The sequence below is a fragment of the Dendropsophus ebraccatus genome, chromosome 14 (assembly GCF_027789765.1).
Source record: "Dendropsophus ebraccatus isolate aDenEbr1 chromosome 14, aDenEbr1.pat, whole genome shotgun sequence".
Lineage (NCBI taxonomy): Eukaryota > Metazoa > Chordata > Amphibia > Anura > Hylidae > Dendropsophus > Dendropsophus ebraccatus.
This window is the reverse complement of record NC_091467.1, coordinates 28,232,384-28,304,472: the sequence shown is the minus strand read 5'-3', so window position 1 is coordinate 28,304,472 and position 72,089 is coordinate 28,232,384. Positions and strand designations below refer to the sequence as shown.

Here is a 72,089-nt window from a genome sequence, read left to right as displayed (position 1 = left end):
ACTATCCATAGACAGAAGCTAACAACCTGATCCTCAAGAACGGGGACGCGATTGCCCCACAATATATGGAACACTCAGCACTCCTGTGTGGCCGCCATGCTCGGTGCTCCATTCAATCTTAATGGGGCTTAATCTGTACGCAACTCCGCATGCTACTGGTTGAGAATAAGTTGGCATGGGTTTTCCATTCTGAAATTGCATGACAGCCGGACTCCCACTCTAATGCCTTATATGCCTGCATACATTGATGTAAACAGCTTTTAAAACTTCGTCACCTCATTGGAAACCCAGTTGAATGCCAATGGGTCTGGATGGGACTTGGAATTAAGGATGGCCGCCAGGCTTACCAGGCTTGCCTACCTCAGTGGCGGTGACATATGGGGATCCAAGTCTTAAGACCCTATTGCACGGCACAATGTGAGGAGCAAGGATGCGACCTGCCAGGGTGTCACGGGTTCTTCTCAAAGACTTTCTCCCCTGCAGAGAGGAACTATACTATTGGCGACCGAGAACTCTTGGCGATTAAGTTGGCACTGGAGGAGTGGCGTCATCTCCTAGAGGGGGCTAGGCATCCGGTCAATATCTACACGGACCACAAGAATCTTCTATACCTCGGCCCAACGTCTCAATCCCCGGCAGGCCAGGTGGTCGCTTTTCTTTTCACGTTTCAACTTCGTTATCCATTTCCGTCCGGCTGAGAAGAACGTGAAAGCCGATGCTCTCTCCCGAGCATCTGACGTCATGGGACAAGAGGACTCTCCTTGCCACATTATACCTCCCGATCGCCTAGTGCCAGTCGCCACATCTACTTTACAAAGATTGCCTACTGGAAAGACCTATGTGCGCCCTGCTCTTCATAGACGGATTTTGAAGTGGGGTCATTCCTCTATGGTGGCCGGGCATCCGGGAGATCAAAAGACCGGGCAACTGATCTCTCGCCACTATTGGTGGCCCAGCCTACTCCAAGATGTCAAGGACTTTGTGGCATCCTGTACCATCTGTGCCAGTAACAAGTCCTCTCGTCTAAAACCTGCCAGCCTACTTCAGCCCTTGCCAGTCCCAGACCGTCCCTGGTGCCATATAGGCATGGACTTTGTCACAGACTTGCCTCCATCTGCGGGTAACACTGTCATTTGGGTTGTTACTGACCGCTTCTCCAAAATGTCCCACTTCATGGCTCTTCCTGGACTACCATCCGCTCCTCGCCTGGCCCAGTTGTTCTTTCAGCATATCTTCCGCCTACATGGTCTTCCTCTTCATATTGTGTCAGACAGAGGCTCACAATTCGTCTCCAGATTCTGGCGTGCTCTCTGTTCTCAACTCCAAGTGAAGCTGGACTTCTCGTCAGCCTACCAACCCTCAGACCAACGGGCAAGTGGAAAGGGTCAATCAAGTCCTTGCCAATTACCTACGACACTTTGTCTCAGCAACTCGTCCAGTCTGCTTCCATGGGCAGAGTTCTCCTACAACCATCTGGACTTGAGTTCCACAGGCAACTCACCCTTCTATGTGGTCTATGGGCGTCACCCTAGTCCTCCTCTACCTCTCTCTCCATCCTCTGAGGTCCCAGCCATGGTGGAATTGTTGTCTGACCTGCAGTCGATCTGGGAACCAGATCGCCTACCCCCTACTATGCGGATCCCGAACGCCTTCCATGTTTCCCTCTTAAAGCCAGTGGTCCTCAACCGATTCTCCAATAAGTCTTTGTTCAGTGCTCCTCAAGCCGTCTCTGACGACGTCTACATTGTTAAAAACATTCTGGCCATGAAAACTGTCAGAGGAAGACGGTTCTTCCTAGTGGACTGGAGAGGATTTGGTCCTGAGGAGAGGTCCTGGGAACCCGAGGCTAACATCCTGGACCAAGATATCATCAAGAGGTTCCTGCAGGCAAGAAAGAGGGGGAGGCCAAAGGGCGGGGGTACTGTCACGGCCGCAACTTCCCTCTGCCTCATGCAGCCGCCGGGGTCCATGTGCAGGGACCCGGCGCTGCTACTAGTTCGGCCCCTGGGGGCGCCTTACCTCGCCCCGCTCCTGACTCCGTCTGTCCCGGCCGGCCCGCGCGTCCCCGCCTCCTAGGGCGCGCGCGCGTCGGCTGCCTCAGATTTAAAGGGCCAGTCCGCCCTTAATTGGTAGTTGCACCAACCACTCCCTATTTAATCCCAGCATGCCCCACCACAGGTGTTGGAGCCTCTACATGCTTCCCATAGCGTTTGGCCCAGCTCCCTGTTGTTCCTGACCTCAGTACTTGTTCCTTGTTCCTGTCCGCTGTCCTTGTTCCTAGTCCCTGCCCGCTGCCTTCCTATTGTTCCTGAGTACTGTCCGCCACCTGCGATTATGCCTACAGACCTCTGCCTGCACTACTATCTTCTGCCTACTGCTCCTGCAACGCCTCGCCTGCCGTCACTAGCAACCAAGCCAGGGGTAGCGACCTGGAGGTCGCCTGCCGTAGTAAGTCCATCCCGCCTTGCGGCGGGCTCTGGTGAAAACCAGCGGCCCCTTAGACTCCGCTCCCTGGTGAGGTTAGTGCCATCGCTAGTGACGGTTCAGTGGATCCACGACTCCAGGCGTTACACAGGGCTCATGTCCTCCTCATTCCCAGTTCACTGCCTGTCCTATTACACGCACAGACAGCGAGCGTGCATGTCTGGTCGCAGGGAGCTGCGGAAGGGGCTGCCTGGATGATCCTTAGATCTTCCAGCTGGCCCATTGAAGAGAGCAGCGGTCTGCTGCAATCACTTTTATTAAAAGGAGCGACACCGTCACGGTGATGAATATTTTTATTGTATTTTGTTTGTCTGTGTTTTGCACTTATTTGAGTGCAGGGACTGCCGCCCAGTTGCGGACGGTCAGTTAGGACCTGCACTGCAAGTAGGTAGGGACTGCGTGGAGGGTGTTAGCCATAGGACCCACTTGTCCTGTGTGTCTTTTTGTTCCCTGGGGTCCTGACACATGATCTATTAAACAAAATTATTATTGGCTGGAACGTCCGGTAATCACCTAAATACGGCCAATAATGGCTTGTTTAATAGGCCCCATAAGCTGTGTTCCCACATATTCATTCGGAATTTGACCAAAACCATGTCCCCATTTCTTCCCCAATAGTCTTGTGATGTTGCCGATACAATCTTGTATGTGTACACCCCTCATGGTACAGAACGGGACCATGGAGTAACAATATAATATGAAGTAAGGTGGGTTCCATAAGGTTGTGAGTCAGTTCCTGGGACCCACGGGTGGTGATGACCATACAGGGACAGCAAGTATACTCCTTCTAAGTGCAAATAACAATGACTGCACTGATACAATAAACTCTGTTCTTCCTTTGAGGCCCAGTTGTCTGTTCACCCATTGCATCCATTAGTGCACATTAGTATTACAGAGAACCCTCTAAGCATCAGTTCCCATATGGACTTTCCAGTAGGAGAGTAACAGATAGGAGCTCACAGCAAAAATTAAGCTAAGAAGCCCCCAAATTGCCTAAAGTGGTATTCCCTCAACTAGTATAGTTATAATTGTAGGGAATGTCACAATTAGTATTTTTGTAAATACATTAATTTTGCAAACTTGTCTCCTTCTACTGATATGCTGCCCCCCCCCCCCCACCACCACCACCATTGTTAACCGCTCAGTTTCCCAATAAAGGAAGAAAAATTATATTTACTAGTCCAAAAAATAAGGACAGTCTTTATGTGTCTTCTAACTAATAATTTCCAGGAATTGTTCTTATGCAAATATTTTACCTGGATGCTCCTCTTCCTCAAGTTGATGACTGTTTCCACTGCCCAATGCTTTTTATATTTCACCATCAGATATACTGCATGGAAATATTTTTGGACCATATTATACTTGCGATAACATAACTGAGTTGACGTCCATAACCATAAACCCTTGGCCATAAATAAAGAACCTTCAGTCTTTCCCACACTTTCAAGATGAAGCTCTTCCTTATCCTGGTAATGGCAGCTATTGCCACTGGCAGCTGGGCATTAGATAACTGCAGTGTGGTACATTCTGTAGGGATCAGTGGTATTGCCACAAGGAGGAGGACTGTTACTAAGTAAGTATCCTTAAAGCGTAACTGTCATGTTTTTTTTATTGCAGAAATCAGTAGTATAAGCGATTTTAAGAAACTCTGTAATAGGTTTCATCAGCCAAAAAAGCCTCATTCTGTATTCAGGAAGCAATTTCCCAGCCTCCCCCCCTTACTTCTTATCTGTGCATTATCAGGCAAACACGTCTTCATTACAGAGAAGCCAGTGAAGACGGGTTCTTCTCTCTCCATTGTAAGCCTATGAAGGGGGGGGGCTGAGGGAGATGAGGGAGCAGGAAGAGGTGACATGAAGGTCAGCTGTTTGTAGACTCTCTGGGCACCTAAACCGCAGGATTCCGGAGTCAGAAAGGTCAGTGCTTATCTATGAACTTACTGAGAGAAGATTGCAGGGTGTTGTGCTTTGCAGGACTGCTCCGTGCTCAGTCACTCCTAACAGCCCCTCCTCTCTCCATAGCCACATAATGGAGACAGAAATCCTGCTTCATTTAATGTGAGGGGGGAGGCTGGGAGATTGCTTTTTCAGTACAGAAGGAAACTCTTTTAGTACATAAAACCTATTACAGAGTTTCTTAAAATCGCTTGTACTTTTGATATTTAATGTTTTCAGAAAAATGACCCTGAAATGACAGTTCCGCTTTAAATCATCCGGGTCACCCATTGTAGTCAGAGGGGGTCTGCTGCTGCCCATCTTATTACACGGAGCGTCGCGCAGTAGGCTGTTGTTGTCGTTATTGTGATTTTCCAACCTGTTGAAAGACTATGATCAGCTGGCAGCGTGCATGCTGGCTGATCATGGTCTTAACAGATGCACGAAACGATTACACCAAACGATTATCAGTACAGTCAATAATCAATCCCCCAATACTGTTAACCTCAGAAACCCTTTAATATCGACAACCTCATCGACCCCCTAACATTGCTAGCCTCAGAGACCTTCTCCACCCATATACTTCTCTCTTTGCCCCCACACCACATATTCGCTCCCTATATACTACCCCTCCCCTCGGTACTGCTTCCACTGGTCTATATATATATATATATATATATATATATATATTTTTTTTTTTTTTTTTCCAGAAACACTTTGACCTTGAAAACGAGGGTGTGGGTGTGATTTATAAGGAGTGTAGCTTGTCTTATGTGGGTTTTTGCTACATTTTCCCTACATTGTTCTTATCATATGGATCTTACAGCTAGGACAATACAAGGGAATATAAGAGAGCATTATAGACTCCAGTATCAGACTCCCAGCATATTATAGACCCCAGTATTAGGTCCACAGCATATTACAGACCCCACTATCAGGTCCCCAGCATATTACAGACCCCACTATCAGGTCCCCAGCATATTACAGACCCCAGTATAAGGTCCCCAGCATATCACAGACTACAGTATCAAGCCCCCAGCATATTACAAACCCCATTATCAGGCTCCCTGCATAATAAATACTGCAGTTTCAGCTGCTTGCTAGCAGTGACATAGACAAAGGAGAAATGATGATAAACCATGCTTGCTGCCAGTGATAATTAGTTATGTGGGCAGAGTAGATCACTACCACTATACCCTTCTCTATACCACTGCCAGCAAGTGAAGAGGATGATCTGTGAAGCTGTTTGCTCACAGTGATAATTGATCACTGTGCAATTACACCAGTGACTCACAGGAAGCATCTTCTCTGATTTGAGTCACTCACTTTTCCTTTTCTTCCTGATCCTCTTCTTTCCCTTTTCTCCCGGCCACAAGTTGCCAGACAAACATTTTTGGTTCTTGGCTCCAGCACCATCTTAACCTCTTTACAACGTCTCCATCTGAATTACTTCACATAATTTTTTTTACCTACATCCTCAGCATTGTTTTTGCTATATCTTCACTACATTTAATATGTAAATTAGATGTTTGGTGCACTGAGATGGGGGTACTAATCTGAGTGAACTGATTCGCCCCTGCTTGCCTGCCCCTTCTCACAAATATTTATCTGTCACTACGTCCATCTGGCTGCTTATCACTCCAGAGGAATGTAGTCCTGCCCGCAGTGCACCAAACTACCTAATTTGCATATTGAACTGAAGATTTAGCGAAAACTGTACTAAGGATGAAGGTAAGAAAATGACCTTCCTCCTCAATGTCCCCAACCCTATAGTTGGGATGATAGAGGAGTCTGGAGGAGATAGAGGGCCTAGAGGAAGATAGAGGAATCTGAAGGGGTCAGAGGGGTCTGAAAGAGGCCTGGAGAAGAATAGATAGGTTTGGAGTGGACTGTGGGGCCTGGAGGAGGATAGACTGATCTGGAGAAGGAGGACAGAGGGGTCTGGAAGGAACAGAGGGGTCTGTAGGATGGGACAAGGAGGACTGAAGTCTGAAAGAGAAGAAAAGAGGGGTCTGGAGGAGAAGGAGGAGGAGTACAGAGCAGTCTAGAGCAGGACAAGGACATCCTTAAAGGGGTCTGGAGGCCACATGCTTCCATGTAAGCTGTTATCATTCCATCCTGTTCAGCCATTTAAGAGCAAATTTGATACCAGCCCTTCAAGAGCGAATTGAGCATGGCCCTTTAACCTCTTAAGGTCAAAGCCAACTTTCGTTTTTGCGTTTTTGCTTTTTTCCACTTTTTGTTTATAAGGCCATAGCGCTTGCATTTTTTCACCTAGAGACCCATATGAGCCCTTATTTTTTGCAACACCAACTGTACTTTGCAATGACAGACTTTATTTTTCCATAAAATATGCTGCGAAAAAATCATTTGCGCTGTCCAATTTAAAAAAAAAAGGAATTTGTTTTCATTTCAGGAAATTTCGTGTTTACGCCATTCTGCCTGGGGTAAAACTGACTTGTTACACATGTTCCTCAAGTCATTACAATTACAAAGCTATATAACTTTTATTTTATCTGATGGTTTTTAAAAAATTCAAACCATTGTTAACAAATATATGTTCCTAAAAATCGCTCCATTCCCATGCTTATAGCGCTTTTATCTTTTGGTCTATGGGGCTGTGTGAGGTGTCATTTTTTGCGCCATGATGTTCTTTCTATCAGTACCAAGATTGCGCATATGCGACTTTTTGATCACTTTTTATTACATTTTTTCTGGATTTAATGCGACCAAAAATGCGCAATTTTGCAATTTGGAATTTCTCTGCGCTTACGACGTTTACTGTGCGAGATCAGTAATGTGATAATTTAATAGTTTGGGCGATTACGCACGCGGCGATAGCAAAAATGTTTGTTTAATTGTTTATTTATTTATATTTATAAAATGGGAAAAGGGAGGGGGTTACAACTTTTAATAAGGGAGGGGATTTTTTATTAATAAGTCCTGGGGGACTTGTATATACACAGCACTGATCTCTCATAGAGATCAATGCTGTGCATATACACAGCAAAGATCCATTAGATCAGTGATGCATTGCACTGGCCTGCTGCAGGCCATAGCAATCTACTGCCGAGCCGGGATCAGCGTCATTGTGAAGCTGAGTCCCAGCCAGGGGGGGGGGGGGGGGGGGGGGGTTGACAGCTGCATTTAGATGCTTAATTAGCCCCTCTCTGAACTCTTCCTGCGTCACCATGACGTATCAGATACGTCATGGGACGCTAAGGGGTTAAAGGGGTAGTGCGGTGCGAAGAAATTATTCACAAAACAACACACATTACAAAGTTATACAACTTTGTAGTGTATGTTATGTATGTGAATGGCCCCCTTCCCTGTGTTCACCGCCCCCGCCCCGTGGACCCGGAAGTGTAGAGCATTATACATACCTGATCCGTGTCGACCCCTGTCCGCCGTCTTCTGACAGTGATGTAATCTTCGGGAGGCCAGCCGACCCGCTCCTGCCGTCCCTTATGCCGGCCCCCCTCTGCCGCGTCATAACTATGACTATAACTATAACATAACTCTGACCTCTGCATGGAGCTCTGCACATTTTCCTTTCCTACTTGATTGCCAGCTGGAGAACAGGAGGCCAGAGGTTATCAGTGCAGTGAAGGAGTTCTCTGTCTTCTCTTTGTTAACCCTTTTTTTGTGTTGCAGCATGTAAGTAAACATTGGGTCACTTACACACTGCAGTACATAAGGGGTTAAGCAGAAGGACACACTCTCTTACCTTCTTACCTTCTCTTACCTTCTGCCTGGGCCCCATAGCAACTGCCTACCCTGCCTCTATGGTAGCTACGCCACTGGAACCTTCCAGCTTTTATTGTCAAATAGGGGACATGTGACTGCAGACTGCTAGGATACCCTTTGCCACGTGAATGGTGCTAGCTAAATGACTGCACAGACAACGGTTCCAATTTTTTAGTGGACGGGGTCGGCCACAGCTTTTATTAACTTAATCAATATTAACCAAAAACTTCCTCGGGGTTGTGCCAGCCGTCGGAAGGCCGACGGGCACTGCCTCCATTTCTCCTTTTATTCACCGCCAGCTGTGACTTGCATAAAACATTTCAGACGTAACACAAACACCAACCTCTTACACAAACCAACGCCACTGAGTGTAAAAAGTAGGGAGGGAGGGAGGGACAAACTCCTGTGGTGGCCAAGCCGAAAGAGGGTAAGCCCGCCCCTTCCTCGGGCTTATATATCCTTGCCTCCACCCCTAGCCTGCCTATTCCTGGCAACTACACCTCCCCTAGTTACCACCGGAACTTCCCCATGTACAGTCATCCCAGCTATACCCCCCCTTCCCCAACCATTAACCCCTTGCACTCACCACCGCCCCATCAGTCCAAGACACCATGCCTTATACAGGCTGGTGTCCCCTAGACTGCTAGGATACCCTTTGCCACGTGAATGGTGCTAGCTAAATGACTGCACAGACAACGGTTCCAATTTTTTAGTGGACGGGGTCGGCCACAGCTTTTATTAACTTAATCAATATTAACCAAAAACTTCCTCGGGGTTGTGCCAGCCGTCGGAAGGCCGACGGGCACTGCCTCCATTTCTCCTTTTATTCACCGCCACGGAGGGGCTCGGCTAAGCCTAGACCGAGCCCCGACCCCCCCCCCAAAATATACAAGGCCTGCTCCACCCCGTCCTGGAGCCCCGACAGGAAAATGTCCAAACCAATATCATTAAGGTGAGTTCCGTCAGCAATCATTAATCTCCGGTTGTCCCCTTCCAATTGCCTATGGCGAACCACCACACCCCCGTTCGCCCGCACGAATCTAGAAGTGCGAGCATTAACTGTCCTACGGGCCCTCTCCATCGCAGCTGCATCCCTAGCGCCTTGCCACTTGACCCTTGAAACTATCTCTGACCAAACCAACACCACTTCATTAAAAAAGCCCGGCAATCTCTCAAGGTCGGAACGAATAATGGTCAGCAACTCATTCAAACGAAGTAAACACAAATCATTCCCCCCAGCATGGATAACCAAAACCACTGGAGAACGAGCAGAACGTCCTATCTCGATCGCCTGGGACAGGACTTCGGACCAACGGAGCCCCTTGACTCCTTTCCAATGCACCTCCAGATCCCGGAAACCAAGAGACCGGCCTCCCGGGCGATGCGCCGCTCTCTGTGCCGCCCAATATATGTACGAGTGGCCAATTAGCCACACCACCGGACGTCTAGGACCTGCAAGAAAAAACAAATTAGCAAAGAAGCTCCGGCCTAACATAAGAGGCATAACATGCGGACCTCCAGCGCCCTATCCTCATCACTTGCTCCTCTGACAACCCAGCTCTAGCTGCCTCCGTCGCCGCGCCAATTCTAAAGGAATGCGTCCCAAACTCGGCCTGGGGGGCGCCGGCCGCCTCCAAGGCCTTTTTCATTAACGCTTGAAACTGGTACCTAGATAAGGGAACACCATCCGCGTGTACCAGAAACTGGGTGCCCCGAGGACGAGCAGCCATGTACCTAGAGACAATGCTGACAGGACAAGCCGGACCTTGGACCGAGGATAGAGGAAGCCATGCACCCAGACCCAAAAGATCTGTCTTGGATCTGCGGACCCTAACCCTAAGCACTCCGTTGGATAGTAACACATCCTCGGTCAAGAGACCCCCAGCCCGGAGACTAGAAGGAGGAACCAGCTCACTGACTCTAAACGCACCAAAAAAGGCTAGGACAAAGGCAGCAGAAAACAGTAGAGCTTCGAACTCGGTCCGACATAACTTATCTAACTGATCCAACAAACGAACTAACAATGAATAAGATATCGGCCTGCGGCTGTCCTTCGGAGTCTGACTCCTCCTCCAGCCCTTAAGGGCCTGGCGTATAGTAAAATTGCCGCTAACGTCCGCCCAACCTCGCAACTTAAAATGGAAATTAATGCCCGCTATCCTACGCTGCGCAACCACACCTGATAGCCCTTTATCCCGTAGAGACAGAAGGTACTCAACCGTAGTGGACACACGGTCGTCTTCGCTCAGCATGACATTTCTCGAACCGACACAACCCAACCACTCAGCCCATGCCTTACCATACGCAGACCACGACGATTGAGACACTGAAGCCTGCACTAGCGGGAGCAGCCGTGTGTCACTAAGTCCCAGAGGTGCTCCGGGCATGCCAGTCCATTCGGAGCCGCTTCCGGACGGAGCTGTCGAAAAACCTGCCAATCAAAACGGGATAAAGCGTCAGCCACCACATTAAATTTACCCGGAACATGTTGGGCCCTGAACACGATATTACCCTCCAGGCAACGCAAAACTAAGTGTCGCAACAAAGCTAACACAGGGAGGGAAGAAGAGGTTAACTTATTAATACAGAAAACGACACTGAGGTTATCTGTCCAAAAGCATACCCGCCTGTTAGCCAGAGCTCGTCCCCAAAGTTCAACAGCAACCACTATGGGAAAGAGCTCCAGCAGCGTAAGATTACGACAGAGACCGAGCTCCTGCCAATTCGGAGGCCATGCCTCGGCACACCAATCGTTGCCCAGGATAGCCCCAAAACCGCAGGAACCGGCCGCGTCAGTGAACAATTCCAACTCGTCGCTAGAAACCTCCTGAGAAGGCCAGCAAGTGCGACCGTTGTAGGAACCCAAAAATTCCTTCCACACCATCAGATCAGCCTTCAAGGCAGCGGTCAGCCGGATGCGGTGGCTGGGAAACCTGACTCCTCTGGTGGACAGCGATAAGCGCCTGCAGAAAACCCTGCCCATCGGCATAATTCTGCAGGCAAAAACCAACAATCCCAACAGGGATTGCATTTGCTGTAAGGAAACTTTACGCACAGACAGGAAACCGTCAATCAGAGAAGCCAATCGAGCTAGCTTGTCCGCCGGAAGGCGGAAAACCATGTCCATGGAATCGAGCTCGATTCCAAGAAAAGACAGCGAAGTCGCCGGGCCCTCAGTCTTTTCACCGGCAATAGGAACACCAAATTTACGCATATAAAAAAGGAAGGTGTTCAACAAAAAACGACACCAATGGGAATCTGCTGGGGCAACAAACAAAAAATCATCCAAATAATGAATGATCGCATTACTCCCGGTTTCATAGCGCACCACCCATTCGAGAAAAGAACTGAACATCTCGAAGAAGTGACACGAAATGGAACAGCCCATGGGGAGACAAGTGTCATAGTAATACAAACCGTTTATCTGAAAACCCAGCAGATGATAACATTCCGGATGCACCGGGAGGAGACGAAAGGCAGACTGTATATCCGACTTCGCAAGGAGGGCACCGCGGCCGGCCGCTACAAGAAGGCGGACAGCACTATAAAAAGAAACATAAGAAACCGCGGTGTCCTCCTTGGGAATACCATCGTTGACAGAACTGCCCTTAGGATGAGAAAGGTGATGTATCAAACGAAACTTACCAACTTCTTTTTTAGGGACCACACCAAGAGGGGACACCCTCAAATTCTCAAACGGAGGAAAAACAAAAGGACCCTCAACCCTGCCCAGGGCTAACTCCTGACTAACCTTATCAACGAGGACCTCATGCGCTTCCCGGGCAGATTTCAGATTATCCGCCCATAACGGATAGGGAGAAAAATAGAAAGGTATGAAAAACCCATGGGTAAAACCATGTAACAATTGACTGGCTGCATCACGCTTAGGATAACTACTTAACCACGGGCGCATCGCGTCCACGTTCACCGGGGTCTTTCCCATCAACACCCGCTGCTGGCTTTCCTGACAACTTAGAACGCTGACATCTAACCACAGCGTGCTGCCCCCCGCAGGAGGAGCACTCGTGGCGGAACTTACAGAGTCCGTAGAACCTGCAATGGCCCTCGTTAAAAAGCCAGCAGGTTCCTGGCCGTCGCACGGCCACTGCCCCCGGAGCTGCAGGCGCTGAGGCAGTGGCCGCTGAGGGAAAGGGATTGCTCTTCTGAGCCATCATCAAGCGCAGCCACACATCCGTGGCCTTCACCCCCCACCCAATTTCAGGTTGCAAAGCGAGGCGGCGGCGAAACTCCTCATCGTACCGCCACCAGGCGCTGCCCCCGTGTGACTTAAAGGCGCTATAAATAGAGTCCATATAAATGAAAAGCTCAGAGCAACGCTCCGGGTGCTTCATACCCATAACACAACCCAGTACAGAGAAGGCCTGTAACCAGTTGTTTATGGTCTTTGCTACCTTTGGTCGTTTATCATAACGGTCAGCAGCAACGCGTCGCTCTTTGTCGACGGTGTGCTGATCCGTAGTGATCAAGGACCAAATATCAACATATTGGTTATCCCAAATTTTACCCTTCGTGTCATCGTCCAAATGCGTGCCAAGCGGGCTAATCCCACAGAAAAAGGCGTCCTTATGAACGCCAGCTTTTGCCGGAGGCTGCTTAGCTCCAGCCTGAGGCGAGGGAACAGGATCAATTTTGCTAAGAATCGCCTTAAGGGCAGGAACTAAATCACCCGCCCCCCCGCCCCATGCCCGTGCAAAGTCAAACTCACCGCCAACTGTAGATGACGACTGACCAGGCATCTCCTGAGGAATGGGCACCGAGCTCGAAGGCAACATCGGTGCTGCCGATAGCGTCTGTACCGGCGCCGGCGGAGCTGACGGCAAAGTCTGCGCCACTGGAGCCGCCGCTTCTGGCCGAACTGAGCAGCATGGACTCCTCTTCCGGCGTGAAGGCTCCCGCCTTTTCTTGCCACGAACTGACTCCCCATCAGAGCTCGAGGGGGTACAAGACGAGGACCCAGAGGAAGGGGACCGCCACCTAGAACTTCTGGAGCGCCTCGATCGGCTCCGTTGTCTAGACTCCCTATGGTGACGTCTGGAATAGCGAACTCTAGAGTCGCGGGATCTATGGCGCCTATGCCTGGAAGATCCTCTGGAGGACGCATAGGATGGCGAGCGGGAGCGCCTATGCCCGCACACACTGGCACGAGACCCGCCGCACGCTTGCGAAGTCACAGGCAGCCGCTCCCCACAGGAGGCCTGATCAAAACCACGCTGCGCGGTGAAGACTAATGCAGCGGGGGGCTGGCTGGGCGGCATAAGGGTGGGAGGGGGGGGAAGGGGGGGGTTACCAGGAAGGGAGAGGGACTGAACCTCATGCTGTGAAACAGGAGGGGGGGGGAGAGCAGTCAGGCTCTGGCAGTTATCAATAGCCTGCTGCAATGGGCTGGGAGAGCTGCACTCACCGGACTCATGGGAGGCAGGGGAGACTCCAGCCTGATTGCCCATCGCAGCTGACAATGCTAAAGGGGGGGGGGGAACGGGCACTGGTAGAGACTGTGGAGCCTCGCTACACCCGGACACTATGCTGGCAGCGTGGGCGCAGGGCGGAAGGGGCGGAGCCAACGGCGGCGCAACCGGAAGTGACGCCGGTGCAACCGCTAATGCGGCTCTACCACCTCCCCCTTGCCGGCGCCGGGCAGAGAGCGGGGGACTGGGACTAAGGCGCGCGGGTGGGCGGATGCGCCGAGCGGACCGCCTGCCACCTCTGGACATATCATGCCCCGACTCTTCCCCCAAACCTGCCAGCAGGCGGCCGAGGAAAGACGGGTCCTGCTGCAGCTGCAGCCGCAAAGCTTCGGTCAGACTCTCCTGAGACATGACAAACTCCTGTGGTGGCCAAGCCGAAAGAGGGTAAGCCCGCCCCTTCCTCGGGCTTATATATCCTTGCCTCCACCCCTAGCCTGCCTATTCCTGGCAACTACACCTCCCCTAGTTACCACCGGAACTTCCCCATGTACAGTCATCCCAGCTATACCCCCCCTTCCCCAACCATTAACCCCTTGCACTCACCACCGCCCCATCAGTCCAAGACACCATGCCTTATACAGGCTGGTGTCCCCTATGAATGTTGTAAGTAAGGATGGTCCGAACCTGCCGAGGTTCAGGTTTGTATGAACCCGAACGCTCGGCATCAGATTCCCGCTGTCTGGCCGTTCCGTGCAGCGGGTGGATACAGCGGGAGGACCACCTGGAAAACTGGGATACAGCCTATGGCTATGTCTGTATCCTAGTTTTCCAGGTGGTCCTCCCGCTGTATCCACCCGCTGCACGGAGCGGCCAGACAGCGGGAATCATTGCCGAGAGTTCGGGTTCGTACGAACCCGAACCTCGGCAGGTTCGTACAATCCCTAGTTGTAAGGCATTGAGTCAAGCACCTGTGAGTTTCTATTGTGCTGTAATTGGCTGGATAGTGCTGTGCTGTGTGATATTTGAATTTCTAAACATTCCGCCATTTATTTATTTATTTATTATTTTTGGTCTTTAAACATAAATTAAAAAAGACAAATCAAATCCAAAAACACACCTGCACTGAAATGCAGTTTGAACAGAGTTTGTACTTATAGTGGTTTGGGCTGCATTAATTGCAGAAAATCAAGAAAAGAAAAGAAAGAGGAAAGAAAAGGGATTACAATATAGTGCTTTTTCAAGCACTATCGAATATATGGGGCACAAGATACACAGAACGTCACCATAGGCAGTGCAGGTCAATATAAGGATTAGTATCACATACAAATTATAATGCTGTAACACAGTTGCCTTATGTTACGTTTACACAGAGCGATAATTCGCCCAATCGATCGTTTAACGATTTTGAAGCAACAATTTGGTTTTTATAACGATCAGCGTTTAGACGAATAAATCGTTTGAAAATTTGTCAGAAAAATCGTTATTGCAATCGTTTTTAAGATCGCTTAAACCCATCTTTTACATAGGGTAAAGACTGTTTACACGAAGTGATCTGCGAATTTTCAACGAACGACGATTGAAGAACATGTTGAAAGATCAAAATGAACGATTTCTCGTTTGCTGTGTTTACACAGTACGATTATCGCTCTAATGCGATCATTTATGTGAAAATTTGAATGATAATCGTTCCGTGTAAACGCAGCATAGCATGAAATCATCGAGGGATAGAAGGGGCCTGTTACTGGTTGAGTTGAGCGCCTATTGCAGGTGGTAGAAGACCAGTGTTAAGGTTCTGAGTGTGACCATCTTTCCACCTGGTCAGGTATATAGGCCTACCTCCACCATACACTATACCTGCACCTTCTAGAAGCACCATTACAAATATATAGTAGGTTGGGTGTATATAGGTTAGCTTTAAGTTATCTTCAGATGACACCTTGTAGCATATAATTACCTGCACATACTATAATAAGGAAGAGACGCAACATAATATGATTCAGATCATTACTAATAAGGTATTTATACTTATGTCTGGTAAGACCGATATTTCCTGTCTTCACTCCGCCTTAAGTTGCCTAATTGTGGGTGGACTAACTGTATATAGTATATATAAGTAATATAGTAATCTCTCTGTGACACTTGCCTGATCATACATCACCATGGTGGCACAGAGACTCTTCGTAATCTCTCTTCTGGCCTTAGTGGTTCACTGCACCGTCGTACAATATGATGCTGTTTATGACAGATGTAAACTGATCGAGGAGCTGAACAAGGCCGGAATTGTTGGCATTAAAGGTTATACGATGGGGGACTGTAAGTAAAGCATTTATAACGTTGTCTATATAGTACTCACATATTAAAGTAACAGTATATGTTTCTAAGCTCTTTTCTTTACTATAAATAAGGGCACATTGCTGCACTATAGTCAGCCATTTTGAATTCTACAGAGAACTACTACCTTTAGTCACTTAGTCACCCGCTGTGATCCAATACAGATAAGTGCTCGCGATACAGCTTTGTGATGCTTGAAGTGTCATTGTCGTCATAACTTTTAAAATCTAAAACAACAGTAGATGTGATATAAAGCAAGTTTGCAATATACATTCATTATTTCTTTTTTAGATATCATGAAAACACGTCACTTCCTGTTTCCTGACTGTGTATCCCAGGCCATCTGAGCGCTCACAGAGAGAAGGCAGTCATGTGACTGATGGACACATTGAGCTGTGACTCTCTGTACTGGCCGAAATTACTGTGTTTAGTCAGTTTTTTTCAACCAGCACAAGTCGGAAAATCTGCCTTCAAGAGACTGGACCTGTATTTCCGGTAAGTACAGCTTTGTTTTACAGCATGATAAGAACAAAAAAAATAATGAATGTATATTGCAAACTTGGTTGATTTCACATCTACTGTTGATTTCGATTTTGAAAGTTATAAGGACAGTGACACTTTAAGTGTACATTCTTAACCCCTTAAGGACCGGGCCTGAAATGGCCTTAAAGGACAACTCCCATGAAAAACTTTTTCCCAGTAATTGAAGCACATTACAAAGTTATATAACACTGTAATATACTTCAATAACCTGTCTGTCCTCCTTCCCTGTCTTTTCCCCCCTCCACCCCCCACCAGGAAGTGTAAGAAACTCCTTCATACCTAATTACTGTCATCACCAGGCTGCTCTCTCAGCTCCTTCTAGTGACGATGAGTCATCAGCAGGAGGGCTGCTCTAGGTCCTGTCACACCAGCCTCCCCCTCCCCTGCCTGGTCAGGTGACTAGGCTTGCTCAGCTCCCTTTGGCTGAGCAACTGTAAGCCATCTGTCATTCTGCAACTCAATAATGACTGGTGACTGACTCCCGCACATAACCAGCTACAGGACCCCCTCCCCCATACTCCCTCCTGCTGCGAGTGGACTCAGTGAGTGAGTGATGTCACTTGCTTATCTTTCTCCTCACTCCCGGCATGTCAGCTACACAGACGTCTTATCTCTCCCCTGCTGCCCTGACCTAATCCTGCAGAATGTACACTACAGTGAGGTGACAGTATGTGTGTGCAGCTTCAGTGTGTGTATATAGCAGCCTGACTGAAGAGAGCCAGAGAGGGGGTCATGTTTAGTGTATGATGGGAGTTGTAGTGAATGGAGGGGCAGGCACTTGCTGTGTCACAGCAGGGGGCTGGCTTGTCACAGCAGCCAAAGTGCATCATGGGAAGCTGAAACCAGGAAGCAAGGAAGAAATGAAGAACAAGACTAGAAATCAGAAGGTACACAGACGGTGGGAAATTCAAACAGTGACAGCTCAGGAGAGATGATAAGTATAAAAGCTAGGTTTCTGATTGGTTTTTGGTTTTTTTCCTTAGCGCGGGAGTTGTCCTTTAAGGACCGGAGCAAATTTTATGAATTTGACCAGTGTCACTTTATTCATTAATAGCTTCGGGATGCTTTTACCTATCCGGCTGATTCTGAGATTGTTTTCTCGTGACATATTGTACTTCACATTTCTTGTAAATTGGAGTCGATACTTATAACGAATCTTTATGAAAAAACCCAAAATAGCGTGGAAAAATTGTGAAAAAATGCATTTTTCCAACTTTAAAACTTTTCTGCTTATACAGAAAATGGTTATACCACATAAATTATATATTAAATAGCATTAGCAAAATGTCTACTTTATGTTGGCGGCATTTATTAAATTATATTTCATTATTTTTAGACAATAGGAAGCTTGTGGCCGTCACCAGGGGGCCATATACCCGCTGCCCCACTTGTTAGATTCCTTATGGGGTGTAGTTTCCAGAATGGGGTCACTTGTGGGGGGTTTCTACTGTCCTGGCCGCACAAAGGCTTTGTAATTGCATCATGGCATCCTCTAATGGGAATGGCGGCCATACCTACTTAGCTGGGGAAAAGGGACAATTCTAATTTATTTGGGGGTATTAGGCCAATTATTAGTTTATAAGGTTGAAAATGACAGATGTCCATCAAATACAACCTGTGTTGATCCAGAGGAAGGCAAAAAACCCTCGTAAGGCAGACGACAGTAGCCTCATCACAGGGGAAAAATTCCTTCCCGACTCCATAATGGCGATCAGAATAATCCCTGGATCAACGTGACCCCTGAAATAGGAATAAGGGACAGAATTTAGATAATGTAGAACCCCAGTGACGTGTGGTGCGCCTTGGAGCGATCCAGTATACAGAGGCCGGGGTGATCAGGACAGGTGTCACACTGGAAAATGTTGTCCTTCCTGATCCCCCTGTTACCCCACACTCTGCACTTCTTCTGGGGTCTCCCTTTCTCCAGTGTGGGGGACGTCACCTGGAAAATGTTGTCCTGGTGCGATACGGGGTCCCACATATCCAGAAGTGCTGGGTCCGCTCCATGGCTGCTAAATATTAGGGCGCTATTACTACTTCTGATATGTTCGGATCGTGCCGCAAGCTACAGTAGCTCGGGCAGCGAGGGACCGGAAGAGGGGGTGCTGGTATAAAAGTTATCCCCGTACAGGTGGTGACCTTTATCCAGCAGTGGGAAGATCAGTTCCCGGACGATGTCCCCACTAACTCCGAGGATGGGGGGGGGGGAGTGGGCATCTGGGGGCTGGATTCGAGTGTCCCTTCCTTCATACACTCTAAGGGTACGTGCACACTGCGGAATCGCGAAGGATAACCCTTGGTGCATTCCGCAGTTGGCACCCGCCGGCGGACTGATGCAGGCGCACGTCTCCGTCCGTGTCGTAGACTCCATTCTATGCACGGGCGGATTCCGCTCTGCGTCCAACATGTTGATGGAATGACGGATGATGGAATCCGCCTGTGCATAACATGGAGTCTATGACACGGGTAGAGACATGCGCCCGCATCAGTCCGCCGGCGGGTGCCAGCTGCGGAATGCACGAAGGGTTATCCTTCGCCATTCCGCAGTGTGCACGTACCCTAAATCTGTAAGTGTACCCTGAGGTACTCTCACAGAGTTTGTAGAATTTCACGCCATACCGTCATCTCTTATTGGGACGGTACTGGCAGAAAAGACGTGTCTGGGGGGCAGCGTACACTACGCTACTCCCAGACACGTCACTGGATGATGAGGAGGATGAGGATGAATGGAGGAACAAAGGACCCCCCATTCATCCTCACTGGCTGTTTCGGTGTCGGAGGCAATAATAATGTATGCGTCCGATACCGAAAACACCCTGGGGGCCATCTTTATATGGGGATTGGTATATGGGGTATGTAGTGGTGTAGTGTAAAACTTTATTCAATGTAGTGTAGTGTGGTGTAATGTAGTGTTTTTTTACGTGTTTTTTACAGTAAGTATACAAAAAAAAACTACGCCAAAAATGGTGTTGCTGATGAATGCCGCACTTATGTTCGGCACTTATCAGCAGACCATGGCAGTAGGATATAAAAAAAACCCACCCTACACGAAAAAGGAGGAGTTGCTGATTAGCAGCGCACTTTCGTGAGATGCTGATCAACACTCAGCGGCGATAGGGTGCGGAAAATAGAAAAAAAAAAAATTGGGAAAAAAAAATTTTTTTTTACTACATTCTGAACATCCCTGTAGTGGCTGATACGTGTATTACACGTATCAGCCGCTAGGGGGCAGCAGAGCGCAAGATCCGAAAATAGACGACGCTGGAGCCGGAAAAATACGAAAAAAGACGACGCTGGAGCCGGAAAAAGCCGATCGGGACTCACGGAAGAAGCCGAAGTCCCGACAAGATGAAGAGGACGCCGGGAACCTGGAAGACGCCGATCAGGACCCCGGGACAGGTGAGTAATGTACAAATACCTGCTCCGGACCCCTCAGCTACCTAGCTAAGGGGTCCGGAGCAGGTATTTATTACTTGTGGGGACTTTGATCGCCGTGAACGGCCGGCCGGCTCGCCGGCCGTTCACGGCGATCGGGACGGTGGTACCGTGACCACCATTACTTTTTACAGTAATGGCGGTCGGTGCCGTCCTCGGACAGCACCGACCGCCATTTTTTTCCGGGTCATCGGGCCACCGATGGCCCGGAAAGGTTCCGATCGCCGCTATGGGCTTATCAGCCAATAGCGGCGATCGTCGGCATGGGGGGGGTTAACAACCCTCCATGCCGACAGGGAGAGATGGCCTGCTATGTATTATAGCAGGCTATCTCCCCCGATCGGGACCCGGCCGGCCGCGGCGCCCGTTTAAAGGGCTGACGTACCGGTACGTCATGGGTCCTTAAGTGACAGTGATCCATGACGTGCCGGTACGTCATGGGTCCTTAAGAGGTTAATAAATTTTTATTAGATTTTTGGCCATAATACAGGGGTACTCCAACGAAAATGTTCTTCTTTCAAATCAACAGTTGTAAGATCGTCCTGCGTCTGAGTGTTCAGACCTGTACCATTTGTGAGAGCAAGCGGTGAGAGGAGTACGCTGCAGCGTCTCCACGCCCTGCTCTGTGTCAGAAAAAAAGAGTGGGCCTCCATAGACCTTTATTAGGAACCAGACTCGTCATGTGACACAGAGCCGGGAGAGGATAACGCTAATAGGTTTCACGATGTCACAAGTTTGTTTTTTGTTTTGTTTTTATAATGACAGCTACGCTTCAAAGTGTCACTGTCATTACAACTTTCCAAATCTAATTCAGCAGCAGATGTAATATAAAGCAAGTCTGCAATATACATTCATTATTTTGTTGTTTTTGTTGTTTTCTTGCTGTAAAACAAAGCTGTACTTACCAGAAATCCAGGACCAGTCTCCTGAAGGCAGATTTTCTGACTTGTGCTGGTTAAGGAAAACAGACTAAACACATGAATTCCGGCCAGTTCAGAGAGTCACTGCTCAATGAGTCCATCAGTCACATGACTGCCTTCATTCTGGCCTGGGTTACACTGCACTTTTTATTTTCTCTCTGTTTCCTGTTTTATGAGAAAAAAAACAATCAGGAAACAGGAAGTGCCGTGTTCTCCATGATAACTAAAAAATAAATAATGGATGTAAATTGTAAACTTGCTTTATTTCACATCTACTGTTGATTTAGATTTTAACGACAGGTACACTTTAAAGGGATTGTAAACAAAATATTTCTGAAAATATCCTGAACCTGTTGCCCTTGGTAATGACCGGCCTTTGGGCATCCATTAAGGTGGGTCGCTCCTGCTCATTTCAACTGCAGTCACCTGATCTATCCCATTAGTATTGGCAGATGGTCTTCACGGTACATGCAAGCAAAGCAGATGTGGGGTGGTGGTGGGGGTGTAGATGTGCTCTGTTGCATGGCAATAGTAGGGCCACAGTTCAGAGAGGATACCAGGAAGTGATCAAGTCCATTGGAAAAAAATAACAAGGTTTTAATTATGAAAATATTTTATTTAACAACAAGTTTGTACTCCTTTTCATATGTGTATGTGGTGTACATGGGAATATACAAACTTCGGGTTTGTGGGAAAACCCCTTTAAGGGTCAGGTAGTTGCATAATCTTTACTATATAGTATACATGTAATGACTGACCGGTACACTCTTAGTCAGTATTTGTAGTTCTCCTGTTAGTCATATATTTTGACTGACAAAAAAATAGGAGTATAAAAGATAAAAATTGACCTTTATTTATATCTATAATTCAAAAATTTTTAAAACATACACGCAGCCATCACCAGTACACCTTAGAAACCATAGTAGATAACTTATATGTCAGTATTGCACCTATGTTCTTTGTGTATATATTAGCAACAGTCCATCATATATACACCATTTCGAATACCATAAGTTCACACCTTGCTTCGATTTGGCTATTGATAAAGTTCATATGAGTGTCTGTTCACACTATTAGTTGCGTTTATTTGTCACTCTGTGCATATCTAATTTTTTTGGATACACTTGTAATGACAGTCTATTCCTTTTGCATACATCTGCATCTTGCACATGTCCCTTTAGTAAACATATTATTTGTATTGCACTGAAAAAATTGTAAACAAAGGGGTACTTTCCTTGTTTTCTGTGATAAAGTCTTTTAAGAAGTTCCCCGCTTACGATGTACTAAGGCCCTACGCGTTTCACATGTGGCAATCTTCAGGGGCCACTCCGCATAGTAATTGGGACTTTGCAACTTGAAGCTGTTTTCGGCTTCCCGGTGTCTGGCTCGGATGATGGCCGCACACTGGAATGCTCCTTTCGGGCTGCTTTTTATATGTGACTTCGCCCCACCTCTTAATGATTGACTGTTAAAGCTGCCAATTAGAGCGATACAACCGGCATCACATGTTCCAGCCTTGATGGGTGTCTGAGTTACTATAGTTTACTTCCGTAACTAAGCAGCTTGACACGCACCTTGCGTGTCAAGCCTCGCTGTCCGCTCCGTTCATCACAGTTGGTCTGCAGTTGGTTGAATGGATTACAAAGGTATATAAGTTCTCTTGTTAAAGACGTTTCAAAGTAGCAATGTGGGTATGTCCCTTGCCGGGTGTGTGTGTGAATCGCTGGATAGTTCGAGATATTATTGGAACCTATACTTAAAGCACATATAGGAAATATAGTCATTTAAACCATACGGCTTCTGTGCATTTAACCTAAATGTCCACTGGGATTCCTTTTGTAACAATTTTTTGTTGTAGTCACCTCTTAGCTTTGATCTTTTAACCACTTCAATCACGGTACATTTTAAATCATCTGTTTGTGCTCCATGTTTATCCAAAAAATGCAGAGCTACTGGGGTGTCTCTTTTATTTTTGATGTCCCCCACATGCTCACTAAGGCGTTTCCTAATGGAGCGATATGTCTTGCCCACATAATTCATGTACATGTCAGGAGATAAATTACTCCTTCAGTGGAACAATTTGCAAAGCTTCTGGCTTGAAATGTCTCTCCCCTATTTGCACTACAGAAGGTTTTGCCAGGAGCGATGAACTTGCACATTGTGCATCGCCCACATTTATACGTGCCCACAATAGCTGTTCCTCCTCTTACTTGGCTTACTTCCGTGGACAGATAGCTGTGGGTAAGATGATCCCGTAAGTTACGTCCTCCTCTATATGTTATTTGAGGGCCATCTGATAAATGGTGAGAGATCGTCCGATCCATTTTCAGTATAGGCCAATAGGTTTCTAGGATCTTTTTTACCTCTTTTGCTTTAACATCATAGGGACCTATAATCCGTAATTTCTCTTCATCATTGTTCAACTTGACCTGAGGTACTAATAAGTTCTCCCTTTGTTTTTGCACTGCTTTCCAGTATGCTTTCTTTAGGACTTTCTTTGGGTACCCCCGTCTTAGTAGTCTTTACATGTATAGTATACCTGCTTATTTCTATGATTAATGGCCAAAGCTTTAAATGGATTTTCTACTTAGATAATGAGGTAGTCTGATATCTACCCCCTGTCTGATCAGAAGTTTAGTTTGCTGCTCTGTCTGTTCAGATTGGCTTCTGGGTATCAGCACAAGCTCACCACAGGAAGTCAGGTGATCTTATTTTTCTGTTTATTTTTCTACTTTCAGATGTTTGTTTAGCTAAGCGCATCAGCGGCTATGACACGTCACTTCATACAAGTGCCACTGAGTTTGGCTTATTCCAGATAAACTCCTTCTGGTGGTGCGATGATGGCAAAACATTGGAACGAAAGAATCTGTGCGGGGTTCAATGCTCTGGTAAGTGCTAACTTCTAATAAACTGGAGGTTTAGAAAATGATGTCCGCTTTCATCAAGAAACAGCACCACTCTTGTCCTCAGGTTGGGTGTGGGGTTTTGCAGCTCAGTCTAATTAAAGTGAATGAGCTGAATTGTAATACCGCACACAACCTGAGGACAGGGGTGGCGCTGTTTTTGCAAGAAAGTAGAAGCTGTGATTTTTCTAATCTTGGATAACCCCTTTAACTATAGGCTGCAGTTTCTAGGAGATACAGAAGTCCTGTGCTTACAGGTAGCAGAAGTTTTGGCACAACAAGTGTTGCATAGTAATATATTCTGTTAAAATGACTCTTTATTGGATTGTCCAGGATTAGACATGATTATTTACTTATCGGTGTCCCTCCTGTCCATAGGCTGTGAATGGTATTACAGCTGTTCCTCTTTCACTTGAATGAAGATGAGCTGCAATACCAGACGTGGCCCATCAACAAAAATGGTGCTGTTTCTTCTAATCTTGGACAACTAGTTTCAATTCGTATGTATTAGTTTCGGAGGAGGGGCACCAAACTTTCGATCTAGCTTTGGACTGGTTTAACCCTGGATACAATAACAAAAGGTTTCTTTTTCTTTATCCAGATTTGCTGGACAAAAATATAACCAATGACATACAGTGTTTTGCAAGAATTATGAAGGATCCCAAAGGACTAGATGCTTGGTATGTTAAAAAAAAAAAGTATATATATATTTAAAGGTGTTGGCCACTTTATAGTAAAATAGTTTTGTGTACAGTATTAGTACCTGTACTCACTGCACTTACTGACAGTAGCTCCCTGCGTACCTCATAAAGCTACAATAAGACTCACTTCCTCTAGGCTGTGCTGTCCTTTTCTGTGGTGAGTCTGTCTATAAGATGGCCGACATAGAGGAGCATGTGACCATGCCCCGCCTCCAGTGTCCACCCCTGAGCCTGTATATGCTGATGGAGGACACCGGGGGGTGGGGGTGCATGCTCACATGTTCCTCCATGTCAGCCATCTTATGGACAGACTCACCACAGAGCAGGACAGCACAGCCTGGAGTCTGATTTTATCTCTATGAGGCACACAGGGAGTGGCTGTCAGTATATACAGTGAGTACACTGAACTATTTTACTATAAAGTGGCCAACCCTTTTAATGAAATATTGCACTTATAGGAAAACATATTTCAGTCTAATGATGCCACTGCTGTAGAGGTAGACATTGCTTCTGCTGTGGGCCAGGAAGGTAGATTGAGAATGATGGGTGCACCAAATAGGAAACCCATGCAGCTACTGTGAGCTACCGGGAGAGATGGGGCCCAGTCCAGGTTGGTGCCATGCCTTGTTTTAATGGTTGCTGACTGCTGAGAACCTGTTCTATGATCCTCTCTCCACAGATCCTAGCAAGATAGCATGTTCAGGATTATCATCAAAATGATCTAGTGTTAAAGGGGTTGTCCAGCGAAAATCTTTGTCTTTCAAATCAACTGATATCAGAAAGTTATATAGATTTGTAATACAAGTTATATAGATTTGTAATTTACTTCTATTAAAAAAATCTTAGGTCTTCCCATACTTACCAGCTACTAAATGTCCTGCAGGAAATGTTGTTTTATTTTCAGTCTGACACCTGATGACATCTCTGGCCAAGACAGGAACTCTGTCTCGGTTTTATATGAATCCCCATAGAAAACCTCTCCTGCTCTGGACAGTTCCTGTCTCGGACAGAGATGTCAGCAGAGAGCACTATGTCAGACTGGAAATAAAACATTTCCTGCAGAATATACAGCAGCTGATAAGTAAGGAAAGACTTGAGATTTTTTAAATAGAAGTAAATTACAAATCTACAGTATATAACTTTCTGACAACAGTTGATTTGAAAGAAAAAAGATTTTCGCTGGACAACCCCTTTCATCCATACTATTAATGGGGGTTGTGTTGGGAGCAGAAGACGGCTCAAGCCCTCTGCTTCCCGATGCTAACCTCCTGTCTTTCCACACCTTAGTGGTGGTATTCCTTATGAGACAGGAAGGGGCAGGTGGATAATTGGGATATAGACCTGCCCCCCCTGCTGTATCTGATGTAGACCTCTGAGGTATGAAAAGACAGGAAGGTAGCACAGGGGACCAGAAGGCTTGAGATGTCTTCTGGTCTCAATACAAACTTTTTAATGTCAGGCTAACCTTTCTGTGACTCATTAACTAGTTTGCAAGTGTTTGTTTCTTAAAGGGAATCTGTTGTAATTCATGTTCCAAATTGCTCACAGGGTTAGATAACTTTTAGGTAAAGAAGACACATGGTACCTTTCATGGTACCATCCAGCTGTGCTTTCAAGATATAGAGAAATACTTTTTTTCTACAGGGAGTAAGGAAGTGTTACCATATAGTAAAAGCATTTTTCAACATTCTGGAAGCACAGACAGATATATCAAAGGTACCATGTGTCTCCATAATCTAACAGCTATCTAACAGTGTCAGCAGTTTGAAATATTTATTGCAGATGGCAAATTCCCTTTAACCCCTTGCCTCCACAGCCTGTTTTGGCCTTAATGTCCAGGGCCTGTTTTTCAAATCTGACCTGTCTCTCTTTATGTAGTGATAACTCTGCGGTCTTATTCTGAGATGGTTTTTTCGCGACATATTCCTCTTTATGTTTGTGGTATACTTTGTAGTTTTTTGTAAGATACACAACATTTGCGCAAAAATTAGAAAAATTTACATTTCTTTATATTCAAAATTCTCTTTTCCTAAGAAAGATAGTCATGCTACATGAACTAATTATTACTGCAACATCTACAACATGTCTACTTTATGGTGACGTCATTTGGTGAACGTCCTTTTACTTTTTAGGATGTTAGAGGGCTTTGAAATTTTGCAGCGATTTTTCAAATTTTTATGAAAATTTTAAATTCTAATTTTATTAGGGACCAGTTCAGTTCTGAAGTGTACTTGTGGGGCCTGTATGTTAGCTACCCCCATGAACTGCACCCCTCAAAGTATTCAAAGTAACATTTCATAAATTTATTAACCCCTTAGGTGTTTCGCAGAAATTAAAATTTTTTGGCAGATATTCTTTTTTAATCCATTTTTACTTCTAATACAGCAAATATTAACTGAGAAATACCACTCACTATTTATTCCCCTTATTCCAATGTTTCTATATATCCCTCATATGTGGCCGCAGTGCGAAACCTGACTCAACCACAGGCCGCAGACATGACGGAGACCTGGTGAATTTTGGGGCCTTTTTTAATTTTTTTTATTTTTTTTAGCCATTATACCATGTCACAAAGGCCTTGCGGTGCCAAAATATTTGTGTAAGACAAATTGACGTTCCCATCTGTACCATTCTGGGGGACATGTGACACCCTGATCTTTTTCTATTTCATTTATTTATTTGTGTATTTATTTATTTATTTATGTATGTATGTATTTGTGTATGTGTTTTAACTTTTGCAGGTACATATATAATACATTACAGCACATGATCTGTGAATAGCGGGCGCCGAAAACTGACATGTCAGTTTTTTGCGGCGCCGCTAGGGATCCTGGCCGGAGTGTATGCTATGTGTGTATACCCCTCCCCCCTCCTTATAGATGGCCCCCTAACCCCCCCTCCTTATAGATGGCCCCCTCTCCCCCCCTCTTTATAGATGGCCCCAGGGCCGTCTTAACAGTATTATGGGCCCCTGGGCAGAGGTGCGAATTGCCCCCCCCCCAACCGTCACCATCAAATCCCCCACATCTTTGCATATAGTGCCCCCCATAGTAGCCAATCCCCCCATAGTAGCCAATCCCCCCCATATAGTGCCCCCCATAGTAGCCAATCCCCCCATATAGTGCCCCCCATAGTAGCCAGTGCCCACATAGTAGCCAGTGCCCCCCATAGTAGCCAGTGCCCCCCATAGTAGTCAGTGCCCCTCATAGTAGCCAGTGCCCCCCATAGTAGCCAGTGCCCCCCATAGTAGCCAGTGCCCCCATAGTAGCCAGTGCCCCCCACAGTAGCCAGTGCCCCCATAGTAGCCAGTGCCCCCCACAGTAGCCAGTGCCCCCATAGTAGCCCGTGTCCCCCATAGTAGCCAGTGCCCCCATAGTAGCCAGTGCCCCCCATAGTAGTCAGTGCCCCTCATAGTAGCCAGTGCCCCCCATAGTAGCCAGTGCCCATATAGTAGCCAGTGCCCCCCATAGTAGCCAGTGCCCCCATAGTAGTCAGTGCCCCTCATAGTAGTCAGTGCCCCTCATAGTAGCCAGTGCCCCCCATAGTAGCCAGTGCCCCTCATAGTAGCCAGTGCCCCCATAGTAGCCAGTGCCCCCCACAGTAGCCAGTGCCCCCACAATAGCCAGTGCCCCCCATAGTAGCCAGTGCCCCCATAGTAGCCAGTGTCCCCCATAGTAGCCAGTGCCCCCATAGTAGCCAGTGCCCCCCATAGTAGCCAGTGCCCCCCATAGTAGCCAGTGCCCCCATAGTAGCCAGTCCCCCCCATAGTAGCCAGTGCCCCCCATAGTAGCCAGTGCCCCCCATAGTAGCCAGTGCTCCCCATAGTAGCCAGTGCTCCCCATAGTAGCCAGTGCCCCCATAGTAGCCAGTGCCCCCATAGTAGCCAGTGCCCCTCATAGTAGCCAGTGCCCCCCATAGTAGCCAGTGCCCCCCATAGTAGCCAGTGCCCCCATAGTAGCCAGTGCCCCCCATAGTAGCCAGTGCCCCCATAGTAGCCAGTGCCCCCATAGTAGTCAGTGCCCCTCATAGTAGCCAGTGCCCCCCATAGTAGCCAGTGCCCCCCATAGTAGCCAGTGCCCCCATAGTAGCCAGTGCCCCCCATAGTATCCAGTGCCCCCATAGTAGCCAGTGCCCCCATAGTAGCCAGTGTCCCCCATAGTAGCCAGTGCCCCCCAAAACAACAAACCAGTTACTCACCCGTCCGGCGGCCCCAGCAGCTGATGTCTCCCGTCAGCGCGCACTCCCGTCATCCTCCGGCACAGGCAGCGGGGTACAGAGACTGCTTGTGCCGGAAGTGACCTGCTGCATGACAGATCCAGGACACAGGCAGCGTCTCTGTACCCCACTGCCTGTGCCGGAGGATGTCGGGAGTGCGCGCTGCCGGGAGAGGAGCTGCTGGGGCCGCCGGAGTTCCTGGACAGCCCGCCCCTTCTATCGCCGCTTAGCTGAGTCGATCAGAAGCCCAGGAAAGTGCTGCTCATTGCACTTTCCTGGGCTTCTGATCGGCTGTCAGCTGAGAAGCGATAGAAGGGGCGGGCGGAGGGGGTGGCTTAGGGCCGCTCACTATGCATATGCATAGTGAGCGGCAATACAGGGGGCGGGCGGGACAGCTTCCTTGCGGTGCTCGGCACTGCTTGGGAGCAGTCTTTGCTTTATAGGATGCACTTAGTTTTATAAGTGCGTCTTATAAAGCTAAAAATACAGGTCACAGAGGGCAGGGGCCCACTAGGATGCAAGGGCCCCCGGGCAGCCGCCTACCCTGCCCAATGGATAAGACGGCCCTGGATGGCCCCCTCTCCCCCACCTCTTTATAGATGCCCCCCCTCTTCCCCCCCTCCTTATAGATGGCCCCCTTTCTCCCCCCCCCTCCTTATAGATGGCCTCCTTTCTCCTCCCGCTGCGACCCTGGCAGTTACATCACTGCCTCACTGTGTAAACTATGACTGTATTGTACCAAATACTGAAGTTAGACGTTTGTTAGACATTTCCAGGAGAGATTTCTTGTTAGGCTGAAATGCTTATAGGTGTATTCAAAAAAGAGTATATGGGATTGGAGCAACGATTGTTGATGTCATTTATTATGCGCCTCACATGCTATTTCACTGTGATAGTATGCTATTGGTGGATATGCTGTTGTAAAAAAGACCCTGAAAGTGGGTCGGAACGCGTGCAGCATTTGTATCTTTTGCTTTATGGAATAAAAGCTGTATACTTGCATTCACAAGGGAGTGTCGGGGATCTTTGCTACACATTGGGCAGGAAAGAAATAGCTTTCTGGCACAGGAAGACAAAGAGGAGGGGGCTGATCACATCAGTGAGGCTACAGGGGGATAGCAGGGACAAATAAAGCAAAAACAGCATAAAAATAAAAATATTCAGGATGAAAGGGACTGTGTATTATAATGTAGCCTCCATCCCAAGATGCAAATATTGCAAAATTTCATTGACTGGAGTTGGTGGTGTTGGTGGTGGATGATGACCCCAGTACTGCCTTTCCTTAATCATTTATTACAACTCCAACTCCTATTGATTTTGCTGAGAACAGTGCAATGCTTTGTTTCTCCTGTGGGGGCACTATGGGGTAACTGGTTAGTTACCCTATAGATTACAGCTGATCACTAAAAGTCCAGGTAAACAGTAACTAATGGTGCGTTTACATGTAACGATAATTGGCCCGATCGTACGATTAACGATGTCGGAGTAACGATTATTTTTTCATAACGAGCAGCGTTTAGACGGTACGATATATCGTACGGAAAATTCGTTGTGCGATCGTTTTGCGAACGCTTAAGCCTATCTCTCACATTGGTTAAATCGGCGAACGACTGTTCACACGGAACGATTTGCGATTTTTTTTTGCGAACGACAAACGACGATTTGATAACATGTTGAAAGATCAAAATGCACGATGTATCATTCGTCGTATGATCGTTCGCTGCGTTTACACGTACGATTATCGTTCGAATTTGATCGTTATCGTGCAAATTCGTACGATAATCGTTACGTGTAAACGCAGCATTAGAGTATGTGTATTGAATTGCATGCAATTGTAATTCCAATAGTCTTCCTCTTGATTTACAGGCCCGTCTGGTCTACAGAATGTAAAGGTAAAGATTTAAGTGAATTTACCAACGGATGTGAGTGATCAATAAAGTGTTAAATGTTATGTCTATTTCTTTGAGGAAAATAAAAAAAAGCACAAAGAAATGTATTGTATGGCCTGTTTTTGTATAAAAGGCAAGATGGCAAATGGCAGTTCCCACACACTATATACTCGCTGCGGTCTGAACGACCACAGCGAGTATGTAATTCTACCGCCCTTAACCCCTTCTGCTCCCACCCGGCTCCCCAGCTGTAAGCATACATTACCTCTCCTCGCTGCACGGGTCCGGCGTCCTGCTCTCCCGTCCAGCCAATCAGTGTGTTGCCCAGCCGCAGCCACTGATTGGCCGGACGGGAGAGCAGGACGCCGGACCCGTGCAGCGAGGTGAGGTAATGTATGCTTACAGCGGTGGAGCCGGGCGGGAGCAGAAGGGGTTAAGGGCGGTAGAATTACATACTCACTGCGGTCGTTCAGACTGCAGCGAGTATATAGTGTGTGGGAACTGCCAGGACCTGCCGGACTCGCAGCAAGAATCTCGCTGCGAGTTCGTTCGTGTGAATATACCCTAACATTGAAACTGCAACACTAAGAATTGTGTTCCAGTTTTGTGGAGTGATGGTTACCACAGGATCAATACATGATATGTAAATGCTAAAAAAATGGGAAAAAAAATCATCTGATTATCTGATAACACTGGTACAATAAACATGCGGCCTGATGCTGAAAAACGAGAAATGGCCCTACCACCGTTTCCATAACCAAATCAATGAAACACTGAGCTGTTAGTACTGTGACCTGCGGCGCTGGTACCAATGTTGGGAACTGCTGGTGGGTTCTGGTGTTTTAGAGGCTACTTGTTAGGGTGGTCATGACTGGTAACTCCCACCCCCGGACACACAGCAACTGGACCTTGGTTTGGACAGGTATAAGGTGTGTAGCGTAAGTGCAGGTGCGGCAATAGAAATGAGTCCCACTTTAAACAACTTGTAGACTTTACTTGTAAAGAGTGCAAACAATTACACACAGTGCTCAGGTACTTAGTGCAAAAATAGTCAAATCAATACTTTAACAGATAGATAAGTGAGTTAAGAAGAAACAACAGGAGATAGGGACAGGATAGGAGGGCCCTTGACTTGTATACTGTGAACTCTGCCGGGATGTGATGAAGCGTTGAGAAGTGTTTGAAGAAGTCCTCGTACTCACGTATGGATGAGTCTAGTTATCTCACCTAACCGCCTTCTGCCCCACAGTGTCAGGTGACCCGTCCTCTAAGATAGTACGAGTCCCAGGTCTCTGCACTGGGTGTAGCTGGCTTGTAGTGTCTTTCTTACAAAGCTGAGCGCCTGTCAGTAGAGAGCATCTGAACTTACACTAAGCTGTACTGTAGGATCAGTCTTAAGCTTTTCCATCCTTTTTTAACGTTTCAATAATATTTATTAGGCTACAAACCCACTTGGTGGGTCTGCAGCGAGTCTCCTTGCTGCGTTTTTGCAGCGAGACTCGCTGCAGATCCCAGCCCTATACTTTCATTAGCAGAGAGAGATTTTGTCTGCAGCCCTCCCCATTAACCCCCTAGCCGCCGGACATTATACATTACCGGGTCCCCGTCCCTGCTTGCTTCGGGGCTCCTGATGTCTTCACGGCCCGCCCGGCCAATCAGTGCGCTGCGGCGGGGCAGCGCACTGATTGGCTGGGCGGAACGTTCCGGGAGCCGCCGAAGCAAGCAGGAGCGGGGACCTGGTAATGTATATCCTGCCCGCCCCCTTGCACGCCCCCAGCCGCATGATCGCCCCCCGCACCCCCCGGCCGCATGATCGCCCCACGCACCCCCCGGCCGTACGATAGCCCCCCACAGCCCCCGACCGCACGATCGGCCCCCCGCAGCCCCCGGCCGGGGGCTGCGGGGGGCGATCGTGCGGCTGGGGTGTGCGGGGGGCGATCATGCGGCCGGGGGCTGCGGGGGGCGATCGGGGCTGCAGGGGGCTGCGGGGGGCGATCGTGCGGCCGGGGTGTGCGGGGGGCGATCATGCGGCCGGGGGCTGCGGGGGGCGATCGGGGCTGCAGGGGGCTGCGGGGGGCGATCGTGCGGCCGGGGGCTGCGGGGGGCGATCGGGGCTGCAGGGGGGTGCGGGGGGCGATCATGCGGCCGGGGGCGATCGGGGCTGCAGGGGGGGCGGGCAAGATATACATTACCAGGTCCCCGCTCCTGCTTGCTTCGGCGGCTCCCGGCACGTTCTGCCCGGCCAATCAGTGCGCTGCCCCGCCGCAGCGCACTGATTGGCCGGGCGGCCCGTGAAGACACCGGGAGCCCCGAAGCAACCAGGAACGGGGAACCGGTAATGTATAATGTCCGGAGGCTAGGGGGTTAATGAGGAGGGCTGCAAACAAAATCGCAGCAGGGATGTACATCCCTGCTGCGAGTTTCTCTGCTAATGGGGCTGGGATCTGCAAATTACAAACATATATGCTGGACAACACGTGCCGCAGGTACCAGTCTATGTAAGGAAATCAGTAAATAAAAAAAAAACAATCAACAGGTAAGTAGAGTCACATACAAATGTCACATGGTTATACATTAGCTCAGTCCAAAATGGTAAAGCAAATAGTGATTTGATGAGGCCTACTGTGAACAAATCTGCAAAACACAGGAATACAAGGAGAGGATGGGAAATACAAGGACTGACAGAGACTGCAGGGCGCATGAAGGAATTAGTAGGGTATATGTGGGCACATACATGCAACACTCTCTGTCCAGGGAGAGGGGGGTTACAGCTATGGAGAGATTATCTCCACAATCCTGTCCCATGATGCAAGCCCCAGCCTGAAGTGGATCTGCTGTGATTTGGAAGGTAAGGGAGACTTCCTGGGTCAGAGTACAGGGCTGTAGACCCCGCTATGCAGACCATGCCCCTCCCCCACTCCCCCAGTACAGGAAGCTCTTAAACCAAAGCAATGCTCTTAATCCAAGTTACAATTTTGAAAAACTGTGAGTTCTTCTTGCAAAACCTCTTAAACCAAGGTAACACTATATATATATATATATATATATATATATATATATATATATATATATATATATAGTATCAGGGTGGTTTGGTGCTCTCCCCACTAGGAGGCACCCCTTGGCAATGGGCTTCCTTCTCTGGAGAGAGGGATATCTGGCTATTCCCGTGTTTTGAGACTCGTAACTGAGGCTCCACGGACCCCTTTTTTGCATATTTAAATTTTGTATGGGACAATCAATGGAGACTCGTAAATGGGTACTCCATTGGAATTTTTCACTGTTCTCCCTGAGTTCAGTGATTGTTGTGTTTTGTTGGTTTATATATATATATATATATATATATATATATATATATATATATATACAGTAGTATATGTTTTGGGTCATGAGAATCCTCTCTCCAGAGAAACAAGGGGCAATAGGTAACAGGCACAAGTGTCATGGAATGAATTTGGAGGGGGAATTCTCGGTTTACTTGAATCCTAATAACATAGAATAAAAAGTCAGATCTACCCCACAATAGTACCAATAAAAACATAGAAAAATCAGCCCTCACACAACTACATTGATAGAAACATTTAAATAGATATGTGGGTCAGACACAGAATATTTTAAGCATATTTTTTCAAAAGTAGTAAAACAATAAAAACTATAGAAAATAGGTATTGCTGTACTTTTAAAGACTGTGCTATGTTCACATGACGTTTTTTCTTGCCGTTGTTTGATATTTAAGCAACGGTCTTTGTTTTATATTTAACATCCATGGTTTAGCATGTCTTAGTGTCCATCATTGCAATAATGTTGGTACATTATTCTAGTTCAGGTGGACTGATTGCCCTTTGGGTGTGTCGTTAATTAAAAAAGCCATGGAATTTATTAGTTAAAATGGTGAAAGGACGGTGGAAAAAGGAAAAACTGTGCTTAAACAGCTAAAAAATAACGTCCGTTGTTTGCAAGACGTCCACAAATAATTGATGATCATTATTTTGACGTCCACATAAACAATGTCCGTTATTTAATACACTGCCTTGGGTAGCCATCAGCCATTAAATATTAATTTAATTAATTAATTAAAAGTGAGGAGGAAAAATAAATATTAACAAAAATATTATAATTTGGGGGTTAAAGGGGACTTACTTAAAGTGACACTGTCACCCCCTTTTGCATTATGACTTCTCTACACAGATGTAAAGTGTAAATTTAGTAGTTTTCATACCCTATTTTATTTCATACATCATGGTGCTTGTTCCAGTAAAAGTGATCTTTTATCAATTGCAGATTGTGCTAAGTGGGCGGCAACAGTGCCACTTAGCCCTGCCCACAGTGCCACAGTTGGCAACCCCTCAGTGACGTCATTGGGCCGACCTAGAGGGGTAAGGCCTAGACCTTTAGGCCAGCTTGTTCCAATGGGCGGCAAGGGGACAGGGCCTATGGAGGCTTATGTGGCTATGATGTCATAAAGAGGCGGGGTCAACTGTGGTGCTGTGGGCGGGGGCTAAGTGGTGCTGTTGCCATGAAGCCCCGTCCACTTAGCACAATCTGCAGTTGATAAAAGATCACTTTTTACTTCAACAAGCACCGTGACGTATGATATTAAATAAGGTATGAAAACTGCAAAATTTACCCATTACACCTGTCAGAATGAAAAAAGGGTGACTTTAAGAGATGTTACTATAATTAAATAGCTTAGGATGATAATACATCTTCTACAGTATGACATTCCCTCCCATTCCTGAGATGTAAGGGTTTATAGTTTGTCTGACAATTCAGTAAGTAGTCAAATAGGCGTGAACTAACTTAAAGGGAACCAATCAGCATGATTGTGGCGATATGGTTTCCAGCTGCACAGTTCTTATTCTTCATAACACTATGAATGATATCCAATAATGACAAGAGAATGAAGGACAGTTTCGTACCATTGATCCATTCCCTGTGCTGGTACTGATATACCTGAAGACAGGTTATTAGCGGTGGATGTCTAACAGCAGCACCAATGGAGAATTCCTTCAAGTAGTCTTGGGTTCAGTAAATATTTACAAGGAAGGCGGCTCCTGTGGGTGGGTTATTTCCTGACAAAACAGCTCAGCCGATTTTTAAAGTAATGTAAGCCCAGCTTATATCTTACTTGCTGCCCATTTGATTGCCGGAACGAATTGTACATGTTGTATTTTCCTATTAATTGTTGATCTTTTGGCTTTTCCTTCTTCTGGTGTCCAATAACAACATGAGAGCAGGATCCAACACTTAGACGTCCCAAACCATCTACAAAGTACTCTGCAAGTAAAAAAAAAATGTACAAAAAGTATGGCTATAGCGTACCAGGCACAGAGAAAATGGCACTGCGGAGGGGCTAGGGGGGTGGCGGCTATAGGTCATGATTACGGAATGAGAGGTAGGTCTAGAGAGCAGGCACAGGTGCTAAAAGCAATTAGAATGGCTCTTTGGCGACTTTAGAGGTGACAAGTGCAACTAGATCTGCAAACAGATCTATCACGGAACTGGTCAAAACACTTTAACCCTTATTACAAACAACCCAAAACACATACAAAATGGCAGAAATAAGATGGAGGGGGGAAATAAAACACACTCAAAGACTCAAATAGACTCCTAACAACAAACAACAAACATTTTTTAGACATTTAGTAAACATTATGTTTATTAGGGTTCATCGGGGCACAGGAATTTGGGCACATTGGTTATCATCCAATAGATACAGGGCCGGCGTCAGCACGTGGCGTACTCGGGCAAGTGCCGGGGCCCACAGCCGCTCAAGGGGCCCCCCGGCACTTGCCCGAGCAATGAGCCACTGGATATCGCCAGCAATGGGGCCCGCCGCATCCCCCGTACTCACTGTCGTGCCGACAGTGAGTACGGGGGATGCGGCGGGCCGCATTGCTGGCGACATCCAGGGTGTGTGGCGTTGCTGGGCTGATGCGACGTCCTCAATGACGTCCTGGGCTGGGACTTCCTCCGCAGCGCTTCAGGACGTGATCCCCTCAGCAGGCGCAGAGCGATGACGTCATCGCGCCTGCTAGCGGATCCGTCCCTGCGGCGCACAGAAGGGAGAAGCCAGGAAGAAGAGGACCGTCCCTTATGGCCAGCCAGCAAGGTAGATGCATGATGCACACAGGTAGGCCCACAATCCTCGGTGTGAGCACTGTAAACTTCAGAAAAGAGGGGTTCCCACAGCATCCAAGATAGAAGCAAGTATGTTTATTCACACATCAGGGTACAGAAGAAATGCATTTTTGCTGTACCCTGATGTGTGAATAAACACACTTGCTTCTATCTTGAATGCCGTGGGAAGCCCTTTTTTCTAATACAAAGTATTACAAGTCATGCATGTATTAGATTGGTCCAAGGTTGAACCACTCATTCAGAACCATGGTACAAAGTGATCATGTTGATCCTCCATCCTAATATGGCACCAAGGCTTGGGTATGACCACTATAGCTATGCCCGGGCTAGTAAGACTGACGGTACATTCCCTTGACGATACACTTTTCCCCTGACAATAGTTTTTGATTTTGACTGCCCTATCCTTTTATTCTTGAAAAGTTAATCCACCGCCACTGACTGACAGTACCTACATGACCGTATACAATATGTAACACTTACCAGTATGCGCCACTCTGTTTAATTTTGGGTCAAATCCAACACTTAGACTTCGTTCTGTATGGGCCAAAAAGAAGTTGATCACCCCACTGCCCAGTTCGCAGGTAGGGAAGCCTGGGATGGGATGGAAACCTCCTTTTTTCCAGTGTAAACAGTCTCTATACTCTCCACCCTCTTCCAGAATGAGCGTAAAGCAGAAATGGTTTCCTGCAACATTACCTCCAACCTGCATGGAAGACGAACCAGACAGAACATTGGTCAATGCAATACAAAGTACATAAATCATAATATCTGTAAAAAAAAAAAAAAAGGTCAGCATAGGACTGCCACGCTGAGGAACGTAAACATAAGAGGAAAAAAGAAGTCCCTAAAACTGGATTGGGACTTAAGGGGGAACCAATCATCAAGATGTGACCTAATAAAGTAAAGATATGACATACTGTAATAACCCAAGATCTCCTTGCATATATCTAAACGTTTTACATGCCTGAAGACATAGTTTAATAATCTCCCGTGCCATATGCTAATTACCTGTTACGTAGACATTGGGGCGGTGTTTCACTTCTAAGTAGTCATGGCTGGCAGAAAATCTTCGGTAATCACGCCCTTTGAGCACGATTACCAATGATACGGGCCTGCGGAAGTTACGGGACGGCCTCTGGGTGACACTGCAGGCATGATTACAAAAGATTTCCTGCCAGACGTGACTAGTTGGGATTGAAACACTGCACGATGCCTACAGATGGTTAGCATACAATGCAGGAGATCATGAAACTATTAAACATTTTAGATGTATGCAAGCAGACTTTGTAGAAAGCGTTATTATGCCGTTTGTGTACTTTATTAGGTCAAATCTTCATTAAAGTATAACTGGTTTTGTTAGTTTGACCAATCAGAGATATGACAAGGTAATGTTAGTGCTCTCACCACTGTTATAAAAGGGGTTATCCAGTGCTACAAAAACAGGGCCACTTTCTTCCAGAGACAGCCCCACTATTGTCTCCAGCTTGGCTGGGGTTTTGCTGCTCAGTTCCATTAAAGTGAATGGAGTGGAACAAGAGTCGTGTTGTCTCTGAAAGAAAGTGGCCATGTTTTTGTAGCACTGGATAACCCATTTAAGCCTCCGAGAGTCTTTTTCATGGTGCACAACTATTTCTCATACTCTATATTTCAGGGGGCAGGACCAGGGTGGACCTGTTTGCCAGTAGTACCCACACAGGTCTTCCCTTTCCTTAGTTGCCTAGCCAATCACAGTACAAGACTCAGTTCTTACCACTATGCCAAGATTTAGGCTACTCTACTACTAAATGTTGTCTGTGTTTTGGACAATGTCCTGGTTTTGGCTAGTAGTACTTTCAAAATATCATGGATAAACCCAGATTTAGGAATGAAGACAAATAGAGATGAATATAGACCATCCACCAGGACTGGCCATAACTTATCAGACAACCAAACATCACTGGCCCTCGCCTTTACCAGTAAGTATACATTGTAAGTAAAGAATGGTCATATCAGATGCACCAGACATAACCATGAGACAATGAGTAATAGAAGGAATACATTACAAGGGTTTCTTGAGTTTCTTACCACATCCAGATCAGTCGCCTCCAGCACCTCCACCAGTTTTTCTATTTTAGTGTCATTAGTAAAGACAAAATCATCATTCACCCATAGGAAATACTTAGTTGTCACCTGAGAGACAGCGAGATTTCTTCCAGTGAACTATCCCTAAAGGGCATAGGATGTGTTAGTGACATGGTAGACACAACGGTTTATAAAAAGATGAGCGAAGATTCGTTTTGCGAGGTTCGGGTCAGAATTGCGAATATTCGCAGATCAAATGCAAATTAATTTCATTAACACAGCCAGACTATGGAAGCAACCATAGTGGGACTATTACAGAGTAGTGATTTTTTTCAACAGATGTTGTTGTGACAGTGTAAAAAATTTGAAAATGACAATTTAAAAAAAAAGCCAGATAATCATATAATCATTCAATTTCCGCTATGGCAGTGGACCTTGGTAGATCAGTGGCATAGTATCAGTTTTCTCCCAGGACAGCAACGAATATTGGTAAATGAGCTGTAAATCTGTTCACAGTGCCCAGTGAGTTACTAAGACAGACGCTGCCTTTACTGATCCCAGTGGCGTCCTGGTGGCGTCCTGGAGGATACATACAATAATACACTGTGAAAGGTAATTGACTGGCTGGATCCCTGGATACGATGGGGTGGTAATATCTAGGTGAAGGGTGGATAGGAGACTAATTAACTAGCTGTAGGTCTGTATATGGATTAGATGCACTAGCACTTTATTCTCTAATACTAGTAATATTATACCCTATTGCAGGAGATTTCAGTATTTATCCCCCTGGTTTGTGATGCAAGTTGTAGGTCAAGGGATCTCAGCATATGTGATGTGGTTACAATAGGAATACCTCCAGGACAGCCACCGTTCTCTTTTTTAATGTTTGGTCATCTCTCTTTTTTATAAATATATATGAATTATTTTAAAAAGTGTATTTAATAAAGATTATTTTGCTACGTGAAATCAGTATATGTTCACACTACGTATATGTCCGGCCGCATATTTTACGCGGCTGGACATATACGTGTGAAACTCCGTCCGGGGATTTATGTAAGTTGCGGCCGGCTACGTACGGTCCGCGAACTTACGCCCGTAGTCTACTTACGCTTCCCGAGCGCCGTACGTAGCAATCTGACAGCGGTATTTTACTTGGATATCTTCGGCTAGCCCCGGACACCCCACAGAATCTTTTGGATCGGCAAATCAAAGTGCAAAAATGAAGAAATCACCACTCCGTACGAGACCGCATGTTACGCTACGGGCGTAAGTTACAGCATTTGCGTCCTGAAACAATGGTCTGGTTCATTTTTTACGGCGCCGTAAACGATCCGGGCGTAAGTTCTTACGTAGTGTGAACTGTGCAGCCGTAGATCGTATACTTTCCATTGTACGCAAACTACGTAAATCTCCGCCCGCTTATTCAAGGAACGCGGTACGGCCGGAAACTTACGTAGTGTGAACATAGCCTTACTCTGCATCTCATCAACACCAAGGGCGTCTCCACCAACACATCAGGCAACAGTAATAAAGAAGCTCCAGGGGGAACTACAAGGTCCATCATCACATCCATAACACCCAGGTGGAGCCCACTCTTTAACCTCTCTGGCTGATCACCTCAGGGGATATCAGTGACTGTCATCCCTCATTCCCTCACTCCAGTTTGTTACATTTGAATGGGGGATAAGTTTGCAAGTAGAGAATATCCCTTTAATTTAACAAAGCTGGAAATAAAAAATAAATATACTACTTAGCTATAGTAGCATAGCACTATGCGGTGTGATAAGGAGCTGCAATACAGTACATCTAAACTAAAGATCTAATATTCCTTGGGATCCTAGCATGAGCTTGAAGGTAACAGTTCACATTGATAGCATAACAGTGACCTCTAGTGCTTAATATTATGTTTAGCAGGAGAATAATAGGCAGTCAGAGCGGCTGTCAGGGCATGACCCCGCATGGGACTGGGTTTCAATGGAACAAGGATAGGTAAGTATGATGTATTTTTATTTGTATAATATAAAAATATAGATTGCTAACGCTACATCGTTGCATATATACAAACCTTCGTAAAGGGCATAATATATTGCTCTACATTGGGGTCATCATTCTTCTCAGGCGCTTCATTGTCATCAGCCAAAATGATCTTTATGTCAGGATAATATTGCCGAATGCTCTTTATCAGCGTCTGTAGCTTGTCATAGCGCAGGAAAGTCTTGGTGGTGATGGTGACCATGTCTCTTATCTTTCCTTCTGAAAACAGAAAACAGAACCTTCTGGTTATATAACACTACATAAGCTCTTCTTGACACTCTATTATCTACACATAGTTTGTATAGAAATGTTTGCTAGCTTTGTGAATTGTTACTTGAAAAAGGTTTAGCTGCAATGGATCAAAGACAGACCTATGCATGTATAGCGTATACAGGATGCAGGATACACTGGCGATAGAAGAAGAATATGGGGTGCCCAGAATAAGATTGTAGCAATCAGGAATAAACAGCAGGAGAACAAACAGTCCAGCAATCACTGATATCTTGCAAAGCTTCAGTTTATTCCATATGTATAATATTGCACAGAGGGGGCAACAAAAGGTGCAAGCATGCTTCCTGGATAAACCACCGTTTCAGGCGAGCGGCCCTTCTTCCAACGAGGAAGAAGGGCATCACCAGAGGGTCCACAATGGGCAACAACCCTTAGAGGAATGTGCCCATTGGAACTGGGCTGGAGCTAACATCCCAGATCTCAACTTGGTACCCCATAAATGGATAGTCAACTGTACTGTATCCAGCTTAGTTGTAACAGACAGTGAGTGTGAACCCCCTGTGCTACTCAACCTGTTTGGCTTTGGGCCACACCAAGTAGCAGAGTCTAAGTGCTCTCAAAGAATACAGCACACAGATACCTTTGCTGGGAATGATACACTCCAACAATGCTCAGGCAGGGGAGGGTCTCCTGGAGGTGGTTTAAATAGGTGCAGGTGGCTCTCGATTGGTATACCCTAATTGCCATAGGTGTCACTTCAGCAGAAGCCGGAAAACACGCTAGAAGACATGAGCAGCCCCAGGGCAAGCACAGAGCACACTTGAGAAGCAAACCGGAGTCTCATCCTGAAGCGTTACATTAGTAAAGATAAGCGGACCTCATGAGACTCATTTTGGGAGACTTCATTAGAATCAGTTCTTACAATTATTTTGGATTTGACTCTACAGTCTCTTGGCCAAAAGGAGAGTGTCTGACCTATAGGGTGAAAGGAAATGAAGGGTGATGCAAAGCCACACAGTAAGCAGTGATGCATAGACAGGGGCTGGCTGGCAAATTTTAGCCTGGGGGGCAAGCCCACAGCACTGGCCCATGAGTAGCGGCTAGCGGCCCATCCTTCAAGGACCACCCTGTCCCTTACCTATTATTACCCTCCCCACATCAGTGCAGGGAATGTAGATGGTAACTTGGAACTGTACGTCCTCCAGCAGCCATGTTCCCACAGTTCAGATAACGTCTTCGGGCCTTCCACTCATTTGTAAACAGGGAATTCCAATTGCTCCCTGTGTCACTTTCCTGTATGAGGCTATGTTCAAACACTGTATGACACTGGCCATTTCGTGACCCGGCTGGTGTCAGATAGTATCATCCTGGCCGATACTGCAGGATGATCTTCAGCGCCGTTGAATTCAGATGCAGGTGCATCCGTGCGCGCCCGCATCAGAATTCTCCGCTGCTCACAATGGAGCATGCGGCCGGAGCCGGACGCTCCATTGTGTGAACTGACAGGGTTTTCTGTGGCTGCTATTCAATGAATGACATGCTAGTTTCTTGCGGCACCACTAGGGATCCCGGCTTCTATACGGGACAGCGCCCGCTCCACCGCTGTCTCCACTCAAAGAAGTGACATGTCACTTCTTTGAGTGGAGAGCGGCGGCAGCGGAAGAGCGCATGCTCTCCCATAGAGAAGCAGTTTCACACTGAGACAGGCGGGATTCTGCGGTGGAATCCCGCCTGTCTCAGTGTGACTATTCCGCCTGACTCCACAGCCCTGGTGTAAACATACCCTAAGTATATGGGACGGCTCATCACAGAAACAGAACCGTCCCATAGACTTCTATTGACAAAGTGACTTCTGGCCCCTTCACACAGAGCAGTAGAAATTCCCTGGTTACAAATGACCAGAAGGGCTGGAGAAGTTATCCGAACTGTCAGAACATCGCTGCTGACAGAAGTACAGGTCCGGGGTGCCATCTACCATCCCTGCACTGATGTGGGGAGGGTAATAATAGGTAAGGGCTGGAGTGCTCCTTTATAGGGAACCAATTAGCACAATTGTGCTGATGTGGTTTTCAGCTGCAAAGTATAGATCTACTGTGCAGCTCCCCGAGGCTACCAACCACTGAGTATAAGGGTATAAACCCACACACTGTATACACAGCGTATTTACTGCTGCGATACGCAACAAATACGCAGCAGATTAGATCTAAATAACTGAACACAGCATCAAATCTTCACCATCAAACTTTTGCGTATTTGCTGCATATACGGTGTGTGGGTTTGTACCCTAATGCTGCGTTTACACAGAGAGATTTATCTGATAGATTTTTTTAAGCCAAAGACAGGAATGGATTTGGAAAGAGGAGTTATCTCAATCTTTCCTTTATGACCTGTTCCCTGTTCATAGTCTGTTCCTGGCTTTGGCTTCAAAAAGCTGTCAGATAAATCTCTCTGTGTAAACACACCATAAGATGGTGGGAAAGCTGGATAACCTCCATTATACTGACTACAGGATGCTGGAAAGCTGGGTGACCTCCATTATACTGACTACAGGATGCTGGAAAGCTGGGTGACCTCCATTATACTGACTACAGGATGCTGGAAAGCTGGGTGACCTCAATTACACTTACATACATGATGCTTGGAAAGCTGGGTGACCAGAGTATACAGAGAGGGGGCAGGGGATCCCCTCACCCATGTACTGTTCAGGGCCTGGCACCCATACAGACCCCCCTGCATATTTGGGCACCAGGCCCTGAACAGTACATGGGAGGGGGTACAGATCCCCTCTGCCCTCACAATACTGCTTACTAGGCCATGGTGCAGGGGAGAGGGAATGCTGTATAATTCATAATAAACATCTTACCCATATACTGTTCAGGCCTAGTAGATGGGCCCCCGCCCGCGAAACTCCGCCCCCGCAACTTTGGCCCCGCCCACTTTCACCCGCGACCCTTACCTAGGCCATAGTAGATGGGGGTCCTCTCCATCAGTCCCAGGCAGGAGGGGGTGGTCTGTCCTCTCTTCCAGGGCAGTGGGCAGGAAGCTGTGAGCTGTGCTGCCTGCTCCATGAGTGAAGGAAGAACCACACAAGTAAGCACCCTCTCCCGCAGCGACCGTGGCCCCGCCCCCGCGATCATGGCCCCGCCCACTCACCGGCGACCATGGGAGAAAAAAAAAACCTTTTCCCCTTCCCCTGAAGGTGCCGTCCTAGGCAAATACGGCCTGAATGTGCTTTAGCTGTTCCTGTTGCCTGTGATATGTAGAAACGGCCCTGCACAGCAGCCTTACTGACATCCGGCTGCCGCAGCCCTTGGTGAGTTGGGGGGACCGGCCCGGGGGGCATATGCCACCCTGCCCCCCGGCCCAGCCCGCCCCTGTGCATAGAGCATGATTGTCTACTATATAAGAGTAGGGCTTCCTGTCATTTTAACAGGAGTCTGTGCAGCGTAAATGTCACCATATGCTAGGGCACCATGAAAACTATGTGGTGAGCAGGAGACGTGCTATATGATATGCCTCCAGCTCTATTTTCTGGGTGTAATAATGTGATTAATCTTACTGCTCCCTGCTACTGTTAGGCCTGGACTGGTGACTTTCTGTGCACCTTCTTGTGACTATTTAGTAATCTTTTTTTTTTTTTTTTTTTTTAAGAAATCAACAGGGTTTGTGATCACAATCAGTTTTGCAATATGCTCTATTTTTTATGTTTTCTATGTTTAAAGCAATGTTATACATATGGCTAGGTGTTGTCTTTCACTGCAAATGTGTTAAGCTGCTGTGTGTTCACATTCAGTAGCAAAGAATCCTGGGGGTGATCGCACTGTATGGTCAACTCTCCTGTCACACAGCACCAAATCCTCTGTAAAACACAGTCAAGGCCGGGCTGGGGCTGAAAATCAGCCCTGGCACAAAACCCCCACCAGCCCACATATATCCCCCATAAACTGTATCTATTAAAACATAACTATGATTTGAGGTAGTGTGTGAGATTAAGCAACTGCTCTTTAGGCAATTGTCTATCTTGAACACTTACTGAGTTACAGGTGTTTTGTGGACTGCTGTAATAGCTACTTTTGCCTTTTTTGTTTCCCTTTGTTTGATAGCGATGAGGTACTTACCCCTTTAGCACTTGTCTTTAAATCGCTAGTGTTACAATTATTAACATTGTAACTGTATATACTTGTTAAGTGACCCTACCAATTCTCAACTGCTGCTGCTCCTCAGATCACTTTACAGTGTTAATTTGAATGCTTGAATGAAATGCTTCTACCTGTGACAACCTGCCCCCCGCAATGTATGGTGTCCTACCACGGGTGTTGCTATTGGTTAAACCCTCGAAAAAGCCTGTACTTATTGTGCAGAGGTAGTGTTGAAGTTTCACCAATAGATGTCTCTGTATTATGTATATGTACTCAGATGCTGCACGGCTGAGGTATGTGAACGGTTTTTGTTTGTGTGTCACATGGATCTGCGAACCTATGGGAATCTGTTTCTCTTCTCTCCTGTCGCCTCTCTCTTTGCTTCTTTTATTTGCACTCTTCGCCCACTCACAGCGCCCTTTGGATACGCTAAGGAAGGAAGTCACGTGGGAGACAGGAAGAGTAAGTCAGTCTTAGTCAGAACCTCGTATGAGTAGGACGTCAGGCAGGACACAGCTAACAGTTTTCTTCTCAGTAACGCTACTCTACACTATGCAGTGTTAAACCCCTTTCAAGAGAGGACAAGTCGGAGACAACCTCAACCCATGCGGTGGACTAGGAGAGTAACAGAGCAGGACAGTATCCACAGACAGCAGTAAGCTAGGAACTGATCCAGATAGAGCAAAGTTGTGATAAGCCTAGGAACTCTATCTCACAGTGTGGTGGTCAGCAAGAAATACTCAGCATTCCGCTTACCCCAGGTAACAAGGTCTGGGCCTTGTGTCACCCCCTAGGTTGGTGAGCCAAATCTAGTGGGCATAAGGTGGTGTGAAGACCCAAAGGTCAATACACGGGCACAAGTGTTCTCTTCTTCTTCTAAGTATTCTTCTACCTCATCCTCCAACATCCCGACAGAGCAAAGTACTACTTGGGTTGGGACTCTCACGGCATCCTCCTCTCTGCTACTCTGGTTCTTGTATCTCTTAACACCCTACTCAGTCAGCACGACTGTGCTCCTCACTCTATTGCTGTCGCAGATCTGATTGTTGTGTTATCAAGTGTTTTATCAAGTGCTTTATCAAGGGAACTGTCAAGTGTAACTTATCTTGTCAAAGTAAAGCTGTGTAACTTGCTGCACACAATTACCTTTCAAGTAAAGCCAAGTTTATTTATAATAAAGAGACTTAGTGATTCTTCACCCCCCACCGTACACAGTATACATTACAGCCTTGTGACATTTCCCCTTTCTGTGGGTGGCGGTTCCAATAGTCCGGGAGGGTCACTACACCGCTCTGGCCATTCGTGATTGCACTAACCCAAGAGACCCCGTAGCAGCCATGCAGGACACTGACCACAGGTGAAAAGTGTACAACTGGCCTTCTAAAATATAAGCAGGCGTGCCATCACACCTGTGTGCCTACCTGGCACTGGCGTCACAAAGTAACATCTTAAGGTCCGGCTGTATCTCGGCCAACCACCACCGGAGTCACACTTCACCACCTAGCAAGTGACCAGCCAATCTTCTGACTGAACACCCCCGGACGCTCACACCATAAAAGCCCCCATCAGTGACGCCTGCCCACGCTGGCCCACCATCAATCCACGTACACCCGCCCCCCACCCCCTTTGTTATCTTCCGGCTCAGGCAGCACGGTACATAGACACTGCCTGTGCCTGATGTCCCTGCAGTCTCTATAGGTCATCAACTGCAGATGGTGAACTGTTGAGGCTGCAGGGGCATCTAACACAGGCAGTGTCTCTGTACCACGCTGCCTGTGTCAGAAAGTAACAGAAGAGAAACTGCTGAGGAGCGGGTGACAGGTGAGTTTTTTTTTAATCCCCCAAGCTAGCGGTCTTTTCTACACCTTTCCTACACCTATTATGCAGCCGGCCCACTGACTGGCAATCTGGGCAGCCCACTAGGCATGTGCCCGGTATGCCAGATTGTCAGTCTGGGCCTGCACACAGTGATATTATACTGACTGGGTTGTTACATAACAAAGAGCATTGTCTCCTTGTAAACAGCATAGCTGATAATATAAGTAGCAAAAGTTGATAATAAAATAAGCCTAAAATAATTGCCCTCAGTTAGGATCCATTTACACAGAAAGATTATCTGACAGATTATCTGCCAAGGATTTGAAGCCAAAGCCAGAAATGTATTTGAAAAGGGGAGAAATCTCAGGCTTTGCTTTATGACCTGATCTCTGTTTATAGTCTGTTTCTGGCTTTGGCTTCAAATCTTTGGCAGATAATCTGTCAGATAATCTTTCTGTGTAAATGGACCCTTAATATACAACCTGCATGATGAACAGGTCTTTAAGCATTTCAGCAATGCAGATTAGCATTGTAATGTAATGTGCCTATCATCAGGCAATCGGATAGCGTCCCCCATGGTCACCATGGTGGGAGAGTAAAAGAAAGTAAAAGTATAAAAAACACACACAAATAAAAATATAAATAAAGTACAAAACTCACATAATCCCCATAGCCCCCAATGCAATAATAAATGTAAAAAAAAAAAAAAAGTACACATATTTAGTATCACCACATTCCTAATGATGCTGGCAATAAAATTATGGCATGATTAAAAATTAAAATTGTACAGAAATTGGCCAAAGTTTACCACTAACCTAATGGGAAAACAATTGCAGAATCACACGGATAAGTTATAGCATTACAGAGCTATAGCCACATAAAATGAGACAGGACAGATTTAAAAATTGGTATACCCGTCATGCGGCCGTTAAGGGTAAACAGAGAGGGCTCCAGGCGTGAGCCCTCTCTGCAGCCCGCGGTCCCTGGTTGCTATGTGCAGCCAGGGACCGCGGGTATTAGCCGCCGCGGCCCGATCACTGCGGCCGGCTAATTGACTATTCAAATGCAGCTTTCAAGGTTGAAAGCTGCTTTTGGATAGTATATGTGGCCCCTCTCCCTGGTGTCTAGTGGGGGATCTCCCCCCGCGATCCCATCCGTTGTAATAAGACCGGCAGGGGCTCAGCGTCGGAATGAGGCTGATCCCGGCTCGGCACTCCATGTATGTGGTCTGCAGCAGACCAGTATAATAGAGCACCAATCTGATGGATCGGTGCTCTATTAGATACACAGCATTGATATCAATGGGAGATCAGTGCTGTGTATATAGAAGTCCCCCAGGGGGCTTCTTATTACTGTATGTGAAAATAAAATAAAGTGCTTTTATTAATAAAAAATCCCCTCCCCTAATAAAAGTTTGAATCACCCCACTTTTCCCATATTATGAATAAAAATAAGTAAATAAATAAATAAACATGTTTGGTATCGCTGCGTGCGTAATCATCCAAAATATTAATTTATCATATTTCTGATCTCGCACGGTAAGCGGTATAAGCACAAAAAAATCCCAAAATTGTGCATTTTTGGTCGCATCAAATCCAGAAAAATTGCAATAAAAAGCAATCAAAAAGTTGCATATGTGCAATGAAGGTACCGATAGAAAGAACACATTATAGCGCAAAAAATTACACCTCAAACAGACCCATAGACCAAAGGATAAAAACGCTATAAGCCTGGTAATAGAGCGATTTTAAGGAACATATATTTGTTAACAATGGTTTGATTTTTTTAAAAGCCATCAAATAAAATAAAGTTATACATGTTACATATCGTTGTAATTGTAACAACTTGAGGAACATATATAACATGTATGAATTTTCCATAGGACACACTGCGTAAAATTTTTTCAATTTCACCGCGCATATTATTTTTTTCTGGTTTCGCAGCATATTTTATGGAAAAATTCAGCCTGTCATTGCAAAGTACAACTAGTGACGCAAAAAATAAGGGCTCATGTGGGTGTAAAAATGCAAGTGCTATGGCCTTTTAAGCACAAGGAGGAAAAAAACTAAAACGCAAAAACAAAAATTAGCCCTGTCCTGAAGGGGTTAAAGAGACTGTCAGTAGGTTTATGTTGTTATATCTAAGGGAAGTATAAACTAGTGACAGAGACTCTGACCAGAATGATGTATCACATTGTTCTGTACGGCTGATCCAGAAATATCCTACAGGACAGTAAGTAGTCCTCTCCATTATGTGTGGGAGCCCAGTAGTCCTCTATATTCATGAGAAGCAGAAAACTCCACCCACCAGCTGCTGATTGGCAGTTATCTATCCATGCTGTGTACAGCTGGAGGGCGGGCGGAGTAGTGTGGCAAGAATCCTATTCTCCTGCATATTAGGAGAACAAAATCATGTAAAAATACACCGATCTGTTCAGCATTTCTGTCACTAGTTTATGCTGCCCTCATTTAAGGCACCATAAACCTAGTGATAGATTCCCTTTAAAGCATTTTTGGACCGGTCCTGAAGGGGTGAAAGGCAACAGAGAAAAACTATGCAGCACTATTGTGAGCACTAAATTGTCACTAGGGGGCGCACAGGAAGGCACTAGGCCACTGGCAGGAGCGGGAACAGCAGCCAACCAGGTATACAACCACATTCCTCTTCCAGTGGAGACACATAGAATTTAGATACAATCTAATCAATACTTAAAGCGTAACTGTCATGTTTTTATTTATTGCAGAAATCAGTAGTATAGGCGATTTTAAGAAACTCTGTAATAGGTTTCATCAGCCAAAAAAGCCTCCTTCTGTACTCAAGAAGCAATTTCCCAGCCTCTCCCCCTTACTTCTTATCTGTGCATTATCAGGCAAACACGTCTTCATTACAGAGAAGCCAGTGCAGACGGGTTCTGCTCTCTCCATTGTAAGCCTATGAAGGGGGGAGGGGCTGAGGGAGATGAGGGAGCCGGAAGAGGTGACATGAAGGTCAGCTGTTTGTAGACTGTCTGGGCACCTAAAACGCTAAATTCAGGTGTCAGAAAGGTCAGTGCTTATCTATGAAGATTGCAGGGTGTTGTGCTTTGCAGAAATCCTCTGTGCTCAGTCACTCCTAACAGCCCCTCCCCTCTCCATAGCCACATAATGGAGACAGAAATCCTGCTTCTTCTGATGTGAGGGGGGAGGCTGGGAGATTGCTTTTTCACTACAGAAGGAAACTCTTTTAGTACATAAAACCTATTACAGAGTTTCTTAAAATCGCTTGTACTGTTGATATTTAATGTTTTCAGAAAAATGACCCTGAAATGACAGTTACGCTTTAAGTAAAATTCTGAATAAAGCTTAATTGTTCAGAATGAATTTGCTCATCGCCTAGTTCAGTGATCGGGAATATAACTCGGTTTATGAAAAGAAAGTAAAGTTTGTGCACTTGGCCAATTCTTCTAAAATTACAATATATTTTTTTTCTATATGTACATTACCTGGTCCTGGGTCATGTAACCGTGGCATCGGTGGCTGCCGGATTGTAATTGGTATCTGAGCTCTATGTTCCCCCAAAGTAAAATTCACTACAATAGAGATAAAAAAGAACATAGTTTAAAAAAAGTTCTTTAAAAAAATGTTTATACCAGGAATTTCTATAGTTATGTCAATAAAGGGCTGACTCCCCTATTACTAATTCATGAAGGACAGGATCGAACCAGTGAAAAGCCAAGTAGATAAATATGTCAATCAACTGTAAAGCCACCTACTGTATATAGAAGAATATCTTCTTACCAATATCTAGACTGTCAATGTCATACACCGTGCTCGTATACGTGATAGACTTTAAAATGAGATTCAATAGCCGGATGTTCCTGGTAGAGATGCTAAGGCTTTTTTGTCCTCTGCCATGAACTTGACACTCTGTACTACCAGATATATTTAATAGAAAGTCAAAGTTTCCCAATGATGCCTCAAGGGTTACCTGTAAAGGATGAACACAAATGTATAGATGAATGATATAGGCGAGAGGAGGATGAAAGGATATAAAGAAATGATGGATGGAGATTACAAATGATGGGTGGATGGATAAAGGGAGATAACACATAATGGGTGGATGGATGGTTGAATGGATGGAGATGACATATAATGGGTGGATGAATGGTTGAATGAATGGAGACAACACACTAGTGATGAGCAAATAGTGAGATATTCAAATATTCGATATTCGTACGAATATTCGATCGAATATTCGATCCCATTAAAGTCTATGGGAACATGTATTCGATTAGTGAAAAACATCTATTTGACTATTTGGAGGGTGAAACCGGAAGCTGGGGGATTTGAACGCTTATCGAATATTTAACGAATATTCGTGGGATATTCGTACGAATATCGAATATTCGAATATCTCACTATTCGATCGAATATCTATTCGATCGAACAGTATTCGCTCATCACTACAACACACAATGGGAGGATGGAGATGACACACAATGGGTGGATGGAGATGACACACGATGGGTAGATGGATGCAGATTGGAAATGAGTGAACCTCGAGCATGCTTGGGTCTGTCCAAACCCAAGCATGCGGTATTTGATTACTGGTGGCTGAAGAAGCTGGATGCAGCCCTAAGGCGTCATGCAACTTCTTCAGCCACTAGTAATCAAATGCAGCATGCTTGGGTTTGGATTAAACCCGAGCTTGCTCGAGGTTCACTCATCTCTATTGGAGATGACACATGACAGATGATGGATGGATAGATGGAAATTACACATGGTGGATAGATGGATATGACATGGATGAATTGATATGCCAGATGTTGGATGGAGATGACCCATGATGAATGGATGAATGGAGATGACAAATGATGGATGGATAAATGGAGAGGACACATAATGGATGAATGAATGGAGATGACACACGATCCATGACAGATTACTATGACATGGATGGATAGGACATGATGGGTGGATGGATAAATTGATTGATGAAAATTACACATGATGGATGAATGAACATGACATGGTAGAATAGAGATAACACATGATGGATGAATGAATGGATATGACATACGATGGGTGGATGAACAAATGGATGCATGGATATGACATTGATGGATAGAGATAACACGCTGGATGGATATGACAAACGATTGGGGGAATGGATAAATGAATGGATGGAAATTACACATGATTGATGGATGGATGGAAATTAAATAGAGATGAGCGAACCTGGAGCATGCTCGAGCCGATCCGAACCCGAACTTTCGGCATTTGATTAGCGGTGGCTGCTGAAGTTGGATAAAGCCCTAAGGCTATGTGGAAAACATGGATATAGTCATTGGCTGTATCCATGTTTTCCAGACAACCTTAAAGCTTTATCCAAGTTCTGCAGCCCCCGGCAATCAAATACCGTACGTTCAGGTTCGGATCGACTCGAACCCGAACCCAGTTCTCTCATCTCTAAAATTAAACATGATTGATGGATGGATGGAAATTACACATGATTGATGGATGGAAATTACACATAATTGATGGATGGATATGACATTGATGGATGGAGATAACATGATGGATGGATATGACATACAATGGGTGGATGCATAAATGGATGGATGGAAATTACACATAAAGAACTGGTGAAAAATACACATGGATGGATGAGTATGACCTATGATGGTAGATGAATGAATGGATGGAGATGATATATGTTAGATAGATGAAAAGAAATTCCACAATGTGGATGGATGGTTAATTCTCAAAGAAATCTTTTTTTTTTTTTTTTTTAGTAAAACACTATATCTGCCTGACTAGCTCCATGCACTCAATGGAGACAATCCATTGAGTGCTCTTTGTTTCCCACCTTCAATCATTTCACTGGAGAGTCACCACATCTGCTGACCTAGCCTTTCAGCCATTGTGGAATCACAGAGTCTGACACCCCAGGATCATAAAGTTATTATATAATCAATACCATGTGTCATGACTTTACAGGATGGGAATACCACATTATCTGTTTAAAGGGAAATTATCACAGTGAAAATGCAGTCCAATCCACAGGCAGGAGAAGTAGACTGATACATAGTTTAGTAGAAAAGTTCCAGGATACCTTGTCATTAATTCCTGTAAATCTCTCCTTATTCTGGGTTAAGTAGTCAAGTGGGCGGACCTACTCAGTGACTGACAGCATTCTGTGTATGTGTGCATATAGAAAGCTGTCAATCACTGAATAGGCCTGCCCACATGACTATTTAGCCAAGAATAATCAGAGATTTTTATGAATAAATTACAAGTTAGCCTGGAACTTTTTCTATAAAACTATATATCAATTTGTTCAACTCCTTCTTTGCTAAACAACATTGTACGGCTATGTTCCCACTACATACAAACAATAGCATTGTTTTAAATGAAAATTTGCTTTGAAGTCTATGGACAATGGTCAGAAATTAATGACATAAACATTATTTCCACTGCCGTAGCCAAACAAAGGCCATTGTTCAATACATTTTGCCAAATAACGGCTGTTGTTATAATTGAAAACAACAGCCGTTTTTTTTTCAGAAAAAGTACAGTGTGTGAACATAGCCTTAATGTGACAGATTCCCTTTAAATGCTTATGTGTGCCTGTTTTCTCGGCTACCATAGTGTTTTTAAGCTTATAATATCTGAATTAGATACATTTCATGCAATATATTTAGATACTGTACCACATATACTGGGAGATGTGCTTTAACCTGTAGTCCTGAAACAATAAAAAAAATTATAATTTTATTAAATTTATAAATTCTAATGATAATAAATAATGATAATAAATAAATAAAATAATTCAAAAATAATATTAAATTGATAAATAAATAATTATAATAAATCTTGAAATCATTTTACAGTTTATACTAGTGTTCCCAGACCTGTGGCTCTCCAGCTATTGCAAAACTACAACTCCCATCATGGCCTGACAGCATTCTGCTGTAATAATGTAAGTATTGATATGTCTCACCTGGCAGGTGAATTGTGCTAAGTGGCATGACCTGCACTCCATGTATGGGGTATCCTAATGGTGAGTTTGGAGATGCTATAACCTTTTCACTGTGTAGTTCCCTGTGAAAAAAGATTACAGAGGTTACGGTATCAATATCCTGACAAATTCATGTATGTAAGTCTTACCAGATCTATCAGTTGTAACCCCTAAAGCTATCAAGAAAAAATGGATTCTTGTAATGATTATAATGAAAAAAGAAAAAAAAAGTAATTATAATAAAATAAAAGTCATAGGGGTTGCTCAAGTTTAAGAGGAATAAATTTTTTTAAAAATCTCTCTCTCACTCTCTCTATACAGTATATTGTACATATATATATTTTTTATAAAACAGCACCACCCCAGGTGATATCTAGTATTGCAGCTCAACTCTATTGAAATGAATGAAGCTGAACAGCAATACCACCGAAAGTCTGTGGAAAGATGTAGCATTTCTGGAAAAAAAAATACTTCCCCCCCCCCACTAATCCTGTATGACATATTTAATGACAGATGTTCGTACAGAGTGTATGAAGCAAGCTTAGGAGAGGCATACTAAAGTACCAGCTATCGGCAGCCAACATTCACCAATGACCGATATCAGCGATCATGCCTTACTGTTGGCCATGTAATCAGCACCCCCATAATGGCAGGGCTGCAGATTGGTTACCATGGCCAGCGGAGGCCACTGGCATGAAGCAGCCACGCGTTAATATATCATGCCGTGCAGGGAATACTCCAGGACAGGGCTTCCACGTCCATGCCCTCCATGATTCACAGCATAAGCATGGATCACTTGCATGCGGCGTATGTTCACACAACGTATATTTTCGTAGAATCAAGACCGTTTGCAATGGCCGTGATTATTACGAGAATATACGTAACATAGCCGTCTATGAGATCCCGGCCAGAGCGTATACACATAGTATACGATCCGGCCGGGATTCCTCGCGGCCCCGCAAAGGACTGACATGTCAGTTTTCTGCGGCCGCTATTCATATGCAGTGTGCACATGGCCTTAGGCTGTATTAGTGAAACACTAATGTTAAAGATTTATACAAGAACATGTGCCATATTACAACATGCGGAAATATACAAACTATTAAAATACATTAGTGATCCTGCAGCATAAACGCTATAAATGAAAGAAAAAATATAAAAAAATCCATCTACCCCAAAATGCTGACATCCGCTATCCCTAAAATCCCTGCAGAAGCTACATGCATACACTTTTATAGTGACTCTGACATCACTGCTATGCTGCTTTCTGATTGGCTAGGAGAGCTGTTTGCAAGGCATTATGGGCTATCCTCCGCCTTTCTGCCATGTAGCCGATGTTATTTTAGCAGGTTTAGCCAAACCCAATTTAAAACGACTCTGAACCCACAGTGTGCAGTGTTTAGGGAAGTGATGAATAGGAGAAATCCTGCCCAATGGTGAGGGCGGAGAGGAAGGACGGAGAGGCGGTGCAGGCCAAGTGCACACACTCTAGGCCACGTCAGTTTGACACAGGGCTGCAAGTTTAAAAGTGCATCCCCTGCCAAACGGACAGATCTTGGATTAAAAGCAGCTATCTGCAGTTTGGGGGGGGGGGGGGTTACAGATTGTGGGTACAGAGTCGCTTTAAGGGGTTATTCAAGCATTTTTTTTAATATGTATAAACTTACCTAGTCCCAGTCCCCCACTGCTTTCCTGCAGCTAATTGATTTTCTCCTTCGAGACCCCCAATCTTCTTCCAAGACACGTGCTCAGAGCAGGACCTGCAGGCAATACCTGACCAAGATAGGAACTGCTGTGGCCAGTGATTGCCACGTCCTGCACCCAACGCTTGTCTCAGAAGAAGCAAGAAGAAGGGGATAAAAGGGTGAGCAGTAAGAAACCAGGGCTAGGTTAGTATAGGTTTGTTTAAAAAAAAAAATGTCCCCACTCCCCCAGTAGCAACTTATATGTTTTATGTTTATAAAACCCCAGAATACCCATTTAAGTTAATTGGGTTAGCTGCAATACCACACACAACCAGTGGACAAGTGTTGTGCAGCCATGTTTTCTTAGTCCTAAATAAGCCCTTAATTTGACCTGTTAGTGACATGCTCCCATATCTTACCGTTTTTGGTAATGTGTATATTCCTTCTTGCGTCTTTTTAGTGACAGCTCTAAATCACTCGGGTCCCAGTATTCTTTCAGATTATAGACAGTTAATCCCTTTTGCTTGGGTGGACAGGTGCATTCCTTCTTTTGAAAGGTGATGTCATAACTGAAACACAGAACATTGATAGATTTATTGACATTTGATCTTTAAGGTTTTTTATTTCCTCTTCGAAAGATAATCTGACGCTACAGAAATGCAGAAGACATCGGAGACCACTTGTTGCTATAAATCAGCCATACTTACAATCAGAAAATGCAAGTATAAAGCAAATACTTCCCACAACGTGTAGTTTACAACCCGGTCTTTCACTTTTAAAGAAAATTGTACCCCTTTAACCCATTGCCTCTGCAACCTGTTTTGGCCTTAATGCCCAGGGCCTATTTTTCAAATCTGTCCAGTCTCTTTATGAAGGGATAACTCTGCGATACTTTTAACTATCGCGGAGATTGTTTTTTTGTGACATATTCCTCTTTATGTTTGTGGTATACTTTGGTTGATACACTCATCAGTTTTTTTTGTAAAAAAAAACCCCCACATTTGTGCAAAAATTTTAAAAAGTTTCTTTATATTCAAAATTCTCTTGTTCTAAGAAAAATAGTCACATAAACTTATTATTACTGCAACATCTACAACATGTCTACTATGATGACGTCATTTGGTGAACGTCCTTTTACTTTTTAAGATGTTAGAGGGCTTTGAAATTTTGCAGTGATTTTTCAAAATTTCAGTAAAATTTCAAATTCTGATTTTATTAGGGACTAGTTCAGTTCTAAGGTGGATTTTTGGGGCCTGTATGTTAGTGACCCCAATATATCTCTCCACTGTAAAAACTGCACCCCTCAAACTATTCAAAGCAGTATTTCATAATTTACCCTTAACCGTTTAGGAATTTCGCAGAAATTTAAGCAAGTTGGATGAGAAATTAAAAAATTTCATTTTTTTGGCAGATATTCCATTTTAATCCATTTTTTCCTCTTAGGCCGGGTTCACACTGAGCAAAACTAGCGGAATTGTCCACCGCGGAATGCCGTTAGCCTCCCTCTCATAATGTGAGTCTATGGGAGGCGCGCTCTGCTCTTCTCAAAGCGTCTCTCCGTGCTGAAGAATGAACATGTTCATTCTTCAGCGCGGACAGAGCAGGAGCGAGCGCCTCCCATAGACTCCTATTATGAGAGGGAGGCTAACGGCATTCCGCGGTGGACAATTCCGCTAGTTTTGCTCAGTGTGAACCCGGCCTTACACAGCAAATACTAACTGAGAAATGAAACTCACTATTTATTCCCCTTATTTCAATGTTTCTAGAAATCTCTCATATGTGTCCACACTGCGACAGGTCGGTATGATTACAGTGATATCCATTTTATATAGCTTTTGTTATAGTTTATGGAATTTATACTATAAAAACGGTTTGTGTCTTGCATATTGTAAGAGCAGTCATTTTTTTTTTACGGCGTTAATCGGGTGGGATAATTAATGTGGGTCATTATTGATCCGGCAATACCAAATATATGTATTTCATTTAAAGAGCGGGGGATGAGGAATGTGTATATTTATTTAATTTATTTATGTATCAGCAGGTTAGATGTAACTAACCAGCTGATAGATCCCTATTGCACCAAATAGAAAGGTATGTCTCCTACCTTCCTCCTCTGCGCTGTTCATCTGCTGTTAGCAGTGCTGGAGTACTTAACCAGGATAAGCTTTTTACTTGAGAAAACTTCAGTGAAATACAATGCAGGCTCGGCAGTGGCAGTTTCACGTGCAGGTGGCAGAGATGGAGAATAGGTGAAGAAGAAGTAGTTGAGGTAGATCAAAGTAGGTATGGGGACCATCCTAGGGGCCATGTTCAGGTAGAAATGTACTCTGCTGGGATTAGTTAAGTAGAAGCAGTGGCGTAGCTATAGGGGTCGCAGCGGTCGCCATGGCGACCGGGCCCCTACGCTAGGGGGGCCCGCGCGGCCCCCGTTGCCACTTGTCTCTTTAAGCATCCCGAGAAGCTGCGGCCACGCAGCTTCTCGGGATGCACAGATCGCTTTGATGTTCTGCCCGCACAGTGCGCGGGCGGAACATTAAAGCGAGCAGAATACAGGAGCAGGACCTGTCAGCGTCCTACTCCTGCATTCCCTCCCATAGGCTGCCGGCACTTCATACCAGCAGCCTATGGGAGGCCGGGACGTGACCTCTCCGGCAGGCGTGATGATGTGACGTCATCACGACTGCCGGAGGTCCCGTCTCTGCGGCTCGCAAGATGGAGCCAGAAGAGGAGGAGGAGAGCTTCTGCCTGCAGCCACAGCGCGGATTAGGTGAGTAGGATGTTTGTTTTTTTAGGGGCACCTCTGGGGGCATTATTAGTTCATAGGGGGCACCTCTGGGGGCATTATTAGTATATGGGGGCACCTCTGGGGGCATTATTAGCTTATGGGGGCACCTCTGGGGGCATTATTAGTTCATGGGGGCACCTCTGGGGGCATTATTAGCTCATGGGGGTACCTCTGGGGGCATTATTAGTTCATGGGGGGCACCTCTGGGGGCATTATTAGTTCATGGGGGTCAACTCTGGGGGCATTATTAGTTCATGGGGGCACCTCTGGGGGCATTATTAGTTCATAGGGAGCACCTCTGGGGGCATTATTAGCTCATGGGGGCACCTCTGGGGGCATTATTAACTCATGGGGGCACCTCTGGGGGCATTATTAGTTCATGGGGGAACCTTTGGGGGCATTATTATCTCATGGGGGCACCTCTGGGGGCATTATTATCTCATGGGGGCACCTCTGGGGGCATTATTATCTCATGGGGGCACCTCTGGGGGCATTATTAGTTCATGGGGGAACCTCTGGGGGCATTATTATCTCATGGGGGCACCTCTGGGGGCATTATTATCTCATGGGGGCACCTCTGGGGGCATAATTAGTTCATGGGGCACCTCTGGGGGCATTATTAGCTCATGGGGGCACCTCTGGGGGCATTATTAGTTCATAGGGGCCCCTCTGGGGGCATTATTAGTTCATAGGGGCCCCTCTGGGGGCATTATTAGTTCATGGGGGCACCTCTGGGGGCATTATTTTCTCATGGGGGCACCTCTGGGGGTATTATTAGTTCATGGGGCACCTCTGGGGGCATTATTAGCTCATGGGGGCACCTCTGGGGGTATTATTAGCTCATGGGGGCACCTCTGGGGGCATTATTAGTTCATGGGGGAACCTTTGGGGGCATTATTATCTCATGGGGGCACCTCTGGGGGCATTATTATCTCATGGGGGCACCTCTGTGGGCATTATTATCTCATGGGGGCACCTCTGGGGGCATTATTATCTCATGGGGGCACCTCTGGGGGCATTATTAGTTCATGGGGGAACCTCTGGGGGCATTATTATCTCATGGGGGTACCTCTGGGGGCATTATTAGTTCATGGGGGGCACCTCTGGGGGCATTATTAGTTCATGGGGGTCAACTCTGGGGGCATTATTAGTTCATGGGGGCACCTCTGGGGGCATTATTAGTTCATAGGGAGCACTTCTGGGGGCATTATTAGCTCATGGGGGCACCTCTGGGGGCATTATTAGCTCATGGGGGCACCTCTGGGGGCATTATTAGTTCATGGGGGAACCTTTGGGGGCATTATTATCTCATGGGGGCACCTCTGGGGGCATTATTATCTCATGGGGGCACCTCTGTGGGCATTATTATCTCATGGGGGCACCTCTGGGGGCATTATTAGTTCATGGGGGAACCTCTGGGGGCATTATTATCTCATGGGGGCACCTCTGGGGGCATTATTATCTCATGGGGGCACCTCTGGGGGCATAATTAGTTCATGGGGCACCTCTGGGGGCATTATTAGCTCATGGGGGCACCTCTGGGGGCATTATTAGTTCATAGGGGCCCCTCTGGGGGCATTATTAGTTCATAGGGGCCCCTCTGGGGGCATTATTAGTTCATGGGGGCACCTCTGGGGGCATTATTATCTCATGGGGGCACCTCTGTGGGCATTATTTTCTCATGGGGGCACCTCTGGGGGTATTATTAGTTCATAGGGCACCTCTGGGGGCATTATTAGCTCATGGGGGCACCTCTGGGGGCATTATTAGTTCATGGGGGCAACTCTGGGGGCATTATTAGCTCATGGGGGGAACCTTTGGGGGCATTATTATCTCATGGGGGCACCTCTGGGGGCATTATTAGTTCATGGGGGCACAGCAGGGGGCATTATTAGCTCATGGGGGCCACCTCTGGGGGCAATATTAGCTCATGAGGGCACCTCTGGGGGCATTATTAGCTCATGGGGGCACAGCGGGGGATCCTACATACAGGGGGCATCCCACATTCCTAATCGCTTTACTGCACATAACACCAAACAGCGCAGTTACTATGGGAGCCTACAGGAGAGAGAAAGGAAAGGAAGTTGCTAGAAATGTGCAGAGCCTAAATTGTTTGTCTCGCAGGTTCTGAAAAGATGAAACGTAGCTGGAAGGAATCATCATGGAGGACTGGACTGGATGGAGAGGAAAAGGGAAAGTAACGCCTCAGATCGAAGAAGACGTCACCTGTGAGTCACTGTATGGCGGTTTTCTTACTTTGTAGAACATTATTTAGTAGGGGTGCCCCGAGGTATTTTTTTTTCCAAGGGGTGCCCCGAGGTGGAAAAGGTTGGGAAGCACTGCACTAATCTGTCCTGCTGCGCCCGCTGGCACATGCTGTTAGCACCTCTGGGTGCATTATTAGTTCATGGGGGCACCTCTGGGGGCATTATTAGTTCATTAGGGCACCTCTGGGGGCATTATCAGTTCATGGGGGAACCTACATGAGGTGGAGGCAGTGACATGGTGGCACATTAGAGTAATTGAATATAACGTTAGATATGACTTTGCCTGATCAGGTGAGATGGGGGGCCCCAAGCTAAAATTTTGCACCAGGGCCCATCAGCCTTTAGCTATGCCCCTGAGTAGAAGGGTTGAAGAGAGTGAAGAATACTTGTATTCCCGTATAGATAGTGTGCTATCTGACCTCCTTCTGCCCAACCAGATCAAGGATTGCCAGGTTGGGTAGTACAAGCCCCAGGCCTTTACAACTGGACATAGCAGACATTTCAAGTCTTCACAGAAGAGCTGTGCGTGGTCAACAAGATACTTCAGCTGTATGCTATTTGTCTTGTTGGGGATCAGTTCCTTACTGTAACTGTCCAGAAGATACTGGAGACAGGTTCCTAGCATGGACAAGGTTTCAGAGAATGGCTACCCCTCCTAAAGGTATAGCACTAACTTGCATAAAAAAGAAACCCTCACTTGGTTGTCTTAGTCCCTCCACACCTCTACTGAAAAACGACCTTCCACCAGGAACTGACCCTTTTATAGGGGTAAACTAAAGCATGTTTTGATTGGTGGGGCTGTGGGTGAATAGGAGAGAGAAGAAGTGTAGTAGGTGGAGAAGTGAGGGAAAGACACCTACATCTGTGATAGGACAATACAGTAACATGTGACCTTAAAACTGTTAACCCATTTATCCCCTTCAGCTGTGCTTAATAGGAGAGGCTCATAAATACAACAGAGAGTGACACCTAGTGGGAAAACACAAATAAGGACCTTCATCCCCTTTAATGCAATACCTCACAGAGGCACTTTACCCAGGTGGAATAGAACTTGGTGGACCACCCAAAGCGGGACACTACACATACCTTCCTCCACCGCGCCCTGTGTGCAATAGGGGGCTATCAGCAGGTTAGATTAGTCTAAGCTACTGAAAGTTCCACTTTAAGTATTATTTTTACAATTAATATAATGTCATAATTAATAATAGATTATATGATTTAGTATTGCAGAACCTTTATGTTGTACATCTCAAATGTTAATGATATACTTAAAGCGAATCTTTCACATTCAAAATGCTGCAGGAATGATGTTATATGACAGGAGTTGCCGAGCAGATTGATATATACCATTTTTGTAAAAGTTTCAATATGTGTTGTGTATATCATTCTGGGCTAAGTAGTCAAGTGGGCCGTACTTCTCAAATAGACAGCTGAGTATGCAAATGTGCATATATAAAAAGCTGTCAATCACTGAATTGGACCGCCCACTCCAATACTCGAACAACTATGATACAAAATATTCAAGTGGGCAGTCCTACTCATTGATTGATGACTCTCTCTTCAGGTACACGTATACACACAAACAGCTGTCAAACTACTTAGCCCAAAAGGAGAAGAGGTTTACATGAATAAAGGACATGTTATCCTGGAATTTTTCCACACAAAGCTAAATATATCAATCTGTTCAGCTCCTCCTGCTCTACAACATGCTGACTGTAGATTGGATTACTTGTAAGAGGGTGTTGGTACTGTTATTGGGTAGAATACAGTTTATTCATCTAGAATTCTAGATCTTGGTACTGGGTGGTACCATCTTACGTATAAACCTCTGTTTTACTATTACAGCCCCAACCCACTGCTTTTCCAGGATGAACTAAAAAAAAACCTGTCCAAAAAACTCCTACTACTTATGATGATGATGATGATGATAATATACAGGTCATCATTCTGGGGATGGCCTGTGCAACAATTGATCAGATTGAGATCTGGGAATCTGGAATCCGGAGGCCGAATCTGGAGGCCCTTGATCTCTTGTCAGGTTCCTCATTCCTGAACATGACTCAGTCTGTTACTGAGGTCCCTACATCTACCGCACTCTCTCCATCGATCATCCTGTGTCCCTTGCCCCTCCCCATTTCCCCTCCACCGTTGGGGGTGTGGGGGGGGGTGACACTGCCACTTACTCCCCGGTTCCCAGCACCTATCCCTTTGGAAACACCACTGTATTTATCCTCTATATACACCAGTAAACAATGTAGGGGTACCATCCCTCTGGGGGGGCTTTCTCTTACCAGAACCCACTTTTGAAGTGTCCTGCAAGACCTCCCTACCACAGGCTGTGATCACTAACAAAAATTTGAACACCCCAACATCCCAACTTTGCGACCAAGCTAACATGGGCAGGCGGGCTGGAGCAGGTTCAGCGTGTAAGTGAAGCTCCATCTCCATCTCACTTACTGGCTTCCATTACCCCTGGTGAGTAACCACCCACAACACCCCTACCCCTGCATGACCAGACCATCCTGCCCTTGACCCTTGTCTGCCCCCTGATTCCCTATTCTATTTTAACCTTCCCCTTACCAAAGACTCCACTCCTCAGGTCAAACCCTGTCATGCAGGGCTTCCATTAGTCTGTGCCCCACTCCTTGCCCTCACTGTGTTTGCAGTGTGGCCAGGGGATTATCCTTAAAGGGGTTGTCCGGCGATAGAAAATTATTCACAGAATAACACACATTACAAAGTTATACAACTTTGTAATGTATGTTATGTCTGTGAATGGCCCCCTTCCCCGTGTTTCCCCCCACCCACGCTAGACCCGGAAGTGTGGTGCATTATACTCACCGCATCTCGTGTCGTCCACGGTCTCCGATCCTCAGCAGTGATGTCTTCTTCGGGAGGCCGGCGGATCTTCCCGAGTGCCGGCCACCCTCTGCAGCGTCATCCGAAGCTCAGCCGCGATTGGCTGAGCATAACTGTGCTCAGCCAATCGCGGCTGAGCGGCTGATGACGCGGCCACGTCATCAGCTGCTCAGCCGCGATTGGCTGAGCACAGTTATGCTCAGCCAATCGCGGCTGAGCTTCGGATGACGCTGCAGAGGGCGGCCGGCACTCGGGAAGATCCGCCGGCCTCCTGAAGAAGACGTCACTGCTGAGGATCGGAGACCGTGGTCGGCACGTGACAGGTAATGTATAGCGCACCACACTTCCGGGTACACGGGTGGGTACACGGGTGGGGGTGGCGGGACACGGGGAAGGGGGCCATTCACAGACATAACATACATTACAAAGTTGTATAACTTTGTAATGTGTGTTATTCTGTGAATAATTTTTTATCGCCGGACAACCCCTATTTATGTCCCAAAAAATAGCCCAAAGACCAGACTTTGTTTTCCTTTGAGTTTCATTGAACTTAGTGGTAAAACATTAGAATGCATTGTGGGCCATAAACAGGCAAAAAAAAAAAAGAAGCCCTAAATGCTGCTGTAGGTCAAAACAGGTGAAAACACTGCAAAAGGTTGGCATACATTACAGCTAAAAAAGAAATTGCACAAAAAATTAGCTATTTTACCACAATTGCTAAATTTTTGGCAAAATAACGAAAAAAGGCCAAAAGGTCAGGGAGCGTTCAGCCCCCCACTGATCAACAAAGCTAAGCGTTCGGATGTTACCCTCCCTAGTTTGCATCAGGAAACCAGCTCCACAGAGAGTTTACATTAGGTGGATTCCAAAGCAAACTTTTAATATGTTGATATGTGGCTGCCCTAGTACAGAACACCACAAACAGCCTATTCTTGCCTTACCCCCCCCCCCCCCCCCGTGTCCACCTATGTCCACCCACCTTTGGGTCCCCAGCTGAGCGATCCCGCCTTTACTTCCAAGACAAATTCTTCTGGTGGTGACAGTAAATCACTGACCACGCCGCTGTCCTGTCTCAGTCAATGATTGTCTGATCTGTCATCACCAGACAGGTCCACGAGGTGGGATCGCTCAGCCAGGGACCTGAAGATGACGTAGGAGGACATTTGGGGAAGCACAGAAACGTATGTGTAGGCTGTTTGCTATGTTCTGCACCAGGAACTGGCAAAGTGTCGTAAGAAGAATAGGACAGTGTTTCAATTACTATGAATACCTGACTGGTCCCAGACACACCCATGGGCTCTTTCTAGCAGATAATATCAGAAAATATTTCCTTACTATAGAAAACATATTGTAGGAGAGAAGAGAGGTACTAGAGTGTACTTAAAGTGAAAGTATCAACTAGAATTAACTTACTTTATTGGCTTGTAATCCACTTAGGCACAACTCCTCCTGCTCCAAAAGCCCAGCCAAACAGGAGTGGATCTCAATTGCTGGACCAAATTATAAAGCGCTACTGCCCAGTCCAAAATCAGTCCAACAACAAGACAATGCGTTTCAGCACTAAGTCTTGCACCTTGCACACCCACAGTTCTGCAATCAACCAGAATGGGATCCAGAACCTCTTGTCTGACGTTGCTCTTGGTCATCCAGTTGGGTCAGGTCAACCAAAGACAATGTCAGACAGGAGGTTCTCCATTTCATCTTGTTGTATAAAGATAGCTAATGGGGGTCTTAAAGTGTGAGCAGGAGTCTCCCTGGCTACAGCTTTTTTGTGCAATCTGCATTGGCCAGGTATGTATTCGTGTGAATAAACTATGCAGAACTCCTATTAATCTGGATTTATGGTTGTTTTATATTGACCAGCTGTCTGGACAACCCTGGATAACCCCTTTAAAAATAATCGACAGAGTTGGTCCTTTCTTTGTGGCTATTCAAGTTATAACATTGCTCTCAGGGTTATACTAAGTTGTGTGTATACTAAGCTGTCATTAGAAAAAAAAAGGTGAAACAAGTTTTCTTTATGGGAGAATTATGGCTATGTTACTTTTATACATTGGTGCTGTAATTTATTAAAATTAAAAGTCAATAATACAAGGGAATGAAGCCAATTTTTCCATTATGCAAAGTTATTTGGATGTGGATTCATAGGGACATTTACTGTCTTACATAGTTCCTTTGTAACTCAGCACTATACTTAAAGGGCATATGCCATATCCACAGTATTCATGGGATAGGGCGCAACTAAGAGATTGCATGGGTGTTCCCCCAGTGCTTTTGAGTATGGGAACACAAAAATGCAACAGCTCACTGCAATGGCAAGATACAGACCCCCATCAGACATGAAAATAGTTAAAAGCAGTCCCCCCAACTGCTAGAAAAAAATTCCCACAAAAATAATGGGACTCTTGGTTACCATTAACAGTGTAAACCACCCTACCAACAATAATGTGGCCCCATGCCGGGGTGGACCTACACTGTACTCTGGCCTCTCCATGGCATGTAATACGCCTATGCTCTGGGCATGCAAGATCCGTCTTATAATCGCAAAAGTAATTATACCACCTGGGTGGGATGGGTGGAGTGCACAACCAAGTAGAGGCAGCCACTCCCCCATCTGGAACACAGAAAAAAAGACAAATTTGGTCAGCTCTCCTAGAACACCATTCACACTAGGCAGAAGCACGTTGCTATGGATGAAATAGCAAACACACAAAAACACGAGAATGCAACAGCTCACCGCAATGGCAAGATACGGACCCACCACAGACATGAAAATAGTTAAAAGCAGCCCCTAAACTGCTAAAAAAAATTCCCACAAAAATAATGGGGCTCTTGGTTACCATTTGCAAACAGTGTAAACCACCCTGCCAACCATAAGGTGGCCCCATGCCGGGGTGGACCTACACTGTACTATGGCCTCTCCATTGTTGCTTGGAGAGAGGAGAGAAAAATCGGGTACGAAGATCCAGCGCTGCCACTGTATGCAGACAATTGCACCAACGTGTAGGAGAACAGATTGCACTTTATTCAGAAAAGCACGAGGTTAACATGTTTCGGGAGACACTCTCCCTTCCTCAGAACAGCGTGCCCCCCAACTGCTAAAAAAAATTCCCACAAAAATATGTGGGAGTATGGGGACCACTAAATCCCTGCTGCTATTGATCGCATCTTTTGAGCTTACTGTAAACCAATGTTAATCATCTGCAAATCTTTCGGTGTATGTATACAATATTTGTAATTACGAACATTCAAAGACTATTGTCCCATGTATTATGATGAAGGGTTGCAGGTGTTACCAAAAGCTTGCTTCACTGTGGGCTATGGGAAGCTCTGATGCGGGCGTGCGCTGATGCGCCCGCATCAGAGCTCTGCGGCTGGACGGATCATCCAGCCGGTACTTAAGTACCGGCCACGATGATCCGGGCACAGACCGGCTGTTCCGTGACCCGTCTAGGGTCACGGAACGGCCTGTCTGTTACGACGTGTGAACATAGCCTTGAAGCGCAAATGCGGCGGTCCTGGCACTGTCAGTGCTGTGCGTCTCCAAGCACTGTGCACTATGATAAATTACATAATAAATTGCTATGTTTAAACCCCAAACCATGTAATAGCCCCCCCCCATATTGCCCCATGTAGTAGCCAACCCAAGCAAAATTACCCAACATAGTAGCCAGCCCTCCCAGTAGTGCCCAAGTAAGTGCCCAAATAGTTGCCAGCCCCCAAGTGTCCTATATAGTAATCAGCCCTCCAAAATAGTCTCCTATAGTAGCCAGCCCTCCCCAATAGTCTCCAATAGTAGCCAGCCCTCCCCCATGATGTCTGCAATACATTGATATATTAGACTGATTCAGGGCATGGTAACATTGCTTGCCATAAGGTTATACAGTTCTTATGGCTCCTCACCTATCATTAAATTTGTATTGCTCAATACAAGTTTCTACCTGTGATTATATTACCATTAAATCTTATTAACTCCAGCAAAGGTTTTTGAACCCCATTAGCATACTGTAGGTAAAATAGGTGTATAATGACACTACACATGAAATGCAACACATAAAATAAAAATTTATGATAAAAAAAATAGAATGAAATAGAACACAACAATTCAGTACTAAACCAAATAAAGGGAAATGGTTAATTTCAAAAACTTCTTTCTACAGACACATGATAGAGGGAGAAGAAATTGGCCTGTGAAATTATTTGCATGACTGGCATGTAATACTACTTTCCCTCTGTAGAGTTTACAGCGGGGGAAATGTATGGCCACTGGGAGCTCATTTATTCTGAAGATCAGTCTCAATTGAAAGTCCAGATCCAAGATTTTTGTCCCATTAGGACACTGGGACGGGTAACTATTGCATCTGTTTTTTCTATTTTTTTCCAATAACGGACTGTGATGACCGGAGGGTCTCAGAGGGGAAGTGCTATAGTAATTGTGTACTCGGACTCACTTGAAAGTCCTTAAGAACACTTCAAAATAACTGCATCAAAGGGAATCTATCTATCACGACAGCCATGGTGTGCTGCCCGTCATTCCGTGTAATAGGAGCAGTGGCAGCAGACCCCCACTCTCTTTTTAATGGGCTACCCGGATCTAAGGGTTGCTCGGGCCGCACTTCCCTCAGCTGTGATAATGTAATAATGATTAGAGTTGATCGAACCTCGAGAAATCCTTTTAATCATCACACCAAACGGTTGTTGGCCGGAATGGCTGGTAATTGGCCAAGTACATCCAATAATTGTTTGGTGTAATTGGGCCTTAACATGCTGATAGATTCGATCAAACTTGAACATTCACGAACCTGCCCCATTTGATTATTGAAGCCTTCCCAGTCCGTGGGGAAGGAGGAGACTGCCCGGGTACTGCCTGGAATTCGGGGATTTAGCCAATTACCTAGGCTGAATCCCGGAATTCCAGGCGGTACCCGGGCACTCTCCTCCTTCCCCACACACCGGGAAGGCAACAGGTTTGTGAATGTTCAAGTTCGATCGAATCTAGGATTTCCCAAGGTTTGATCAACCCTAATAATGAGGCCCCATCATGCACAGGAATGGTCACCCACCTGCTCCTATAATAAAACACCTAATCCTGAACCATTCTCTGCAGTGCACTGAACAAAGTACCGTGTCATTCAGCTCATGGCACAGCCATTACATATCTAACTCCACTCCCTCTGGTACCTCCTTATGATTACCTACAGATGGGAAAAGAGTAAGACGTGGCTGCAGTCTACAGCCTGTGACTATGGAAACATAGCATATATGCTGTATACACAAATTTAAAGGGGTTTTCCAGGCAAAACGCTGTCCTGTGGATAGCTTATCAGTGCATTTTCCTAAAAACCCCCTATAATTTTCTGAAATGAGAATGTGAGTTTCAGTGTTGTCAGAAGCCCTGGAAAAACACAACTATAGTTCCATTGTAGTACACTGGAAGAACAGTGTACTACTGTTCACTGGAAGAAAAATGTACTAACTGGAAGGGGAGTACACTGAAGAACATTTAGAAACATAATAGATGGTTTCCAGAAAAAAAGCCTTAGTCTGCCCCTATATTATTTGTTATTCTCTTAGGATAGTTATTAGAGATAAACAAGTACAAAAATACTCAGGTGCTCGTTATTCGAGTCAAAATTTTCCCGATGCTCGGGTGCTCGTTTCGAATAATGAACCCCATTGAAGTCAATGGGATACTCGAGCATTTTTGCAGGGGACCAAAGCTCTGCACAGGGAAGGTTGCGTGAAATCCTGGAAATCCTTGCAACAGCCTGGTGGTGCCTCTTAAGACAATTTTGGGCAACAGTGTAGCGGTGAGCCTTAAAAAAAAACGTGTGTGAGAGTCTGGAGGTGACCCTCAGAAACAATTGGTTGGAAAAAGCACGGTAGTGCACCCCTGAGTGACAGTCTGTGAGTGAGATTGCAGGTGAACCCCCTAGAATTGTAGTCTGGCACACCTTGGTGGTGAACCCCTAAATTACATAGTTTGACTGAGATTGCAGTATATAGCATGGGGATGAATCTCAGGATGATTTTTTTTAAGACTGAGATTGCAGTTTACAGCATGGCGGTGAACCCCAGAGTTGCTTGGTTATACTGAAATAGCAGCTAAACCAGCCAAAAAATTTGCCTGACACAGCATGGTGGTGACAACAGAGTGACCAAGTTAGATGAGGTAGCAGGTGAACCACCCAAAAATTCAGCCTGACACAGCATGGCGGTGAAAACATAGTGACCAAGTTAGATGAGGTAGCAGGTGAACCATCCAAAAATTCAGACTGACACAGGATGGTGGTGAAAACAGATTGACCAAGTTCGATTGAGGTAGCAGGTGAACCACCCAAAAATTTAGCCAGACACAGCATGGCGGTGACAACAGATTGTAGTTGACTCTCCTAAAAAATTGTTTTTGAGTGTCTGTAGTTAACCCTCCTAAAAAATTGATTGGCTAGAGGGCCTGTAGGTATCCCTCTGTAAACATTGTTTGAGGAGAGCCTGTTGGCCCTCTGAAAAATTGCCTGTTATATCAGCGTTTGTGTAAGAAGAGATGGAGGAGGAGAGGATACATGAAAAATCTTCATTTTGAGCAGCTCTCCCCCGGGGGAGAGTTGAATTCCGTTGTCAGCGCTGTCAGTTGACAGGCAGGTGATGCCACCAGCTGCACTGAACACCCGCTCTAACAACACCTCTAAGGCGTACAGCCCCAGTTTGGGCCACGTGCAACCCAGTAGTTGTATGGGGGAGAGTGATCGTACAGGACGTTGGTATGCTCAGCTAGGTACTCCCTCACCATCTTTCTGAACAGCTCACCCCTACTCTCTCTAGAATGGGGATGGGTGACATAGTCTTGCTGGGATGCCATAAAACTGGCAAAGGCCTTGGGGAGTGTTCCCCTGCCAGTGCTTGACAAGCTGCCGCCTCCCCTTCTCTCCCCCGCTAGTTGGCCCACAGAACTACGTCCTCTGCCGCTAATAGTGTCAGATGGGTAGGATAGTTTCAGCTTGTGCGCCAGGGCCTGTTGATATTGATTCGCTCTCATACTCCTTTTCTCTGCAGGAATGAGTGTGGAAAAATTCTGCTTGTATCGGGGGTCCAGGAGGGTGAACACCCAGTAATTGGTGTTGTCAAAAATGTTTTTAATGCGAGGGTCACGGGAAAGGCAGCCTAACATGAAGTCAGCCATGTGCGCCAGAGTCCCAACATGCAAGAATTCCCTCTCCTCAATGGGCTGACTCTCCATTTCCTCTTCCTCCAACTCCTCCTCTTCAGTCCATACACGCTCAACAGATAAAAAGGAGCATAGGTACCCTCTTCAGTCTCACCAACAGTCTCATCCTCCTTCTCCAATACCTGCTGAGAAACAGACCTAAGGGTGGTCTGGCCCTGTGACAAGTGCAAAGCCTCTGACTTCATGCTGATCAGTGAGTTTTTTAGCGGACAAAGCAGCACGATGATGACACTGATAATGGTGGCATCGCCGCTGACCATCTGTGTTGACTCCTCAAAACGGCTTAACCCCTAGCTGCACCAGGACGTTACTGAACGTCTTGGAGCCACTAGGGGAGTTCAAAGGGGGGTCACGCTGGCCTGTAGGACGAGATGATGCGTGTATAGCGTAAATCAGGCTGTAGCCTAGTGGAACGCCCCTGCTCGTTTGAATTGTGTATCCATTGCATTTTGTTACCAGTGATTTTGCAATAAACAGCTGACAGCTGATCTTGGTCAGTGCCGCCTGTGGCTGCTGCAGGAGCTTTATATGGCGCTTCCGGGAACCATATTAGCCCAATATTGGTTGATTGGTTCCCTTTAAGAAACATCTTTTTTTTCAAAGGTTTTAATTTTCTAAAAGCCATCAATTAGGATAAAAGTTACACAAGTTACATATCATTATAATCGTACCGACTTGAGGAACATGTGTAACATATGTAAAAATTAAGCCTGTCATTGCAAAGTACAATTAGTGGTGCAAAAAATAATGGCTCATATGGATCTCTGGGTGAAAAAATGCAAGCACTATGGCCTTTTAAGCACGAGGAGGAAAAAACAAAAAGTGTAGCTTGACTTTAGAGAGGTATAGGGTCTTGGGGACCTTGCCTAGGTAGAATTATACTCTGCCGGGATAGTGTAGGGTGTGACTTAGTGCTACTGTAAAGAATTCCCATACTCATGGTTAAAAGAGAAAGTAGTAGAAAGAAGACTGCCTTTTGCCAAACCAGCCAAGAGACTGTCAGGTTCGGTAGCACGAGTCCCATGCTTGAAAAACTGGCCAAAGCTAACTCCTCAAGATTACCCAAGGAAGTTGAGCAGTTACTAGTAGGATACTTCGGGTTAGGCCCTTTGTCCTACTGAGGATCAATCCCTTGACTTTATGGACTGTCCTGACTTGTTGAAAGTATCCCAGGTGTAGACAAGGTTGACCCAGGTGAGAGGGCTTAGCAATGCATCTTTGCTTGTAAGTCTCTCTGAGAAAAACAGTGTCTGTCTCTTGCTCTCTCCACCATTCACCAGGAACTAACTGACTTTTGTAGGGGTGACCAGGTCTAAC

General features: G+C 45.8%; 2 protein-coding genes across 2 annotated transcripts; one reads left to right on the top strand and one right to left on the bottom strand.

Moving 5' to 3' along the window:
- Nucleotides 1-15,735: 15,735 nt before the first annotated feature.
- On the top strand, nucleotides 15,736-30,618 carry LOC138772937 (lysozyme C-like). The gene is made up of 4 exons (XM_069953734.1): nucleotides 15,736-15,904; nucleotides 23,559-23,708; nucleotides 24,325-24,403; nucleotides 30,506-30,618. The coding sequence occupies exons 1-4, from the start codon at nucleotides 15,751-15,753 to the stop codon at nucleotides 30,567-30,569; spliced, it is 447 nt and encodes a 148-aa protein (XP_069809835.1). The 5' UTR covers nucleotides 15,736-15,750; the 3' UTR covers nucleotides 30,570-30,618.
- Nucleotides 30,619-35,506: 4,888 nt separating this feature from the next.
- Nucleotides 35,507-71,032, bottom strand: LOC138771858 (beta-1,4 N-acetylgalactosaminyltransferase 2-like). The gene is given in 12 exon segments (XM_069951861.1): nucleotides 35,507-35,805; nucleotides 37,150-37,372; nucleotides 38,734-38,874; nucleotides 40,796-40,983; nucleotides 50,434-50,520; nucleotides 50,729-50,918; nucleotides 53,644-53,678; nucleotides 53,934-54,034; nucleotides 56,056-56,205; nucleotides 61,108-61,306; nucleotides 70,355-70,807; nucleotides 70,867-71,032. Coding segments are annotated over 12 exon segments (2,145 nt in total). The 3' UTR covers nucleotides 35,507-35,593.
- Nucleotides 71,033-72,089: the final 1,057 nt, after the last annotated feature.

Excerpts from the sequence above, each read along its gene's own strand:
- LOC138772937 (XM_069953734.1), top strand. The coding sequence starts at position 15,751 with ATGGTGGCACAGAGACTCTTCGTAATCTCTCTTCTGGCCTTAGTGGTT. Across the intron at positions 23,709-24,324 it reads GTGCGGGGTTCAATGCTCTG|ATTTGCTGGACAAAAATATA; the intron begins GTAAGTGCTAAC and ends TTCTTTATCCAG. Across the intron at positions 24,404-30,505 it reads CCCAAAGGACTAGATGCTTG|GCCCGTCTGGTCTACAGAAT; the intron begins GTATGTTAAAAA and ends CTTGATTTACAG.